At 35.3% G+C, this 72,089-nt stretch overlaps 1 pseudogene; it reads right to left on the minus strand.

The window, feature by feature from the left end:
• Positions 1–7,086: 7,086 nt before the first annotated feature.
• On the minus strand, positions 7,087–44,112 carry LOC100802827 (uncharacterized; annotated as a pseudogene).
• Positions 44,113–72,089: the final 27,977 nt, after the last annotated feature.

Below are 72,089 nucleotides of genomic sequence, written 5' to 3' on the forward strand. Positions count from 1 at the left end.
TCAAAACCTCTCTTTATATTTGTTTTCTTATAAAAAAAATAAAATCATAAAAATATTTAAATCCTCTTTTAATAATCTCTATTGTTAGTTTAATAAACTTAACTAATTGGAAATACAACTGGTTCTTTGGATTTGATATTCGAACTTTCAAGTTAACTCTTACTATTGCATAGGGTACGCTCGCCTTTGTGCGAGCCTAACATATTTTATGCATCATGTGACTTCCTCTACCCCTCACATATATGTACTAATAATAAAATGAATAAGAAATTAGAATTAATTAAAAGTTTTTAAAACACATTTAAGTACAAGCCTTTCAAAAGGGTAAAAGGCTCACATTCACTTTTCTAACATCATAATAAAACTTGTCCAAATAAATAATAAATCATCTTGGCTCAAAACAAGACCGTCCAAGACTTCACTCAATTAATATAAAAACCTATACCCCAATGTCACATCCTATCAGAGCATTGTGTTCCCGTGTCCTCTAGCATGAGGTTCTTCATAGTCATCCACCTAACCATCTGCTCCCACGAACATAAGGTTTAAGATCATCATAGGATCCAAACACATATAACACATGAGGAGTGAGTTATCACATTCCTAGCTACTAGACAGAAACAAGACAACATGTAGATGTACATATCATATAAACAAAATACAACTTACTTAAATATAGCTCACGTTATTCCACCACTTTGTCACGTAACATCACATCACAACACAACATGTCTCATTCATTTTCACATCATTCACGCACTCAAGGATCAAAACACAATATCACTAAATCAATCAATACATAAATGTTATACAACATATACACTAAGACTCAATCCTATATGCAATGTGGTACCATGGTAGTGAAAAACCTCGTCGGGCACCTAGGAGTACATGACAAGACAAACCACACACTAGTAAGTCAGGTCACTCTCACTAGGTAAAATCATAGGGAGACCAGTCAGGGTCATGCTGTTTTTCGAGAATGCCCCAACCATGTGGGATCGGCATAAGCTTAAAGAAGCACTCAAACCAGGTGTATTTACCCCCAAGGCCTACACTTCAAAGAGTCCATTAAGGCCTCTCCCTCCTTATTCAAGTCCAACCCAAATTACATTTTAGCACACAGACTCTATCTATGAACTGTAAAAAACACATAACTCCTCACTTGTTCTCAAAATAATTTTATCTTGTCGCGTTTGTGATTAAACTCGTTGAGTCCCCCAATGGTTCCCATCACAATACTCGTCGCGCATTAACTCGTCACCCTTAAAGGGTCTTATAGTCGTGTGATTGTCCAATTCATAGCTCACAGCTCAATGCACACCACATCTCAATGCACACATACATTACAAGTCAATACACACTCAATTTATCTCATACACTCGGTCTCAATTTAACATGTTATCACACCTCATAAATCACATACATTGTACCTATAAACTATGCAATACACATGACTCCTCAATTATTCTCAAAATCATTTTTATCTCGTCCTACTTGTGATTAAACTCGTCGGGTCCCCACAATGGATCCCATCACAATACTTGTTGCACAAAAACTCGTCGCCCTTAAAGGGTCTTACAATTGTGTGATTGCATAGTTCATAGCTCACAAATCAATTCACATGTATTTCTCCATTCATCACAGGTTCAATTTATCACATACTCATAATTTGAAGCACAATTTCATAATCTCAATATAACAATTTATATAAAAGGTTTATCACAACATGGGGAGTAAAACCCCTCAAATAATTTCACACAATTATATCAAAATCAATTAATCAAAATCATAGGTATAAAAAAATGAAAACACCAAGAGCACTCAATTTTATCAACCAATTCGCATCAGGACATCAATATTGTATTTAGAATCATAAAGGAAAAATTATAATTCAATAAACATCCCAAAATAAACCCCAATTTAATCCTCTAAGGATCCCTACACATGTTCGTTCTAACCCCAATTGCGATAAACTCATCGCTTACCTCTAAGCGGTCTCACGTGTGTATTCTGACAGTGATAGCGACATCTCTATCAATTTCCTGAGATTCCTCAAGCTTTTCCTCTGATTTGCTCGGATAGGGTTTCCAAGCGTTAGAGAGAAGGAGAAGAGATTAAAGCCTTCATTTTGTACTATCTTTGTGAGATTCACTTTTCTCTCTCCATGAATATTATTTTGTAAATCCCAACGGTGAAGGTGTGTGGAATTGAATTACAAACTAGGTGTCTAAATTTGATGACAATCCAATAGTTAACAAGTCTGGGATCATAGTTTTACTAGACAGGTTTTGAGTCTCTATGGGAAAAGAAAAAACTACGATGCGAATGACATTTCTCTTAGCTCTGACATTTTTTCGCAATTTCCAACACTGAGAATGCTCGAAAATGAGTTTTGAACTTGGTGCTTAAATACCTGGTGCTTGGAAATGACCTAACATGTCTCTATTTATAGATAGGGTACTCACAACCTATTATTTACTCTATTTATTTATTTTTATTATTTTATAAAAAGGAACTCTATTTTATTTCCTATCAAATAAATAAATTTAATATTTTTTTTTTAATTTTCCTTCAAACCATTATTTTAATACAATTTCTCCTTATTTACTTAATTATAAAAACCTCACCATTTTCTCTAACTCTATTTTTTAACTAAAAAACCTTTTTAATTTATTTACGAAAAATGGGATGTTACACATCACTTGATTTCATAAGCTTTGAAATCCTCCCCCTAAGGCAAGCCTATCTTCCTCTTTAACTTTATCACAAACCAGATTTGTAATGTCATCCATATCTATTGGGTTTAAGGAAGTAAAAAGGTTTGAGATATAATTAGTAAGAACATCATAAATTTGATCTTCCTCAACAAAAGTCTCCCCTTCATCATCCACCAGCTTCTGAATGTTGTTAACCTTTCTTCTTTCATTCGCCTTTTGGATGGAAAAATTTTGTGTGTTTGTCCCCTTCTAATAGCAGCTAGGTCTAGATCTTTGAGCCCAATAAGTTTCCTTTTTCTTAAGAAGATCATTAAGCTATACTTCAATAGCATGTGATTGGGCTAAGTTGTCCTTTGCCTAAGTGAATTCGTTGAGGTTCTTAAGCTTCCCTCTCAACCTTTTAATGTCTCTCATATGACTTCCATATTTTGCATCCCTCACTACTAAATTTTATCAGATGCCCACAAGATATTTTGGAGAACACCTTTTTTGGGGATCCATGAGTGCCTAATAATCTCTTTACACTCATCATCTCGGGCCTATAATTTTTCAAATATGTAAAGTCTCTTATATTTGTTTCTTCTAGCTCTAGATCTTCCATTACCTTGGTAGTCCACAACAAATTGTTTCAACAAACCTGCTACATTCTTCAAATAGTTTAACTCTGCTGCACATTTTTGAGTCTCTCAAGGAAGACTATCCTAAGATATTCAAGGATTAAGAGCTTGCACAAACCTCTCATTTCTAGTGGGTTCCCAAGCCCCCAACAATTCAATCTTATCAAATTCATGGCGATCGGCGAGGCTCACTAGCAGCCTCCACTGATACAGTGTTAGTTATTTTTCTCTCTATGTCCTCTTCTATCATTTCAATATACATATCCTCAACTGCATTACGCCCTCATCTCTGCCCGTTACAACTTATCAGCATCTTTCCATCACCACCCCCATTACTATTTCTAGTTGCTCTCTTCCAAGACTTGAGGTCTTGTTTCCTTGAGGAGGCCACCACCTTACCTTTCTCCCTTGTATCATGAATGTTCACATGCTCCACTATGGGAATCCTAGCCTCTGTATGTGGGCCATTGTTTGGCTTCTGGCAAGTGCACCAGATCGCACAAGTAGTATAAAATGGTAAGAACTGAGTATCGAACACTCGGGGAACTTGTGTTATTTGGTAAGCTATTTCAGCAAATAGGCGTCTAGTGTGTAAAAGTAAGTGTGAATATGAACAAGTGTATAAACTATCTGTGCAAAAAGAAAGAAAATCACGCGAGAGAAATGATGTGTAAAAACAAGTAGAGAACACGCTGGTCTTCCTAATTGGTGCCTAATGCTAAAAAGATATTCTCTATCTAACAATGCTCATGTGTTCTTATGGTGTCTCTTGAGATACTAAACCCCGATTCCTCATGATAGTTTAGCTTAATCCTGATCAAGCATCGTCCGCAAATTCCTCTTGTAAGACTAAACTCAACCAGGACTGCATTAAGACACACATACTCAACTAACTTATCGCACCCTGATTCCTCGTGAAAGCATGACAACTCAGCCCTGCACTATCAAGGACTTTAGAGTCAGACCAGTTTCCACTGTTGAATGACCCTAACAAAGCATGCATCTATGTGATCAAGGTAAAGGCATACTGGAATGAAAAGCAGATAGCACAGAGAACACACAAAATATCATTAAATAGATAAAAATATATTTACATCAAGTACCTACTGGGAAGATTCAACAGAGGATTTAGCTTTCCATACCAGGAAGCCTTCTTAACAACAAAGAGAAGAACAAGATGAAAGATTGAAAAAATACAAGTGGTGAGGATGTCTCCTTCACCTCTAGGATCTCTCAATCACTCACAAACTCATCTCAAGCTCTTAAACTGGATCCTGCTTCAAGCTCTGGTCTCTGCAGATCTTCACACAACAAAATCTCTCAAAACTCTCTAGAACTTGGACCTTTCTCTCTCGAGAAACCCTAGACATGCAAAGCTCTGAATCTCAGTCCAAACTCCCTTTACAAAATCTGATTTTAGGCTTAAATAGGTGGCCTTGTTCGTGCTCATGCGCTTAGCACACGTATGGACTGCTTAGCGCACATTAGTGATTTTTGGCTTAGCGCACCTTTATCGCTTAGCAGATGAACTGAAGCGGTGCGCTTAGAGAGATGAAGCGGTGTGCTTAGCGAACCTGTACAACTCATCTTCTTCTGGATTCTTCCTCGCGCTTAGCCCAGGAGTGTTGCGCTTAGCGGATGCTCGCTAAGCCAGCAAATTGGCTTTGCGAGAAGGTGAAAATAGTCTTTTCCAAAGCTTGCCTAATTAACCTGGAATTGAGAGAAAATGATTATTAAACACACAAAATGAAAATACTAAGTATTTATTACCTATACTTAACAGAAAATACTTATAACATTACAAAAATAACCATAAATTGGGAGAGTTTGATACAATTTATACAAGTTTTATACACAAAAGTTAGTCGTTTTCACCGACTAACAACTCCCCCAAATTTATAGTTTTGCTTGTCCTCAAGCAAAAAGAGAACAACTCACTTGTCCTCAAGTGACAATGACATGCAGTGACTATGTACAAAGGTGTATGCTACAAAGTTACTGATTGCATGATAAGAGAATGGAGTAAAATTCCTTCATCACTTGTCTTTCACAGGTATGCAGTTATCCAAAGAGAAGAATAAAATGTAACCTGAACAGATAGATGAAGTTAGGCATAAGACAAATATCAAGGAAAGTAGCTTAAACCACAGTCTCACGGCTACTGTTTCACTCAAGCACAAGTGTTTAAGCTATTCATTAATAACAACTAGTAAGAGGTCCAATCTTTGAATTTCATCTCATGCCATAAAGTCAGAAATGTATAAACAGAATCAGAAGGACTTTCTCAGGTTTGTAGTGAGGCTTGGCTTCAAAATTCATTGGTTTTTCTAGGATTCAAAGGCTTAGATTCTAAGAAAGCACAAATCCTTGACTTATCCCAATGGTCTTGTATTATACAAGTAGCTTTCTCACTATCTTTTCCTCTCAAGTTGCTTTTGACCTTATTGTAACAACACAATTATTTCTTTTCTTTCTTTTTTTTAACATACAACTTATTTGTTGTGAGTGCTGATGCTTAACCTTTTTCTTTTCTTTCTAATTGACTTCCCTCCCCCAAATTTAGAGTAAATTTGCCTTGAAACATATGCTCTCCTAAAATCTAAACAAGGTATCAGGAGATAATTATTTAAGTTCAGGGTTCAAATTTTTTACAATATCATTTAGCTCAAAAAGGGAGCAAAGGATGCAATTATCATTCAAGGTAAGTTGTTTGGTCAAAAGAGCTTGTGCATGTACAATCATGGCCTTCATCATGTCCTCATTTATACATTTCATTCTAAAATTCAGAGATTTATGCAAAGATTATCACTCACAGCTAGTCGTTCACTCACAGAGTAAGGTCACACTCTCACCGGTTTTGGTTCAAGCTTTTCTTTCTCAATCAATCTATCTACTGACTAACAATTCTAATTGCAAGTTCACATTCTTGTTCTTTATTTGTCTAACATACACATTTGCTCAAACTTATGAAAGAAAACACAAACTCCATGACAATCATGCACTCAATTCAAAATGAAAACATACATCCATTTTTCACAAAAAGATAAAAGTGTTTCACTGCCATGTCATAAAAAACAAGTCAAACTATTCAAAATGCTTCAGGATAAGCAAACTAATTACCCATAAATAAAACTAGCAGTATATGTAGACATAAAGGAATTACTGTACGAAAACCAAAATTATAATAATAATAAATCAAAAAGCAAAAAGTATCATCAAGAATCAAAATTCATGTGATTGGTCCTGTGTGTCTGGCCATCCTCCTCATCTGTCAGCTGAAGCACAGGAGTAGTGGGAGGAGAAGTGTCCACAACTAGGACTGGTGTAGTTGGGTCCTCTAGCATCTGTAGAAGAGGAGTGGAGGGGTTTGCTGCAGGCTGAGGTGAGGGTAGGTTTACCATTGGTGCAAAAGGCTCTGAAGTAGCCTCAAGGGATCACTCAGGAGTGGTAGCAGCTACCTGTCTCACCTATGTCTCCTCTGCCTCTTCTCCTATATCAAATGGCTCTAGGATGGTGGCCTTAGATGAGTGATCATTTTATGGTTCTGGTTCATGCTGTTAAGGTGCCTGGGCTGTAAAACTTTCATTATCTCCCACAAAAGAAGGTCGGGCTCCAGGCCAGGCCACCTTCTCAATGAACTACTCTACACTCATAATTGGCCTATGCTGAACTAGTTCCTGCAAGCTTTGTATAATGAGAATCTGTCCTTCAAACAAGCTTTGAAATTTGGCATCTGAAGTCTGAGAGCTCTAGGCAGATAAGTCTACTAAAGCTGGAAGTGGGGCTGAAGTAGAAGATGCAGGGATGCCAGCTATTAGTGCAAAGGAAGAGGGAACATGATATGCTCTGAGCTTGGTCTTCCTTGCCTCTGGAAAATTAACTGTTTGGTCATTCGCATTCCAACAGTTCCTTATGATATAAGCTAAGTCAATGGCCAACCTTTGGTTTTCATAGGAGGTAAGGGCATCAGATCCCACTCCCCTCGATCTACACAAGGTTGTGATTAAAGCTGGGAAGCCTAAGCGAGAAGAGTTAGGCTGAGCCATCATGGTCATTTGTCCAGAGATCAAACCGCCAATGTTCATGTCCATCCTTGTGATTAAGCCATAGACCGACCTAGCTCTGTCTGTGTTCAAATCTGAAGTGCGGGAGGTAGGAGCTAGGTTTGAGTATGAGAAGATGCTCCATGTTTGAGCTAGGGTGGTAAGATCTTTTCTGAGGAGCTTCCATGGTTGGCCCTCCGTGTTTAGAATAAAGCCTTTGCCCGGAATGCACAGACTAGCCTCCATCTCTCTAGGATCACACCTTAGTCTGCAAAATCTAGAATAAATGGGTAAAGATTCCCCCTCCTTTAATAACACTGGAGTCTGGAGGAACTCATTTAAGTTGTCTGCATCTATCTTGATTAAATGGCCTCTTATTCTAGCACATTTAGGAGCTTTATCTGCTGGACTATAGAAATTGGCATAGAATTCCTTAACCACTGCCACATCTATGCTTCCTTCCTGAAGGTTGGCGAGACATTTGTGAAGGTTTTGCCTCTCCAATTCTATTTTAAACTCGTCAAATTCATAATGATAAAGTTCCACATTCCTTTCCGAAAGGATCCTTCGGTCTAAAATATTATCTATATATTTGTTCCAGGCTTCCTCTGATTGAAATCTCCTGTTATCATTCTGATCCTATGGTCTAGAATCACTATTCTTATGTTTCTTCGAGGCCATCTGCATATAAAGGAACCAGAAAATTAATCAAGACACAATTATTCAAATTTTAAAAATTGAAAAAATAAAACTGAAAAAGAAACTGGCTGCTTAGCGAGACATGGTCCGCTTAGCTGGCCTTTGAAAAAAAAACACCATCACTTAGCGACATGTGGAGCCGCTTAGTGGGAGTTGCAGAATTTTTAGATTCTACAGAATAGGCTTAGCAGGAAAGCGCCCGCTAAGCTGAACATGTGCCGCAAGGATTTGCGCTAAGCTCCTTAAAGACTGCGCTTAGTGGCACCAACTCTTCAAAAATTTCACTAAGTGTTGGTAGCTTAGCGAGCGAAACTCACTTAGCTCAGCGGATGCCGCAACAAATCGCGCTTGGCCTAGGAAAGCTTGGCTTAGCGCACGGCTATCAACAAAAATAAATTGATTAAGTTACCTCGGCTTAGCGATTCAGCCTCGCTTAGCCACAGGTAGTTTAGCAAGAGGATGAGTGTTCATCCTCAAAAGATGAACTTGCTTAACACGGTAACCGCGCTTAGCGAGTTCTTCAGAGAAACGCTTACATACAATGAGTATTGATGAACTCGCTTAGTGCAGCATGCTCGCTTAGTGAGTTCATCGCATTTTCCAGAAAACGCAGAAAACGCTACTCGTTTTCTTGCACTTTTCAAGCCTCTAAAAGGCATATCAGACATGCAACGTGTGCCTCGTACTCAATTCAGTATACAAGCGTATATAGCCCTAATCTTAAACTAAATCTAACAAAACATAAAAACCCTAAAAATCTAAAGCTACAATTGAAGTCTTCTACCCTAAAGTTAAGACAAGAAAAAGAGAAAAAGAATCATGGAACTTACTTGGATGGTGTATGGTTGATGCTTCAAAGTTGAAAATGCACAAAGAAAGCACAGATGCAAAATGTGCAAATTTTTGGAGAGAGAGAATGCAGATACGAGGTTTTTGTAATCTGGCAAATGTGAGTGTAACTGCTGTTACACTCACTTAAGCAGTTTTCCGATACTTTCCCTTAATGGACCGCTGCGCTAAGCGAGCAAGAGAGACGTTTGGTTTCTCAACAAGACTCGCTTAGCGGACCCGTGTGCTTAGCTGACGTTTCAAATTCAAAATCAGTTTTTTTTAACAAAAACTAGGCTTAGCGCGAGGGTACATCCGCTTAGCAAGGTCTGCAAATTAGAAAAGCTGCAACTCTCGCTAAGCCAGGCTCTGACTAGCTTAGCTAAAATGATGCATCTTAAGTACAGAGGAGCATGCGCTTAGCTGCGAGGGACTCACTTAGTGCTCAATTGCTGCAATGAATCTCGCTTAGCTGCCATGACTGGCGCTTAGCTTCATGGACCTCAATTATGGTCGTAAGGAATTGCGCTTGGCGACAATAGGTCACGCTTAGCCACGGATAAGCTGTTGCTTAGCGATCAAGCAGAAGCTTAGCTAAATTCAGATCAAATTGAAGTTAGCTTAGCTCAACCTTGGCTAGCTTAGCGGACCAAATCAGCTTCAGATGCAAGGGTTGGGCGCTAAGCGCTTGAGACTCGCAGTTTAGCGCATGAACAGAGATGCGTTTAGCGCGAGGCTTGCGCTTAGCGAAAGGACTGTTTTTTTTTTCAGAAAATATTTTTCTAAGTTATTTTTCAGTCCTTTTTCCAAGAAATTGAAACCCTTATGTTAAACATCCAAAGATTGGTTGATATACTCCTATGTACAGACTATATAGCAAGTTCCAAATGATTTAAATGCATAAAAAAAACAAAGATAACAGAATTTAAAATTGGGTTACCTCCCAGGAAGCGCTTCTTTAACATCATTAGATTGACGCTTTTACCTCACTGGGTGATCTTATGTTTTGGTTCCTACTTTCAGAACCTCTTGACCTCCTTCCATTACCTGTAAGCAAACATTGTATTCTGGAGTAGGCTTGTCTTCAATAAACAAATCAAAATCAATTTTCTGATCTTCAAAACCTAGCTCCAGCTTCCTCTTCCCCATATCAACTATGCAGCTTACGGTCAACATGAATGGCCTTCCCAATATTACAGGGATGTCAGTATCTTCAGAGATATCCATTACCATAAAGTCTGTTGGGAAGATAAAATGTTTTACTCTGACCAAAACATCTTCAATTACTTCATATGGCCTGGTAATGGAGCGGTCAGCTAATTGTAAAGTCATTCGAGTGGGCATTATTTCCAACTCTCCCAATCTTCTGCACATGGAGAGTGGAATCAAATTGATACTGGCTCCCAGGTCAATAAGAGTTTTTCCCACATTGACTTCTCCAATTGAACAAGGAATAGTTACACTCCCAGGATCTTTATGCTTGGGTGGATGGATTTTTTGGATCACAGCACTGCAATTTCCTTCCACTATGATGTTTTCCTGATGAATATATTTATGCTTCCTTGTTAACATATCTTTCAAAAGTTTAGAGTAGAGTGGCATCTGCTACAAAGCTTCTCCGAAGGGCATGGTTATTTCCAGTTTCCTGAAAATATCTAAAAATCTCGCCAGATGACGATCTTTTTCTTTCATGGAAGATACCACAGGATACGGTACTTCCACGCTTTCATCCACAACTTTTTCACTCCTACTCTTCTTTGCATTCTTATTATTTTTTTTTCTTCTTTTTCATTTTTTTCATTTTCTATTTCTTTTTCTTTTTCTTGGTCCTTCAATTCTTTATTCTTGACCATTATTTGTTCCTCTTTTTCTTGATTACTTTCACCTCTCACCTCATTTTTCTTGCCATCAGTGCTTTTCTTGTCAGCAGTTTTCTTCTCATGCACAACACTATCCTCATCCTCAACTTCAACCTCCACAAACCTTTTACTCCTTGGGATTCTGTTCTGTATTTGGCACAAAACTGTTGGATGACTTGTTAGCTATCTGCTTGGCCAGTTGTCTCACCTGGACCTCAAGGTTCTTCAGTGCTGACTAAGTGCTTTTATGATTTGACATTGTTACCTACTTAAACTGAGTCAAGGTCTCCTCCAACTTAGTAGTTCTCTGGAATATGTTAGGTTCTTGTTGGATTGGCCTGTTTGAAGGCCCACTCTAGTCTTTGTTGAACTGATTGCCAGGGTGAGTCCTCCACTGTCCTTGTTGATTATATGGACCCTACTGGAAGCCTGAAAATCCTCCTTGAGTATACCCTTGTCGCTGTTGATTTCCCATATAATGAATTTCTCGAGTGTTTTCTTCAGTGGGAGTACATTGGCCTATTTAATGAGCCTCACCACAGATGGTACAACCTATAACCTGCAAAACAGAAGAGTGTGTAGGTTGACCAATAGACAACTTAGTTGGCAGCTTACCAAGTGTTTCTGTTAAAATTTCCAGTTGCTTAGAAAGCAACTTGTTCTGTGCCAATAACACGTCGTGTGATGATAGCTCTATCAAGCTTTTCTTTGTGGGTTGGTGGGTTCTGTCTCATAGAATGACTTGATCACTAGCTGACATGTTCTCAATTAGCTCTGTTGCTTCTTCCGGGATCTTCAGTTTTATGTTTCCCCCTGTAGAAACATCTAACAGTTGCTTGGTTTGTGGTCTTAGCACATCTATAAACATATTCAATTAGATTGGCTCGGAAAACCCATGAGTGGGAGTTTTTCTTAACAAGCCTTTGAATCTCTCCAATGCTTCACTCAGAGATTCATCAGGAAACTAATGAAATGAAGAGATTGCAGCTTTCCCTTCTGCAATCTTGGACTCTGGGAAGTATTTCTTTAGGAACTTTTCAACAATTTCTTCCCAGGTTTTCAGACTGTTGCCCTTGAATGAGTGGAGCCACCTCTTGGCTTCTCCTGCCAATGAGAATGAGAAAAGGCTGAGCCTAATAGCGTCGTCTGGTACATCGGAAATCTTAACAGTGTTACATATTTCAATGAACATTGCCAAGTGTGCATATGGGTCTTCATTAGGTAATTCTTGAAATAAGTTCCCCTATATTAAATGAATTAAGGAATGTGGATAGTTGATGTTGTTAACTTGCACTGCACTTCAGGACGTGCAATGCTGGTAAAAAAATGTGGTACTGAACTACTTGAATAATCCTCAAGGGTAATCCTCTAGTCATGCTCTTCTGCCATGGTAATGGCTTCAGGTAATTGAGTGGCAGATTCCCTTGATGATGGTGAATCAGGTGATAATAAGTCGGAGAAATGAGTCTCCTCCTCAAGAATGGATGCAACTATTTTGTCTTGCAGAAGTTTCCTTCTCCTCTCGACCCTGTTCCTTCGCAACGTAGCTTCCATTTCTAAGTCCAGAGGAACTAAATTGCCTGTGGGAGATCTATGCATATACAAGACTAATAGAACAACGGTTATCCAGTTAAACAAGAGAAGACAAATAGAATTTATGAACGAATATTCATAAAAACAATCAAAGAATAAAAAATAAAGAATAGACACTTAAAAACAAGCTAACTTCCCAAATAAAAAGAAATTCCCCGGCAATGGCGCCAAGAACTTGTTTGGCTTCCGACAAGTGCATCGGATCGCACAAGTAGTATAAAACGGTAAGAACCGAGTATTGAACACTTGGGGAACTTGTGTTATTTGGTAAGCTATTTTAGCAAATAGGCGTCTAGTGTGTAAAAGTAAGTGTGAATATGAACAAGTGTATAAACTATTTGTGCAAAAAGAAAGAAAATCACGCGAGAGAAATGATGTGTAAAAACAAGTAGAGAACACGTTGGTCTTCCTAATATGTGCCTGATGCTAAAAAGATATTCTCTATCTAACAATGCTCATGTGTTCTTATGGTGTCTCCTGAGATACTAAATCCCGATTCCTCATGATAGTTTAGTCTAATCCTGATCAAGCATCGTCCGCAGATTCCTCTTGTAAGACTAAACTCAACCAGGACCGCATTAAGACACACATACTCAACTAACTTATTGCACACCGATTCCTCGTGAAAGCACGACAACAAATGTGACACCCTCTACCCCTCACATATATACTAACAAAGGATTAAAAATTCAAATATTGATTAAAAGTATTTTTTTTTACATTTTTAAATACAAGCCTTTCAAAGGGATAAAAGGCTCACATTCACTTTCTTCTACATCATGTTCAAACTTGTCCAAATAAATAATAAAGTCATCTCGGTTCAAACAAGACCGTCTAATATTTCATACAATTAATATAAAACCCTATACCCTAATGCCACATCCTATCAGAGCGTTGTGTCTCGACGTCCTTCAGCACAAGGTTCCTTAAAGCAATTCACCTAGTCATCTGCTACCTCGAACACAAAGTTCAAGATCATCACAGGATCCAAACACAAACAACATACGGGGAGTGAGTTATCACATTCCTAACTAATAGAGAAACAAGACAACTAGATATACATATCATATAAACCAAATAAAACTTACTTACGCGTAATTCACGTAATTCCACCACTTTGTCATTCAAGGTTCACTTTTCATCCATCAATCACACTTTTCAATCATCAATCACATTACACAAGAATCACACGCTCTGATCAAGACATAATAACACATCAATTTCATAATAAACAATTAGCAAGCGCATGAGACAGTTATGCTAAGACTCAAGCCTATATGCAATGTGGTACCATGTCAGTGAAAAACCACACTGGGACGCTTAGGAGTACATAACAAGACACGCCACACAATGTGTTTGTCAGGTCACTCTCACTAAGTAAGATCATAGGGAGACCAGTCAGGGTCACGATGTTTTGTGAGAATGCTCCAACCATATGGGATCAGCATAGGCTTAAAGGAGCACTCAAACCCGGTGACCCATAAGGCCTACACTCCGAAGAGTCCGTCAGGGCCTATCCTTCCTGATTCAGGTCCAAGCCCTAAAAGCATTTTAACACACAAACACTGCTTGTGAATTATACAATGCCCCCGATCTCACACTCGTGTTTTAAACACGTACAACATATTGCGCTACAATTTAACACTGGTTCCTGAATAGGAAACCTACACTTTCTCTTAAACACTGCGCATTTACACTTTTCTCAAGATAACACTGGTCGGGTTATTGTACAATTCACAACTTACAACACAAATAATGTCACATCAAGAGTTAATCACACACTTATTCATAACCAAAACTCATTCACAATTTCACATCTCATAATGTCACAATCCACCATCACATGTTTTCACCTATCTCACAATTCAACACCTGTTCTACTTTACACTTTTACTCAATCTCAATAACAATATTATAATCTCAAGGCAACATATTATTCCACAATTCATCACATATTTCATTTATAAGCACTGCTCATGAATTATACAATACCCACGACCTCACACTCGTGTTTCAAACAGGTTTAACACATTGCACTACAATTTAATTCTGGTTCCTGAATAGGAAACCTACACCTTCTCTTAAACACTGTGCATCAACGTTTTTCTCAAGATAACACTGGTCGGGTTATTGTATAATTCATAGCTCACAATATAATGATTGTCACATCAAGTGTCAAACACATACACTTATTCACAATCAAATATCATGCCCACAATTTAACATCTCATAATATCACATCAACCATCTCATTTTTACATGTATCTCGCAAATTGACACATTCAACTTTGTACTACTCAATTTTCACAATAATATTATAATACCACTATAATAACTCATTACACCTTATAACTCATAAACATCACACAATGATAATATTTGCATGATACAAAACATATATATATATATATACATACATATATATATATATATATATATATGTATATGTATATAGTAAATTAAACTACATTGTTTTTAATCAAAGAATTTCTATAACAATTAATTTAATATTACATCAAAAGAAATGATCACTAGGCATTAACCTTACAATTTTCTTTAATTTATTATTCTAGTATTACAATAATTATATACACATAACATGTTGATCATCGTCGTAGAAATATTAGAACAAGATAATAATTTGAATAAAATAAGTCATTGAATAATATTATTTAAAATATAATTTACGTTAATAAAAAGAGCTTAATTTTTTTAAGGGGTTCACACTCAACACAAGAACACATCAATTTCACCGCAATTTCTCATTGGGACATCAACTGATTCATCAATCATATATAATTCACTGTAATAGTTATAAGGATAAAATGAAAATTGCAAAAACACCCCAAAACCCATTCCAATTGATATCTCTAAGGATCCCTACACATGTTCTCACTAATTCCCAATTGTGAATAACCCATCCCTTATCTCTAAGCGGGCTCACGTGTCTTCAGACAGTGATAAAAGAATCTCTAGCGGTTCCCTGAGATTCCTCCAGTTTTTTTTCCTCTAACTACTCCGGTAGTGTTCTCAAACGTCAGAGAGACAGAGAAGGGATTGAAGCCTCCACTTGTACTGTCTTGGTGAGATTCCTTTTTATCTCTCCTTGAATATCATCTCCCGTATCCCAACGGTGAAGATGTGTGGAACTGAATCTCAAACCACATATCAAAATTTCATGAAAATCCAACGGTTAACGAAACCGGGATTGTAGTTTTACTGAAACCGTTTTGGGTTTTCGTGGGAAAGGAAAAGGCTACGATGCGAAAGGTATTTACCTCAGCTCAAACCTGATATCAAAATTCCCAACGGTGAGAATGCTCAGAATTGGGTTGCGAACGCGGTGCTCAAATTTCACGATGATCCAACGGTGAATGAGTTTGAGATCATCGTTTTTCTGAGACAGGTTTGGTGGGCTGCGGGAAAAAGAAAGAGTTTTTGAGAGGAGAAGGGGAAAAACGAAAATGAGGGATAAAAGAGGCATCGTCCGTCTGAAAACTGACCTAACATCGCTATTTATACCTAGGATACACACAACTTATTATTACTCAATTTATTTGTTTTTAATATTTTATAAAAAAAAGAACTATATTTTATTCCCTATCAAATGTCCCCCTTTTTTTCCCTTCAAATTATTATTTCTCATTATTTATTTATTTATAAAAACCTGATCATTTTTCTAAAACTCTATTTATTTAAAAATTAAAAATTCTTTTTAAATTGGTTTACAAAAAATGGGATGTTACAACTCAGCCCTGCACTATCAAGGACTTTAGAGTCAGACCAGTTTCCACTATTGAATGACTCTAACAAAGCATGCATCTACGTGATCAAGGTAAAGACATACTGGAATGAAAAGTAGATAGCACAGAGAACACACAAAACATCATTAAATAGATAGAAATATATTTACATCAGGTACCTACAGGGAAGATCCAACAGAGGATTTAACTTTCCATACCAGGAAGCCTTCTTAACAACAAAGAGAAGAACAAGATGAAAGATTGAAAAAATATAACATGGAGTGATCTGATTTTTCACTAATACATTTCATGAGTCTTCCACGATACTTAATCCCCGCGGAATGGAAATGCACTGAGAAAGCATAATGAGTCCACAAAACTGAATGCTTTTGTACACAATCTTTGTTTACAAAAAAACTTCCTTAGCTCCCAAGTGGAGCAGGAAAAGCCCATCAATTATGACTATTGTTCTTGCTTATAAAATCACTACTAGTCAGCTTAATGATAAACAATGTCACAATACAACAAAACAAATTGTCTTCCCAATCTCATGATGAACTGACCTTGAACATAAGGTGGCCACTCCAAGTGGCTGTTAAGGAACTCTATACAGGTTGGTGAACATGCATATTCTCATGAACACTAATGACAACATTCCGCAACTCAGGGAAGATGGATATAAGTAGAAGTTCAAGTATTGCATAAGCAAGTTGCTTCACACATATAGAAGACTTCAATGAAATAAGATAATACAAATGTTAGCTTAGAAGAAAAGTAAATTGTGTGAGCAGACAACAAAAACTAACAAACAGAAAAAAATTCAGCGGTTACCAAGTGAATACATCAATGAGAAATAACTTTAACCTGACTAAAGTAATATATATCACTGGCACAACGTTTGTACTGCTTCTAACCAATTAAACCAACTAAGGCTGATGGAGCTCCATCTGACAATAATAGAGGCAAATTTATATGTGAAAGTCTAGGAATGGAAATGTTTACTTCAAAGTTCACAAGGCTACGAAGACCATACAAATAGCAAGAAAGTACCATAACATTCAAAAACGGTCATCAACATTAAAGCCATTAAGTTCAAAAGAAAACCTCTCAAAATTTGAGCATAGAGCCTAACACAACCCCACACAAAATTAGCTTATAATCTGAAGATTGTCCAAACTTTATAATCTCCTAAGTCATATATCTAGTTGATGTCCCAATTAGACCGCAATTAAGGTGGGCTAGGGGTGACTACAATTAAGGTGACTTTCCAACACGCCCATCACACCTATGGCTATGGGCTTGGAGCATGGCAGTATGGGTAATAATATATCTAGGATTGATAGACTTTGATACCATGTTAGAATTTGCGGTTAAGGTTTTACCGAACACAACAAAACTAGCTTGTAAAGTGAGGACTATCCAAACTTTATAAGGACTACATTGGTCATATCTCTAGTCGATGTAAAACTAAACACACTCCCTCATAATGAAGGTGCTATAGGGTACAATGAAGGCAGACAAAGAGGCAGCAATTATGGTGAATCAGTAGTGACTTCAATTAAGGCAACTTTCCAATACACTCATGCTCGCAATACAAGTGGCCTAATTGAAAAGGCTAACTTAACCCCAAGCAATCAGCTTGTGAGAACTACATTGGCCATATCTGTAGTGGATTTGGGAATAAACACACCTCTTGAGGCTTATTCAATTAATGCAGACCCCAAAGAGGCCTTAATTAAGGCAGCTTTCCAACAACTTTTCTTCCAACTGGTTTTTAAAGTGTGAATACTGCACTAAATCAAGAATTTCAACTAATTAGTAATGCTCCACTCCACCATTACATTTTTCCTTTTACATATTTTGATGGGTGGAGAAACAGTACTTTTAATTCATCAATTGCATTTTCAAATGACAATCTATACTAGTGGCCAAAAAAACTCCTTCACTATACAAATAAAATGATGTACATTTAACTTTGTGGAAATTAAAATTTTTCATTGATTAGATTGGAATCCAATATTTTGTTCATACCAAGAGGAACTGGCAAACCATAATAGAGAAAGAAAAGATTAAAACAAAAATCACTAAAAAATAAAAGCTGAAAGAAGAGACACATAACTATATCTTGTTTGGAAATGAATTCCTAGTATATTAATAGAAGGTAAAATGTATAAAGACATCTATACTTTGACCAACTACCCCATCGAGTTTGGAATCGTACAATCGGTGGCATGGAAGATTTTGTTCATAGACATTCCCACTCAATGAAATTACTTTCAAATTACCTATAATAGAACCATAACTTTTAGAAGGTGGTGCCTTTTGAGTACTACATAATCAAACTTGCTAAATGCCTTTATTTACTATAATTTGCTGAACCACACGGGAGGTGATTACAAGAAATAAACCTCGACGATATCTATGCAAATTGTTTAAATTTGAACAGGATGTTTGTACTATTCTAGAAGGAAGATAAAGATATACAAGAGCGAAATTTAAATAAAATTTTAAGAGATCAAGAATATTCACTAATCCATTAATATTTCAATGCATCAGCATAGGACTCTACAGAAAATAGAACTAACCAAATAGCAGTTTCTTCAGTTCACTTGCTCTACGAGTAGCCTCAAGCTGTTGCTCGAAGGACCCTGATTGTGATTTGGCAATGATGCTTCCACCAAATTCATTTATGGTTGGTAAAGGCTTTTGATCACATGCACTGCTACCAATTAACACCTGAGGGGTCTGTACTCTTAAGAAAAATGTACCACCAGGCCACAAGATCTGCAAAAATGAAGTAGTTAAACACTGAAGCCAAAATTAAAACAGCATAAAACAAAAACTACAGAAAATGAGAACAAGCAATGTCATTTATCCAAAGAAGTTCACCAATTCATGTTTACCAAAAACACAGCCTGCCAAAAACCGCCTACACTCAAAGTAGGTTCTTCAAGTTTTTGACGAATATTTGGTTTGCTCTCAACTTGAAGCAGTTTCTTTTTATTAGTGTTTAGAGCTTTCAATGAGAGTAAATAGGGTACAACTAGCAGTAAAACAACCACTAAAACAATCCAGTGCTCTAGATCCTCACATCAAATTGAGAAATAGTGTGTTTGGGGTGTCATCCAGTTAATTTGCATTTTAAAACAAACTCTTGGTAAGTAAACAATGTCCTAGTAAAATATGCTTAAAAATTTGGTTCATTCCTTACATCTTGGACCCACTGAATCCCTTGGGCAACGGTCTCCTCTTTGCAGAGCCAATGAATCTCACTCAGTAGCCAATCATCAATAACAGCTTCCATCACTACCTGTAATATCTGTTTTGATATCCAAAAGGCCTGTCTTCTGCATGAACATAAGGGATCTAACATAAGTAACTTCTACATCCTGGAATTAAAGAAATCAACAGCATCACAACACTTTATATTTTGCTCTGTCAAATCTAATTAGCCAAAGTTTGAAAACTAATGTTGGTTAATTATTAGCATGAATGTTGAAGAAAGCATAAAGTTGTCATAAGAATCCTATGGTAGATTATTCTTTAGAAATAAAAAAGGAACTCAAGATAGTACCATGCCAGAGATTGGATTTTATTTCCATCTCAACATCTCAAAGTCTAACAAAAATTCCCTTTAGGTTCAAAGTATGATAAAGCATACATTCATCAATCATCACAAACTGTTGTTAGGTGAAAGTGTAGAAATTAGTCTTGTCTCTTATTAGAATATTTGAAGATGTCCAAAATATCTTGACCATATCCAAGAGTATCTTAGATTATCATTTAGATTAGTTTCCATATTTCCTCATTATCTCTTTGAACTGGTTACCATTTCCTTTTTTTTCCGAGCATGTTTGTCACCAGTTCTGGCCACTAACTGTAGAAATGTGTTTGCTCTGATTGCTTTAATGTGCTATGTTTTGATTATGACAAATAGCTACATATGTATGCTTAACAAAATTTATTGTAAACTCATGATTATGTACTCTATCTTTTTATATTCTACTTAATAATCATGCAGTTAGGTAATCCCCATTAGTAGTTATTCACAACAGTTTAGTTATTTAGCCATTTGTTAGTTATATTAAGGAGTTAGTTATGTGACATAGTTTGAAATAAGAAAAGGGGTTGAGAGGGGGCATCTTATCATTTTGGAAAGGTTACTTAAGAGAGTAAGGAAAGGTCAGGGTCTGTCGAATACCCTGACATTAGTGTAATTCATCTTTGGATCTATTATCAGAGTTGTACTAGAGAATGATACAAATTCTTTTCACTTTTCTTATTTGTCCAGATTCAGTTCTATCACATGCAATGTGATAAGTGTAGAATCTTTACAGAAATATATCCAATTCTTTTAATGTGTTTAGTGGACCAATATCGAATCATACATATTATAGTTATATGTTTGTTGCATCATGAACATTAGATGATTAATTATGAAATTGGACCAGCTATATTGTTCAAGTGAGTAATCTTGTCTAGGATAGTCCAAGTATTGAGAGTTAGCACTATAACAAGAAACTTGATGTTCTTAATTATGCACAACTAAAAAAGAAGGATAACTGTTGGCACAAGAAGTTCATAAAATTTCAGAAACGTGAAATCTGATATATTCATTCAGCAGCAGTATGCTTAGTTTCTGATACATATATTGACTTAGAGAACAAAACAGTAGGTTCTACTACCTAACAACTTAATGAGCCAACTACCCCACTTAATTACAAGACTTAAAACACACTCCAAAGGTACAAGTCATCATACTTAGTCTGAAAACACATTAACTACTGCATACAAAATAAAATAAAATGATAGATACTAAAAGTACTGCAGTACGTCACAAATTTCATAACATTAACACTCCTTGAAATTTTTGTTGGACATTCCAAGTGATGTGATCCTTACTAGGAGCGGATCGTTTGATACAGGTTATGAAGTTCTGGATGCGTCACTTCCAAAGAGAGAAGATAAGTCAGGGTAGATGTCACAAGGATTACCTTGATATGCCTGAGATTGGTTCAATAAGGAACCCAGAGAGAAACTCTCACAAATTTTATCAAATGTTTCTTTATTGAAAAAGAAAACCAATACATATAGTGTATCTGAACAAAAAAATAAAAATAGATATGGGCTTTCAAAACAGTTTGGGCCAAAATTACAACGAAAAAAATTATAAATAAAAAAAGAACATATTTGGCATGGGCCTTCAGCAACAATTAATAGTCTTGGTAGTGCCTTTGCCTTTGGGCTTTCATCTTTCTCCACTTGGACCTTCTTCCTTCTTCACTTGGACCTTCATCCTTCTTCACTTGGGCCTCCATCCTTCTTCACTTGGGCCTTGTTAAGTATGCCTGCTACCATTTGTTGGAGGATATCCACTGACTATTTGGTCCTACTCTTGGTCATAGGTCCCTATATTTGGCTAGTTTTAGGATTCTCATCACCAAGCAACTCTCAAGTCTTTCAAATCTTGCTCTAGGAAGAGCTTTGGCCAGTATATCAGCAACTTAATTATCAGAACAATGATGAATGAGCTTGATCTCACAATTCTTGACAGCCTCATGAACAACATGAAATTTCACTTGAATGTGCTTTGTCTTTCCATGCTGATTTGGATTCTCAGCAATGACAATTGTTGATTTGCTGTCACAATAAATCTCAGTTTCTTGAAATTGCTCTACTCCCAAATCAAACATAATTTTCTTCAACCATATATCTTGGCTTGCTGCTCCAGCTACTGCAACATATTCTGCTTCAATAGTGGACTGAGCTACAATGCCTTGCTTCTTTGAGTTCCAAGAGAACATGCTAGAGCCTAAGGAAAAAACATAACCAATAGTGCTCTTCATGACATCAAGGTTTCCAGCCCAGTCATTGTCAACATAGCCAAACAAACTTCCATTTTCACTGGGTTTAAACTAGATTCCAAATTGAGTAGTGCCCTTTAAGTACCTAAGTACTCTCTTTGTTGCTGCAAAATGTATCACACTTGAACTTTTTCATAAATCTTGAGAGTAAGTTGGTTGCATACATAAGATCATGTCTAGATGAAGTAAGCAAACTTCCAATCAAACTTCCATAAAAAGAAGCAACAATTTTTTTTATCTCCATCATCCTTGGACAATTTCAAATTCTTCACCGAAGGAGTAGGGATAGATTTTTAACTTTCCATTCTAAACTTCTTCAAAACTTCATGAGTATACTTTTCCTGATTCAGAAAAATACCATCTTCAGTTTCATGCACTTTCAAGCCTAGAAAATAATTCATTTCCCTAAGATAGACATCTGAAACTGATTTTGCATCTCCTTCATAAGCTGTTGCACTTCTTGTTGATCATTGCTAGTCATTAGCAAATCATTAGTGTACAAAGAAACAATAAAAAAAACCATCATCCAACAACTTTTTCACATAAAGAGTTGCATCATTTTCTCTCCTCCTGAAACCTTGACTGCAAAAGTAAGCACCAATTCTGCTATACCAAGCTTTAGGAGCTTGCTTAAACCCATACAAAGCTTCATGGAGATTATACACCTTGTTTACGCTTCCTTTCACAACAAAGTCTTCAGGTTGAACTACATAAGTTTCTTTAGTCAAGTGTCCATTTAAGAATGCAGATTTGACATCTAAATGCCAAATTATCCATCTCATTTGAGCTGGCAAAGCTACAAGAATGCAAATGGTGTCCATTCTTGCAACCAGAGCAAATGTTTCTACATATCCAATTCCAGGTTGATGAGCATAACCTTAAACAACAAATTTGGACTTTTATTTGTTAATGGATCCATTAGGGTTCAGCTTTACCTTATAGACCCATTTAACTCCAATAGCATTTTTGTCATCTGGGTTGTCAACCAGCTGCCATGTCTTGTTGTCTTTGATGTTTATCTCCTCCTTCATACCATGGTTCCATTCCTCAAAGCTGGTAGGTTCAGTTACAACAACATTACATCTATGATAAATTTATGAAATAGGCTTGGTGCCTCTCATAGCAAAATCATCATCAACCTCTTCTTATTGACCTTCATTGTGCTCTCAAAAGGAGGCCAAATTGAATGTCTTTCCATTTAGAAAAATCTCCCAACTCCAAAATGAATCTTAATCCACCTTCACATCTCTACTAACAAAGACTTTGCCTAAATCAATTCCATAGACTTTATAGCCCTTAGCTTTTGAGGTATAGCCTACTAGAATTCTTTTTTCAGCTTTCTCAATCAATTTTCTTCTATTCATGTCGGGTACATGATTGTAACCAAGTGAAACAAATACTTTTAGATGTCTAATGGATGGTTTAATTTCTCCCCAAGCTTCAATGGGTGTCATCCCTTCCACTACTCTTGTAGGAAGCCTATTTTGGTGGTAGACAGTTGGCTTTACAGCTTATGGTTTTTGGCAATTTCTTCTAAAAAAGCATGCATCTAGCCATCTAAAGGACTAATCTGTTCTTCTTCTCTGCCTCTCCATTCCATTGGGGTGAATAACCCACAATGTGTTGAAGTTTAACTCCCAAACCATTTCAAGATGAATTAAATTCTACAGAGGTATACTCCTTCCCATTGTTGGGTTTACAACTTCTAGTTTTTGTCAATTTCTTCTAAAAAATCATGCATCTAGCCATCTCAAGGACTAATATGTTCTTCTCTGCCACTCCATTCTGTTGGGGTGAATAATTCACAATGAGTTGAAGTTCAACTCCCAAACCATCACAAGATGAATTAAATTCTACAGAGGTATACTCCTCACCATTATTGGTTCTGAGTTTCTTCAAAAGACAACCACTTTCAGTTTCAACAAGGACTTTAAACTTCTTAAAAACAGAAAAAACTTCCGATTTCAAAAGACAACCACTTTCAGTTTCAGCCTCATTCATCTTCAAGGCTTCAAACTCCCTCTTATGGTTGAGAACCTTCATTTTCTTGGTCCTCTCATTTCCAAAGAACTCCACTTGAAGCTTCTCCCAAATCTCCTTTGTTGTATCCAGATTTGAGATTCTCATAAAAATATCATCATCCACAGTTGAGTGCAAGATGGAAAAAGCCTTTGCTCTTTTTGCAACTTGCTCATTATGAAATCTAATATGAGCAATAGTGGGATTCTCTTCCAGGGTTGGTGGTTCAGCTGTCTCCACTACTTCCCAGAGATCATAAGCTTTCAAATGATGTCTCATCTCAAAGGTTTTCTCTCCTACTTAGTTTTTGGTTTCTATTTTCCTCTCCACACTCAAGGTTCTCTCACAGTCCCTGCAGATCAAATAAGCTCTAGATACCAATTGTTGGCACAAGAAGTTCATAAAATTTTAGAAACATGATGACGTAGCTCCATGTAGAGCTTGTAGGCCTTGGATCTTCTTCATCAATGGAGTCCTTTGCTTCTTGAAGATCATGGCAGCGGAATGGAGAAGGAAGAAAGATGAGTGGAGGGAGAGGGAGAGAAGGGGTATGAAATTTTGTGCCTCAAATGAGGTCTGAACTTTGAAGTGTAATTCTAAAATGATCAAAGTTGAAAAAACTACACACACATGGCCTCTATTTATAGCCTAAGTGTCATATAAAATTGGAGGAAAATTTGAATTTCTATTCAAATTTCACTTGAATTTGAAATTGAATTTGTGGAGCCAAATTTTGGAGCCAAAATTCCACTAATTATGATTAGTAAATTTTAGGTATGGTTCAGCCCACTAATCCAAGATCAAGTCCAAGATTCTCCACTAAGTGTGCTTAGGTGTCATGAGGCATGTAAAGCATGAAGAACATGTACAAAGTGTGACTATATGATGTGGCAATGAGGTGTAGCAAGCAAATTCTCACCTCCCCCTCTAAAATTTAATTGGATTGGGCTTCTCCCAATTCAATTAAATTTATTCCCCAACACACACATCAAATATTCACTTAATGCATGTAAAATTACAAAACTACCCCTAATACAAAAACTAGTTTAGGTGCCCTAAAATGCAAGGGCTGAAAAATCCTACATTTCTAGGGTACCCTACCTACATTATGGAGCCGTACATACAAGGCCAAAAAAATAATGAAACCTTATTCTAATATGTAAAGATAAGTGAGCTCATACTTAACCCATGGGCCCAAAATCTACCCTAAGGCTCATGAGAACCCTAATGCCTTCTCTTGCATCTTTGGCCCAATCTTCTTGGAGTCTTCTATCTAATGCCCTTGGGGGGTAGGATTGCATCATTCCCTCCCCTTTGAAAAGGATTTGACCTCAATTTCAGAGGTTCTTGAAACTCTGGGCTTCTTCCCTCAACACCTGTAAAAAGAATAAAAACATATATATTAGTGGTGTTTGGTATGTTGGAGTAAGGTAAGGTTTGAAAACCCATTTCCTGGGCATCTTCCCATGAAGGAACATAGTTCCTCACCAACTTAATGAGTGGTGCTACAAGTATAGAAAAATATGGGACAAACCTTTTGTAAAAGTTTGTTAAGTCATGGAAGTCCCAAATTTTCCTTATACTAGGTGGAGTGGACCACTCAGGAGTGACCTTTATTCTCTTAGGGTTCGTGGGAACCCCATTGATCACCATTTAAAAAATTAAGATAAGTAATGCAATAAAACATACCTTTTTTTATATTTTCATGTTGATTACTCCTACCAAAAAGTATGAAAAACCTAAGGTGTCCCATATGAGCACCTAGGTTTGTATTGAAACAAAAAATAAGAACAAACCTATCAAATGAGTCCCTATGTATGAGAATCATGAAGATGTTGGATGCATGGGTGATTTTACAAAAGAGGGTTGCACCACTCAACACATTCATCATACTGCCTATCATAGGGATTTGGTGCCTCAAAATACCAATTTTGGGCACCAACAAAGCACAAGGATTTAAGCTCTTACGAACCAAACCCTTATCCAACAACTCCTTTACTTAAGGAATGATCTCAAGCCCAAGAGGTGTGGCAATGCTAACAAGTGTCTTTTTACAAAGGAGAAGATGTGGAAGTTTTCTAAAAGGGGGAGTTTCTTTAATATTTGTCTTTATTTTAAAATGACTTTCCTTCTTAGCTAACCTCTTGGTGGAGACACTTACCTCTTTACACTTCTCCTTAACCGTTAAAGGTTGTCCTTCTTCTTGGGGGTAGATTTCTTTACTAGATTCTTCCTCTTTTGCTTCTTCACTTTCACTAGAGGAAGGTGAAGTAGTAGCCTCATCTTGGCTACTATAAATGTCTTGGCCCCTCATAATCATGGTTTTCTTGGTGGGGCATTGAGAAGTAATGTGTCCTCTTCCAAGACATTTAAAGAACATTATAGAGCTAGTCTTCTTATGCATACTAGCCTTAAGGGGTTTCTTTTCTATTGTCTTCCCCTTATCATGTTTGGGCTTAGAAGGTGTCACCCCTAAGATGCCTTGACCTAGGTCTTTCTTTGTATAAGAGTGAGAGCCATAAGATTTTGAAGTAGACTTCCTTTTAAGTTGTTGCTCTATCCTTATTTCCCCAATCTAAGGAAGCCTCTACATTGTCCTTCCCATGGATGTATGGGAGGTTAATGTTAGCCTCTTGAGGCTTTCTTTCCTTTTCTCTCATATGGGAGTGAGGTCTAAGATGTGACCTATGCCTTCCTTCATAATAGTCATGAAGTTCTTCACTTAGGCTCTTGCAAGTGTTATGGCTACTATAGGAGGCATATTTTTCTTTTCTTAACTCTTTTATTAGTTTCCTTCTTTCTTCTTCCCTTATTTTTTCCCTCTCATCTTGATTTATTTTTACCCTCTCTTTTCCTTTTTCTTTTCTTTCTAGTTTTTCTTTTCATAACTTGAGGGAACTCAACCCATCTAAGATTCTAGATAGAGGGTCCTTATGACTAGTACCCTCGCCATTAACACAAGATGAATGATGACTCATGTTGGTTCCGAAGTTGTGGTTCTTTCTTGTTGGGGGTTTGAAAAAAAGGTAAAAGCTAGGGTTCCAAAAGAACTCAAGAAAAGAGTGATAAGCAAGAAGAAAGTATCATGCAATAACAAGATAAGCTAGGTGTGTCTAGTAAAGAAAATAAGCAATGAAAGTAAGCAAGAAATAAAAGTTAGAAATATAAACTAGGTGGTTCCTAAGAGTGTTTGAATGACCTCATTTAAGGTTCCCAACAAAACACTCACTATCCCAAGGAAATTTTGCCTCAAATTATTACACACAAATGGAAGTAGGGTGACCTATTGGAGGCTCCCAACTTACTTCCAATGAAAGACCTTTTTTATTACAAAATTTGAAAGCAATGAAGGTAAGTAAATTGTCAATTACAAAATTACAAAAAGGTCCTCAATTTTGGTGTTTGTTCTCTCTTTGGTGATTCACTAAATTTGGAGTGCTTCTTAGTCCAATAGCTCTTAAGGTGGTTGGCCCCTTGCTTCTTGACTCAAATTCTTAAAGGGATGACACCAATGCTCCTTTGCAATTTCCTATATGACAACTCACAAGGAAACAAAGAGACAAGCAATAACCAAAGACAAAAAAAATGAAATGAAAGCTAAACCAATAGAGTTTTATGAAGACAAATTTTCAAGAATTATTCAACAATTAAAGCAATGAGAAGCACATAAAAGCAAGCTAGGACTCAAAGAGAAACCTAGAATGGCTCTAGAGTAGAGTAGAAAAACTAAAAAAAGACTCAAGAAACCTCTAGTTTTGGCACTTGTTTTAACACTAATTTTCAATTGAAATTTGAGAACTAAGATTGGTATAAAATAGGCACCAATTGTAGAATAAATTTCGAGCCAAAACAGCAAGCACACTTCCTTTTCACTTTTTTTTCCTGGACACTTATTTTTCTGCCAAATTGTGTGATTTTTCGTATTTTTTCCTTTTATCTGAATCACTTGGTTCTTTTTTTTTATTATTTTTTTCTAGATGTCTAGAAAATTAGTAAATATTTCAGCTCAAAATTCGTAGTTACCAATTCCCAATAATTTATACAAGTTCGTATGTTCAAGCTGTCAACACGAGCGATTTCAACCTAGAAATCAAGAGTAGTGTTTATGTTACTTAAGGCTTGGATAGTTACAATTTGTGTTTGCTTATGCTCAATTATCTTGAATAACACAATTCAAGAGAGCTTAAAACTTATTTTGATTCACAAATTCAGCTACAACTCAGCACCACAACTCAACTTCTTCATAGGCATCATGTAAGAAACTTAGAAAACAAAAAAAAAGTTCAACAACAAGACTACTTCTAGGAATTGATTTAGAACATGTTATGAACTAAATAACATGCATGAATTAGACTCAAAATTCAAAAAGATAGGATAAGAATGACAAGAATACATGAACAAATGTATCTAGAATTCAATAAAAAAAATAAAAATTCAACACAAACTTAGAACATAATGTGACAATTATTATGACTAAACATGACTCTAAGACAACATGAATTAAGTGATTTACACTTAGATTTTTTTTCTAATCAATATTTTTGGAATAAAATTTAGATCTAAAGGTTCAGCACAATAAGATTATGACTGAAAAATGATAGAACCTAAAATCAACACAAAAACATGATTCAAGAGTAGATCTATAAAATTTGAACCTTAGAAATGCAAGAACAGGTGTAGATCTAAGATTTAATCAGTTTATTTTTTTGAATCTACTATAATCAGCACCAAATCGCAAGAAAATGGAAAATATACATGGAGAATAAGAATAATAACAAGGAACTAAAGTGAATTGACCGAACAAAAACATAGAGGATGCAAAAGAACATCACCTAGACGAAGATGCTCTTGATACCACATGACGTAGCTCCATGTGTAGCATATAGGCCTTGAATCTTCTTCATCAACGGAGTCCTTTGCTTCTTGAAGATCATGGCAGTGGAATAGGAATGGAGATGGAACAAAAATGATTGGAGACGCCACTTCAAGAAAAAGATGAGTCAAGAAGAAGCTCACCACCGTAGGAAGCCATGGATAAGAGCTTGAAGGTAGGAAAAGATGAGTGGAGGGAGAGGGAGAGAATGGGTACAAAATTTTGTGCCTCAAATGAGGTCTAAACTTTGAATTGTAATTCTCAAATAATAAAAGTTGAAAAAAATGCACACACATGACCTCTATTTATAGCCTAAGTGTCATATAAAATTGGAGGGAAATTTGAATTTTTATTCAAATTTCACTTGAATTTGAAATTGAATTTGTGGAGCCAAATTTTGGAGCCAAAATTCCACTAATTATGATTAGTGAATTTTAGGTATGGTTCAGCCCACTAATCCAAGATCAAGTCCAAGATTCCCTACTAATTGTGCTTAGGTGTCATGAGGCATGTAAAGCATGAAGGACATGCACAAAGTGTGACTATATGATGTGGCAACGGGGTGTAGCAAGCAAATGCTCACCTCCCCCTCTAAAATTTAATTGGATTGGGCTTCTCCCAATTCTATTAAATTTATTTCCCAAGACACACATCAAATATTCACTTAATGCATGTGAAATTACAAAACTACCCCTAATACAAAAACTAGTCTAGGTGCCCTAAAATACAAGGGCTGAAAAATCCTACATATCTAGGTTACTCTACCTACATTATGGAGCCCAAATACAAGACCCAAAAATAATGAAACCTTAATCTAATATGCACAAAGATAAGTGGGCTCATACTTAGCCCATGGGCCCAAAATCTATCCTATAAGGCTCATGAGAACCCTAAGGCCTTTTCTTGCATCTCTGACCCAATCATCTTGGAGTCTTCTATTCAATGCCCTTAGGGGGTAGGATTGCATCACATGAAATCTGATGTATTCATTCAACAACAGTATGCTTTAGTTTCTAATACATATATTGACTTAGAGAACAAAACAGTAGGTTCTACTACCTATCAGCTTAAGAGTCAACTGCCCCACTTAATTACAAGACTTAAAACACACTCCAAAGGTACAAGTCATACTTAGTCTAAAAACACATTCACTACAGCGTACAAAATAAAATAAAATGATAGATACTAAAAACAATGCAGTACATCAGAAGTTTCAAAACATTATCAATAATGATAGAAAGAACAAAGTATTTGAAAGATTGAAGAGAAGAATTTTTAGAAGCTTGGATGACATCAAGAAGTCTAAGGACTAAATTCACACAATGACTAGCAGATGATTGAAGCCAAAAAAGCATCAATATCACTCTTCAAGGTTTAGGAATGTGGAAGGGTAATGAATGAGGTTTTGTTTTGATAAGAGCTTAATCCAAACAAAAAACAAGTCAATTTAGTTAAGTGCACAAGTCCATAGTAGCATAATTTTTATGTTTTTTCAAATAAATAATTAATTAGAAGTCTTAAACTAATCGATTAGATCATCTCTTGATGAAATTACTTTTCTCAATAATCAACCAATTAGATTATGAAAGGTAATCAATTAGAATGGTTTTGATTTCATTCTTAAAAGCTTCTAATCGATTAGATAACTCCAGTGAAGGCCTAATCCATTAGCGGATTGGACCTAATTTTTTGGTATAGAGCATAGGTATCCTCCACTGGAGGTAATCCTACTTGAGATGAGTGATGAAATCCTACCCCGCAAGGGCATTGGATAGAAAACTCCAAGTAGATTGGGCCAGAGATGCAAGAGAAGGCCCTAGGGTTCTTATGAGCCTTGGGGGTAGATTTCGGGCCCATGGGCTAAGTACGAGCCCACTTATCTTTGTAAATATTAGATTAAGGTTTCATTATTTTTGGGCTTTGTATTTAGGGCTCCATAATGTAGGTAGGGTACCCTAGAAATATAGGATTTTTCAGCCCTTGTATTTTAGGGCACCTAGACTAGTTTTTGTATTAGGGGTAGTTTTGTAATTTCACATGCACTAAGTGGATATTTGATGTGTGTGGTTGGAAATAAATTTAATTGAATTGGTAGAAGTACAATCCAATTAAATTTTAGAGGGGGAGGTGAGCATTTGCTTACTACACCCCATTGCCACATCATATAGTCACACTTTGTGCATGTCCTTCATGCTTTTCATGCCTCATGACACCTAAGCACACTTAGTGGAGAATCTTGGAATTGATCTTGGATTAGTGGGCTGCACCATAACTAAAATTCACTAATCATAATTAGTGAAATTTTGGCTCCAAAGTTTGGCTCCACAAATTCAATTTCAAATTCAAGTGAAATTTGAATTTCCCTCTAATTTTGTGTGACACTTAGGCTATAAATAGAGGTCATGTGTGTGCATTTTTTTCAACTTTGATCATTTGAATATTAAACTTCAGATTTAAAAGCTCATTTAGAGCATAAAATTTCGTGCTCTTCTCTCCCTCTCCCCTCATTCATCTCCTTCTTCCTCCAAGCTCTTATCCATGGCCTCCTATGGTGGTGAGCTTCTTCTAGACTCATCTTCTCCTTGAAGTGGCGTCTCATCTCTCTCTTCCTTTCTCCATTCCGCTGCCATTCATCTTCCAAGAAGCAAAGGAATCCATTGATGAAGAAGATCCTAGGCCTACAAGCTCCAATGGAGCTTACATCATTGAGTATGATTGCTATGGTAACAAAACTCTCCGTCCAAGCAGAGTAGTAAACCTAATTGATTAGGGTTGCACTAACCTTTTCCTAATCAATGTTCACACACAAAAAAAACCCAATCAATTAGGGTACTTGTCTTAATTCATTTGAATGAACATTAAATTGTTAACATTTAAATTTTAAATTGTGAAAAAAGTTACCTTTTCAATCCATATCATTATCACACGTTTATAATTATATAAAAAGGCTTCTTAGAGATGTAGGTTGAAAGAATGACATGAACCCTAATCCTAATATCCATATAAGCTCATCTATTATTTAGAGTTTCTCTATTGCTTATCATCTTTGTTTGATTGATTGAGATAAGGTGGGTCATTGATAATTGATATGCATACGTAATTTGTGTATTTAAATCACATAGAAATTATCTAGTTTTCCTCTCTTTTATTGCTTCTTTTGTGTTAAAATATTAGGAATTTAGCTTCTTCTGAGTTTTTTTATCTAATAGACGCTAAAGTTAGTCAATTTATAGTGATTTTGGTTGTATTTTTTTTTGTAAAGATACAACAGGAGGCTTGGAAGAGGATTGAAGAACTGGAGTGTCACACTCAGGGCAATAACCTCGCTTAGCGCATCAGGACCGCTCAACCCAAGAAGCCCACTTAGCGCAAGAAGCCACCTTGGAAGCCTGTTGTCATGTGTAAGCGCACACCCTACGGCTTAGTGCGTGGTCACTTAAGCCAGTTGGACATGTGCGCTCAAAGCGCACATTTGGCTCAGCACATTGTCAATTTCGAGAAAACATGACGATGTTACGTTGAAATCAAAAAATTGGGAGATATTTTTAGCAACCAGCCATTGGGCAAAGGAAGAGAAAGCAAGGGCATCCATTGGAGCAAAGAAAAAGAGGGAAAAATCCTATTGGAGGAGAAATCTCTCACTGGGAGCACCATCCATTCCATTTCCTCTTACCCTTTTGTATTTGTAAGCCTCTCATGATAATGAGAGGCTAAACTCACCATTGTTGGGAGCTCGAAAACTCAACACTCTTGATGTAATGATTGTAACTATCTATTTAAAGTTATTTTGATATCATTACTTCTTTTATTTGCTTATTATCATGTTTGTGGTCTAATCATACATGCTCATATTGTGTTTTAGGATTTAGACATTGAAAAATGTTTATATTCTAAGAACTTGAACAGAACATCTAGGTAATCCATCTCCAAAGATAGAATGGTTTTGTTTAGCCTAATTTATGCATCTCTGCTCATAATGCAAATGATTTGATGGAACTCATAAGAGATTAAGAGTGAAATTAGGTTATTTAGGCAATTTTATGTGAGGATTCACGATCATAGTAGGCTAGTGGATATGGGTAATAATCAGATTAACATTAAATAGAGAAAAATCCTTAATATCGTATCAAGATAGTTATGATAGGCAGAGCCCCCAACATGTCCGTAATTCTGCATCAACCGTCACTACATTGCTCTGAGTGTTTGTTTTCTTACCCTTACACATGCTTTGCTTTGTAGTTTAATTTACATCATATTTACAATTATGCGTTGTTACTCAACAAACATCCAATTCAATTCATTAATTGATTAAAATTAGACATACACGAACTCTAAGTACAGTCAAAGTCCCTGTGAACTCGACCCTCGATCTTACCGTTTTATTACTACTTGAATGAATTACTGCACTTTCCAATGAGTTAACAGTTATCCCTTTGGATTGGGTGAGGTACCCCTTATGGTTGTGATAGAGTATACGCCAGTAATGTCTACAATTCTATTTTAGTCTCTATAGTAGGCTATTACTTGTACTGTAACTGTATCACAGTTAACCACTAGTTATAAGTCTTTGTCATTGCTGACTTAGCAATATAACTAGCTTCTCAAAGAGTCTCAGAGTCTTAAGTCTATAAATATGTACTTCATTACATTTTTCATTGTGAAAAGAAAATCTTAGCTTCTTATTCATTTTCTATGAACAAACAAACTCTAGTAGGTTGTAAACAGATATATCAATAGATTCATTGAATTAATACAAGAAAAATGTTGACCTCTACTTGGAGATTGCGCATAAGTCACAAGTAGTTGGTGGACTAACTTGGGTAAATCTTTGAATTTGATTCCTTCTTCCCTAAACTCGTTAATTTCTAGATTAGTTATATCTTGTGAACTTTCTATTGTTCATATTGGAATTGGATTTTGTCTTGGCTTGCATCATTGGTTTACTCTTTCAAATTGTTTTTTAAATCATCTACATAGGTTGTATCTTTTCTAAACTTATTTTGCTACATCTTTAGTTTGAATGCATCAAAATGCATAATTTCTCTAAGTTGCTTAAAAATTTGTGATCAGCCAATTCACCCTTGACCCTCCTCTTGGGTGGTGGTTGCCGTGGTTAACACCAACCGCGAGACCTGATTTCTCTCCAAGACCAGCCTAACCTTGTTGGTTTCACTCACATTGGAGTCCTAATGCGTCTATATGTATGCATTATTTGTTTTCAATCCAGCATTTCCGGTGCATCTCCCTACCGAGTGTGGCAGTACATGCAATCCTTTTTCTAGAAGCCTCCACTTGCATCAAACATGTCCTAGTGTCTTCTCTTTAGATTTGAGCTCGCATCAAGAGAATCAGTCTAACATGTGGCAATCCTCAAAAATCATCCTAGCCATGTGGCAATCCTACAATCTCAAATTATGTTGTTTGATTTCTGTTTCCTAAAAAGGTGTGCTTGTAACAAGCTTAAAGCTACATAAGTTTTAACTTGAGGGATATTTAGGTCAGAACTTGATCATGATTAGTGTAAATAAGGATTCATACTTGAAGTTTTATGAACATATGATATTCTAATACATGAAAATACACAATAGAATATCATTCAAAGTCTCTATTCTCTCATGTTGGAAAGTCCCCTTAATTGCAGTCATCCCTAGTCCACCTTAGTTGTGGTGGGTAGTCGTGGGCATGAGAAGGGCATGTTGGATATCTCACATGACTAGTGATATGATCGAAATAGAGTATATAAGTGGAAGACAATCTTCATCTTATAAGTTGATTTTTAGGGTTGAGTTAAGCCCCAAGCCCAATTTCTAACTTCCTCTATACTAAAATCCCTGTAAGTTCAACATATCTAAACACACAAAGTCACACATCTAAATAACTTTCAAGGTAGAAAAAAACATTAAATACAACACCAATAGAAGCTTCTATAAATTCGCATAAGATTAAAAGTTTTAAACAATATACAAACAATAGCAGTCACCTTCGAAATATAAGAACACTAGAAAGATTCATATACCTACCTTAGCCAGCCTCTTTTCTTAAGCTAAAATACGTTGTCAACCAAATTCAAAATAGGGACAATCATGTTAGGTGGGGTCCACTACAAAATGGTTAAAATTAAGAAGGTTAATAGTGTCTTCTAAACGAAAAATAAAAAGGTTAAATTGATACATAGTCCTTGTAATTTTTTAAAATGTCCAAATAGGTCCCTTTAAAATTTGTAATTGGTCATTATAGTTCATAATTTCTAATTCAGTCCCTATTGTCGGTCCGAAACTATTAACCTCCTAATAATTTCAATATATATATATATATATTTGATTTGGTGCTATAATCTAGCATACTTTTATAGCACCATAACGGTGCTTTAACTGTAAGGAGTAAGGACCTCCTGATTTGAGAAATTTGAAATTATAGGGACTCAAAATAAGAATTTTATAATTATACGTACTCGGTTACAAACTTTTGAATGTAGGAAAGTAGTTGAATATTCTCTATAAGTATAGGGACAAACATACTAAGTAATCATAAAAAATGGAGTCAATGAACAGCAAATAAAAACCCAAGATCCTGACAACATCCTGCTTATGACAAGTAAAACTTTAAGATTGACAGAGGGTTTCCAAAATATTTTCTCAGAGAACACCATTGTTTTGCCTCGTGGTGCTCATCTATAACAATTAAAAACTATTGGAAATAGCATCCTATTGAAAAGATTCCATAAATAATAAGGCTAACTGAGGTATAAACACTTGAGGAGATCTTGAAAAACTAGGATGCTTGATATCAATTCATCTTGTATCTCTATTTGTTGGATACATGCCAATCACACAAACGAATAAAACAAGCCTTTAGCCAACTAATGGAATCAAATTCAATAAAAACACAGATTTATTTTCTTACCATTTTATTTGAAATGATCATTCTCTTTTTTCCCCCTTAAACGAAGATAAGAAACCAACACTAGTATAGCAATGCTGTACAGTTTTCATCATGTATCTTAATCTAAATGCAATCCCCAACTTTGCCAAGTAGGTAGCATAACATTCAACAGCTTGATCCCTAAGAGAATAAGCATCTAATGCACAACTTAAGAACACATTAATAAGTAACAAAAAACAAACCAAATATCACAATCAACAAGTGTGTTGTGCATAACAAAAAAGAGAGCAATCCCAGCTGACTATAGACTTCAGGTGGAACGTCCTCCAAATTATCAGGAACTAGTTTGAAATTCGTAGCTGGTACATCCTTGCCAACCTTAGCTTCCATTGTTGCATTATGTTTTCTATCTAGATCCAAGTTACTAGATTCACTACCATGGTCTATTAGCGGTTGTGAATAATCGTTTGAGGAGATTCCAATGGGGCCATAAATACTTTGATTGTTCCCCATTGCAGTTACTTTTTGTTCATTTATGTCTCAAGGAAATTTCAATGGGGGTTTACCGGAAAGCGCACCGGATCGTCAAGTATTTAAAATTAAAACGGATGAATCCGAGTATCGAACACAAGGAACTAATGTTAGCCTAAATTAAGTTTAGAATCGAAGCATTGTTGAGAGAACATGTATAAGTGATAATTTCAAACAGAATTTAAACAAAACTTGTATACTAAAAAACTATAAAATGCAAGGTAAATAAAATGACAGCAATAAGTAGAAATGTTGGGTCTTTCTAACAAACAAGCTGGTGCATGGAAATATATTTCTCTAATCAATCATGCTCTTGTATTCAATGTTGTAGCCTAAATTACTAAACCCTCGATCCTTTGTCAGGCCGAATTAATCCAAGCTTCATCCGCAGATCCCTCATTTAAGACTAGGCCCGATTTAGATAGCCCTCTTAGGTTTAGACTAACTTAAACTGAGTTTTGTCCGCAGATCCCTCATTTAAGACTAGACTCAGCTCAAGTAGCTTACGGAAGTTTAGCCTAAGCTTCATCCGCAGATCCCTCATGTAGGACTAGGCCTAAACTAAACAACATTATTGTAACAGCATAATTAAAACCAAAACTTAATCCACATATCTCTCATGTAAGACTAAGTTTCAATCCGGCTTCAATCAAGTTCTAAGGCAACAATACATTTCCCAATGCTAAAGTCACCTAACTGTGCACACAAATGGGTGATCAGACCAAAAGCATACAAACATTAAGCATTGATTGAAGCATTGAACATAGAAAACACAATCAATTAGATATTATGTATTTACATAAGTTGTTCATTAAAAATCCCCAACTAGGGTGTTTAGCCAGCCATTACAAAGAAACCCTAACAATAAATGAGATTAAAAGCATAGAATGATAGTTTGCTACATAAGAAGGGGGATTCCTCCTCCTCTTCTCAGCATCTCACACTCATTCTCTACTCAATAATCTCTCTCAAATGATAAAACCTAGGCTTCAATGCACAAGTTGTTCCTCTTTGCTGCTTCTAGGGCTCTTTTCCCAAAATAGGCACTCTGGCTGCTGTGGGATTCTGTGCCCTGGGCTTGCTTACCCTAATTCTGCATAAAAAAGGCTTTAAATAGGCTCTGAAGTCGCTACGTTGCGCTTAGCACTACCCTCGCGCTTAGCGCGGGTAAGTGGATTCGAGCTTAGCGCCAGTCGTGCGCTGAGCCTGGCTGAAGGCACCTGCTGCGCTTAGCGCACTGATCTCGCGCTTAGCGCACGGCTGTGATGCTGTTGCTCTACCAGATTCTCCTTTGCGCTAAGTGCGCTGAAGCTACGCTTAGCTGTGGATATGCGCTTAGCCCAACTGCTACTGTTTGCAATTCAAAACTTAGCCTCTTTTTCACCAGAAAATGCACAGATTTCATCATTAAATCCAAAGGAAATGTTCTCGAGATAGCGTTAACCATAAAACTAGATTTATGTACAGAATTTACTCTAAAATAACCATAAATTAGGGAACTATACAAACTTTGGAAAATGATTTCTATACAAAAGTTAGTCGTATAAAGCGACTAACAAATTCCACTCATTATCTTCTACTACTTTATCAATATTCTCATCACCTTCCTCATTTTCAGAGCTAAATACACACTCTAAAGTATTTTGCCTTGAAATATTTTGCCTTGTCAATTGTTAAAAATGTAATACATTATGGCAGCTACCAACACCCCTGGTCTATCCTGGCCAACAAGCCCGCAACAACGATAATTATGCTAGATGCAATATAAAACCATTCAAGTGTGTCTTCACCTAATAACTTAAGCTTTTGGGATAATTGGTTCATGATATGGTATCAAAGCCTCTATGACAAGTGGTTTAAAGTTCAATCCTTGCTAACCGTCATTTTTCTAACTAAAGTTGAGTTGTAGAATAGGTGGACCCCTGCATTATTCATGCTTTGAGCCCAAAGGCCCCTGCATGAGGGGCCATAATAGAGAATCCTAACTCGTGGGTAACCATGCTTAGAATAGCTATAACCTAAGCACTTAAACAAAGTATGACAAAATCCAAAATGTTTAAACCAGATATCTGCTAGGGTCCTCATCGTTGAAGATTTCCCAAAAGAGTAGTTCTTTAGGTGGAAAACAGGAAAGAAAAAGGTTAGTAGATTGTCATTTTTCCCTTCTTTAAGTACGGAAGAAACTATATAATAGTCACTTGTCAATCTTACAATAAGAAATACCAAGCAGATTCAAACCTTTGAGGAAACACTCAAAAAGTCCCATACTTCATGTTGCTTAGCAATATTCGTTGTTGATAGGAGGTCTTGAAGCAAGACAACTATTTGATGTAATGATATAGATGTTAAAAAAAGCACAACACAAAACATTAAGAATTGTAGAAATGAGAGATAATACCTAGAGATATTTGTCAAATTGAATGCAACGCTGATAGACAAAGGCATCCTCTGTGCTTTAGAAAAATATCCTTTTGGGAGGCAAATGGAAGACGTAATTGGGAATATCTTTTAGATGTCGATGCAATCGCTCAAAATTCCTGTATTTGAATATCACCAAAAGAAAGTTCAGTGATGTAACAACACAAAATAAATATGGAACAAAACAATTTTGAAACTCCATCATATTCATTCCCAATATCAAGGATCAAAATATAAAATGGGAAAAGAGAATGGTTCAACAAAAAATAGAATTGTGTGGTCCTATATTTTATTGTATACCAAAAACTTAAAACCCAAACATATCAATTTATAACCAGTATAAACCCAATTCTTATTAACGTGTTGGAAACTATCCAAATTTAAACAAACGTAACTTGTGCACTCCCACAATTTTAGAAATGAATGAAAGCAAACTCTACCTCTCCTGACAAACCAAGTTTTCTCTTGACCATCAGTCACTACAATTGAATAGACAGCAAAAGAAGTGGATCCTAGTTTCTCAAAATATGCTCCCAACACCTATAGTGTACAAGTAAACAACAAACAACAATCCAATTGAATAAAAGGAACCACAGCAATATCCCATCTATCACAACTTGAAATCCATTCCGATTTATAAGAGTGAACATTATATTGATTTACATTTTACAATAGTATAAATAACAGTTACAACAATATCAGTCAAAATTGCATACCCGACACTGAAGCTTGGGAACAACATGTGCCTCTCTTCTAAAAACCATGTCAAAACTACTCTTTCCTAGAAATCCTTCACCATGTTTCTCAGATTCAGCGGTGTGGAACTCTGACCTTGGAGACCCTCCCTCATGAGTTTGGATTCCCACAAGAGAAGCACTGCTAAATCTCTTGAGTGAGTCCTTATATTTATTGAAGTCCTTCACCTCATCAACTCGATGATCTGTTTCAGAAGAGAATTCCTTGTCATGATCTGGTGAAGACTCTAACTTATGCCCACATTTTCTCAAGATTCTCGGGCATAAGAACTTCAGTTCTTCTCTAAGTTGCAGCCTCCAACATTTGTGATGTTGCTCCATGTGGAGCTTGTAGGCCTAATGGAGTCATTTGCTTCTTGAAGATGAATGACAATGGAATGACAAGGAAGAAAGATGATTGGAGATGCCACTTCAAGGAGAAGATGAGTCAAGAAGAAGCTCACCACCATAGGAAGCTATGGATAAGAACTTGAAGGTAGGAGAAGATTAGTGGAGGGAGAGGGAGAAAAGGAGCACGAAATTTTGTGCCTCAAATGAGGTTTGAACTTTGAAGTGCAATTCTCAAATAATCAAAGTTGAAAAAACTGCACACACATGACCTTTATTTATAGCCTAAGTGTCACATAAAATTGGAGGGAAATTTGAATTTCTATTCAAATTTCACTTGAATTTAAAATTGAATTTGTGGAACCAAATTTTGATGCCAAAATTCCACTAATTATGATTATTAAATGTTAGGTATGGTTCAGCCCACTAATCCAAGATCAAGTCCAAGATTCTCCACTATGTGTGCTTAGTGTTGGATCGAGTGGCCTTAGAATAATTAAGAGGGGGGGGTTGAATTAATTATTCCTAAACCTTTACTAATTAAAAAATTTACTCTTCTAAGGCTTTTACTTATGTTGTTAAGAGAATAAGGAGTAGAAGAGAAACATAACAGAAAGTAAAAGCGGAAATTAAATGCACAGCGGAAATTAAAAGAGTAGGGAAGAAGGAGACCAACACACAAGAGTTTTTATACTGGTTCGGCAACAACCCGTGCCTACATCCAGTCCCCAAGCGACCTGTGGTCCTTGAGATTTCTTTCAACCTTGGAAAAATCTTTTTACAAGCAAAGATCCACAAAGGATGTACCCTCCCTTGTTCTCTTTGAAACCCTAGTGGATGTACCCTCCACTAGAACTGATCCACAAGAGATGTACCCTCTCTTGTTCTTAGTCAAACCCAAGTAGATGTACCCTCTACTTGTACCACAAAGGATGTACCCTCCAATGTGTTAAGACAAAGATCTCAGGCGGTTAAACCTTTGATACTTTGTGAATGGGGATACAAAAGAATTCTCAGGCGGTTAGTCCTTTGAACACTTTTGTATTTGGGAAAGGGAAGAATCAAAAGAATTCTCAGACTGTGTTGTTTTGAATTCTTTGACAAGGGAGAAGGGAGACACAAAAGAATTCAGGAGGTTAGTCCTTCGTTCTTTTGGAAAAGGGAGAAGAGACACACAAAAGAATTTAGGCGGTTAGTCCTTGGCGAATTCTTTTTGGCAAAGGGAGAAGAGAATGAAAAAGATGAATAGCACAAGTTTTCAAGGTTTGGAAAACCAGAAAACTTCATAAAGCATTTGGTACAAAGAAGAAGAAGAAGTTCAAAGAGATTCAAGGCTTGTAAAGGATTGTAAGAGATTGATTGGAAAAGTATTCAAGATTGAAAGAATGAATTGGAAAAGATTGATTGATAGAATGAATGAATGAAAATGCAAAACAAAGCCTTGCTTTTATAGACTCTTCATGTCCAGTCAAGAAGAACATTTAGAAGAGTTATAACTTTTAGAAAAACTTAAAACCAATTTGAAAAAGTCAAAAACCTTTTGAAGAGTTACATCTTTTGATTTATTCAGAAACAATCACTGGTAATCGATTACCAAATCAGTGTAATCGATTACACAAGGCTTTTATGTGAAAGGATGTGACTCTTCGCATTTGAATTTGAATTTCAACGTTCAAAGGCACTGGTAATCGATTACTAAAACATTGTAATCGATTACAACTTTTTGAAATTAATTGAAACGTTGTAAATTCAGTTTGAAAACTTTTTCAAATCCATTTTGCTACTGGTAATCGATTACAATAATCTGGTAATCGATTACCAGAGAGTAAAAACTCTTTGGTAAACATGTTTTGAGAAAAATTCATGTGCTACTCAGTTTTTGAAAAAACCTTTTCATACTTATCTTGATTAAGCTTTTTCTTGATTCTTGAATAGCCTTTTCTTGATTCTTGAATCTTGATTCTTGATTCTTGAATTCAACTTTCCTCTTGAATCTTGAAGTGTTCTTGATTCTATCTTGAACATCTTGAACTCATTCTTTGATATCTTTTGTTATCATCTTTGTTATCATCAAAACATCTTTGAATCACTCTTGATTCATCATGAAGCTTTGCTTCTACACTTAGGTGTCATAAGGCATGCAAAGCATGAAGGACATACACAAAGTATGACTATATGATGTGACAATGGGGTGTAGCAAGCAAATGCTCACCTCCCCCTCTAAAATTTAATTGGATTGGGCTTCTCCCAATTCAATCAAATTTATTTCCCAACACACATCAAATATTCACTTAATGCATGTGAAATTACAAAATTACCCCTAATACAAAAAGTAGTCTAGGTGCCCTAAAATACAAGGGCTGAAAAATCCTACATTTCTAGAATACCCTACCTACATTATGGAGCCCTAAATACAAGGCCCAAAAATAATGAAATCTTAATCTAATGTACAAAGATAAGTGGGCTCATACTTAGCCCATGGACTCAAAATCTACCCTTAGGCTCATGAGAAACACATACTTCTATCTTTTATATCTCAACATTGAAGCTTATCAACTAATAGCCAGAACAAAATCATGGTAGGAAATGCGAAGGTGTTCTATGTCCCATATATACCAAGTCTGATCCAAAATCTCACCCGCTAAAAACATAAACAATCTATAAAAGTTCTTATTTCTATCTAAGATATTGGCAAAGGAAACCCTTTAACAGGTTACAAATTGTTAAGGCCTATCAGCAAAACAAGAAAGATTTAAAGTGAAATTTAAGACAAAATATTCAACTTACGCAGGGCTTGCCAAATTCATGGCAGGTTGCAATATCAAACAAGTTACAATTTCTCGAGCTATAGATCGAATGGCAGGACATTGAACTTCTCATTTTCTTAATACCATAGCTAATAATCCTCTCATTAGCCGCCGAAGAACCTAAAGAAAGAGAAATCATCAGATGAGGTATGAGATGTATTTTGCCAAAGAAAAACATAGAAGACATCCTGACACTCCACTCACACCTTGTACTCACTCTTTGGAGACATTAGTGCTAGATGAAGCTCCTTAGAATTCAACAGACAGAATTTCAATCTTCCATCCCTCTCCTCAGAAGATAAGGTTAACATAACATCAACACCTATAGCAGCTTGATTTCTTCTGAAAAGGTCTATGTGATCACCTATTAGATCAACTATGTCCCTACAATCACAAGTGACACATAACAAGCTAGAGAACTTGCCAAATTTCTTTCTTCCAAAAGCAAATAATAGAAGAGGGAAAAATCATGTGTACCTTGTGAGCAAGTCAACGAGGTTTATCTCTTTAACTCTTGCTGACACTTCAGCAATAGCATGCATGATTAAGTCATGTACCAGCTCAGGAAACTCCATATCTGGAGTAATGTTTGCATACCACATATTTATCACAAAGTCCTTCAATATCAAATCAACAAAATCATTTAAGGCAGCCTCCACAATAGGAGAATTAATCTTCTTCTTCCATTTGGGAGGGGGAGGTGAATAAGTGAGGTGCCCGTCATTCAGTGGCAGTTGATTTTTCTCCAAATGAGATAGATAAGTCTATAATCTAGGTGGTTGAACCTTCCAATGGAATTCCACCTTGTTCAAAAGAATGCACAGACAAGAAACAAACAGAATGGACATAGGAAGACTCATCCACATTGATTTAATTTTATCCGTTGTGTGCAACAAAGAACAAAATAGCAAATAAATAAAAATTGACAGTCTTAAAAGCATAACCCAGATAGCAAAATAAAAAATTTAAATTTTAATACTGTAAATTAGCAATCATGAAGCAAAACCAAGGTGGGAAAAGGACAAAACTTGGATGCAGTTCCTAAGGTACTATTGGTGTTGTTCTCTGATCAAAATATAAGTTTCACTTAAATAATCTGCTTAATAAAGGTTTGCAATTGCATTAAATATCAGCATAACTTACCGAGTTGAAACTCAAATTCTGACTAAAGTATAACACCAAAAGCACTTAAGGAAATGTCAGCATCTAAGTTTTGGTCATAGAACAATGGCATATTTTTCAATCAGGACTCTATATTTGGAGTCTTAAAGCAAATCCCAGATAGGAAAAAGGCAAGTTTCAATCAAAGACCCAAAATTTGGAGCCTTAAAGTAAAACCCAGATAGAAAAATAGTGATTGCAATAACAAGGAATCATTGTGAGAACGTGAGGCGGGCGGAATAGGGAATAACTTACGAGTGAAGAAATAGGAAATGGCGAATATACAAAGAGCCCACCGTAGAAAATAGAGCTTGGCCTCTTCAATTAGATAATAGATGATATTTGTTGTTGAAGTGGGTGTTAGAGGACCCATCTTCTTGTTTTCTCTGTAACATAAAGCACACGAAAATGTCACAGCGACAACCTCGCTATCTTTGTTAGGTTTTAGTTCGTTTCTTTTTTGTCCCACCCAAGCTATTCTTTCTCAATGAACTCCTATTTCTATATTAGCTTTATTTAATAAGTTTGCTATTAGAAATTGACATTCTTTTTATAGGATAAATACCCAATTTCATCTTTGAAAGGGTTAAGTGTCGCCAATTCTGTCCTTGAAAGATAAAAAATTATATTTTAGTCCTTGAATGTGCAAAAATAGTGATAGATTAGTCCTTTCGTTAACTTATCACCGTTAATGTTCAGTTTTGTGCCTACATAGCACATATGTTGGTAACGTGATGACATTGGGACGGATTTGTCAATGATAACTTTGTGCTGAGTCACATTGGAACTAATTTGTCATGAGAATGTAATTCTTTTTTACTCTCGAGTAAGATATAAAGGTCACATGTTTTTCACTCACCCTTTTTAGAGTGAGAGAAAGCTTGTGCCTTTTCTTCCTTCTTTCCACCATCATTAAAGTGAGAGAGACGACTCTGATGACCTCCATAACCACCGTGACGAAGCTTTTCCGTTGCGTCACTTGAAGACAAAGACCAACTTGTGTCGTCTACTCAACATAGCTGACACATGATGAATATGGTGCCACTAATTAAAGTACAAGCTGCTCACAACTAAGTCCTTCAACAATAATACTTAATGTCAATGTCGTCCCTAAACAATACTTGTAACTACCAATATAGTCCAAGAAATTAATTTGACTAAAACCCACAATATGGAACCAGTTACAATATCCATAAACTAGCAACTTACATTACAATTTTATTCACTTACAACACCCCTAAACCAGCCACAACAAGTAAGAAACCACCACCAACATACATAACAGAGAAAAAATGGAGTATTTTATAATTTGAAGCCCTTTGTGCAGCCCATCAATCTTCACTCTCATATATTCTATCCACCTCTCTTCAATAGGATTCCCCCAATCAAAAGCATCACAGCTTCAAGCATGTTGTACATCAACAATGGCAGACTCAGTCAGTGTATAAATCTTTCATGACAAAAAACAAAGCTACAACCAACAAAGCTTATGATATAAATGGAACCAACCTTTGGCAATGGGCAAGTGTAGAACATCCTCCTAGTTTTTTTTTTTAGGTTTGAATAGTAGCTTTCTTCCTAGAGTTACATTCCACATAACACCCATTGCATTCACTATTGTTGGAAGACTCAAAATCACCATGGCTACCACAACTGTGCACTTTTATTTTGCTTCCATTAAACCCAGGCATTGACTCTCTCGACCTATTTGATATCATCCCATAAATTTTGATACAAGAAACTGATCAAAAGAAAAGGAAAAATTAGTCGTTTGGGAGAGGATGTGTGCAGATTGATTTGTTAGGGTAAGGAGGAAGAAGATTATATAAAGGAAGAGAGGGAGGAAGTAGTCGTTGTCATTCAATAGTTACAAACCTTGGTTACAATAAAGAAAGAAAAAAAGCAAATCTTTCAAATTGACAAAATTGTCCAATGAGAATTTAGTGACAAATTAGTTCATCTTATACATCAACTAACGTGGTTCACATTTGTACACATGGACTACCACATAACTAGACCAAATGCCACATGTGTGCTCATGTTCAAGTTAATTGTAATGGGTTAACGAAAGGACTAATTAATTTTGTCGCCATTTTTGTACATTTGGGGACTAAAATGTAATTTTAGATCTTTCAAGGATGAAATTGTGTATTTACCATTTTTTAATTTTAATTTTAGTATTTAATTAAAAGTTTAAATATGTTTTTCATACATGTAATATACTCATTTTTCAATTTACTACCTATTTTTTTTATTTTACTACCCGACATTTCCAAACTTTTTCTTTTGATACTCACCATCAGTCTAAGTCTGTTAAGTGATGACGTGACTCTCTCTGTTAGCTTGTCACATCATTAGTTAATTGAGTAATTAAGACTAACGACATGAATGAAAAGCAAAATTTTGGAAATATTAGGTAGTAAAGTGAAATGAGATATATTATAGGTATGAAAAATATATTTAGGCCTTAATTGAAATATCACCAAATATTGTGGAAAAAATCAAAATATCACCTAATTCATGGATCAATGGAATATGCGCAAGATTGGTTTAACCTAATATGTGATTTTGAGTTCAAGTCTCAAATAATATGTTAAATTCGAGTTCGAGCTCTAAATAGTATATGTTAACTTTTTCTATATGCACCAACAATGTTAAAGGATTACATTGTTATTTAATTATAAATTGTCATATATGATAAGTTTACTGGTTTTTCTAATAGATTCTTGCTAATCGATGTCTTGAAAGTATAGTTAAAAATTTAAAATAGAATTTTTTTTATTGGAATTCATATTGGAATGCATTGGAAATCACAAAAATTGTGCATTAATGCCAATTATTAATGAAAACTTTCCATTTTGAATTACTTAACTAGGGCTATTGGCCTTTTAATGCACAACTAGTGTGATTTTCATTATGTATTAATGTGTTTGGTCTCTTTTAGTGCATGTTTTTGCCGTTGTGTATTTACCTTTATGTTGTTTCATGTGTGTGCCATTGTTAGTGCTTGTTTTATACTTGAAAAAATTATCAAATCAACTCATGTTAGTGCATGTGTCTTAGTGTATGCGTTCTTTGTTAGGTTGTGCGATGAAATCCTACCTCGCAAGGGCATTGGATAGAAGAAACCAAGAAGATTGGGCCAGAGAGTCAAGAGAAGGCCCTAGGGTTCTCATGAGCCTTAGGGTAGATTTCGAACCCATGGTCTAAGTATGAGCCCGCTTATCTTTCTACATATTAGATTAAGGTTTCCTTATTTTTTGGCCTTGTATTTAGGGCTCCACAATATAGGTAAGGTACTTTAAAAATGTAGGATTTTTCAGCCCTTGTATTTTAGGGCACCTAGACTAGTTTTTGTACTAGGGGTAGTTTTGTAATTTCATATGCATTAAGTGAATATTTGATGTGTGTGGTTTGAAATAAATTTAATTGAATTGAGAGAAGCCCAATCCAAATAAATTTTAGAGGGGGAGGTGAACATTTGCTTGCTACACCCCATTGCCACATCATATATTCACACTTTGTGCATGTCCTTCATGCTTTACATGCCTCATGACACCTAAGCACACTTAGTGGAGAATCTTGGACTTGATCTTGGATTAGTGGGATGAACCATAGCTAAAATTCACTAATCATAATTAGTGAAATTTTGGCTCTACAAATTCAATTTAAAATTCCAATGAAATTTAAATAGAAATTCAAATTTCCCTCCAATTTTGTGTGACACTTAGGCTATAAATAGAGCCCATATGTGTGAATTTTTTCAACTTTGATCATTTAAGAATTATACTTCAAAGTTCAGATCTCATTTGAGGCACAAAATTTCGTGCCCCTTCTCTCCCTCTTCCTCCATCCTTCTTCTCCTACCTCCAAGCTCTTATCCATGGCTTCCTATGGTGGTGAGCTTCTTCTAGACTCATCTTCTACTTAAAGTGGCATCTCCATTCATCTTTCTCCTTCTCCATTCTGTTGCAATCAGACCTCAAGAAGTAAAGGAATCCATTGATGAAAAAGATCCAAGGCCTACAAGCTCCACATGGAGCTACATCATGTGGTATCAAGAGCATCTTCATCTAGGTGATGTTCTTTTGCTTCCTCTATCTTTTTGTTCAGTGAATTCTCTTTAATTCCTTGTTCTTCATCTTATTCTCCATGTATATCCTCCATTGTCTTGTGGTTTGGTGCTGTTTAGAGTAGATTAAAAAAAAATAAACCGATTAAATCTTAGATCTACACTTGTTCTTGCATTTCTATGGTTCAAATTTTGTAGATCTACTCTTGAATCATATTTTTGTGTTGATTTTAGGTTCTCTCATTTTTCAGTCATAATGTTCTTGTGCTTAACCTTTAGATCTAAATTTTCTTCCAAAATATTGATTAGAAAAGAAAACACAAAAATCCAAGTGTAAATCACTTAATCCATGTTGTCTTAGAGTCATGTTTAGTCATAGTAATTGTCACATTATGTTCTATGTTTGTGTTGAATTTTTATTTTGTTGATTGAATTCTAGATACATTTGTTCATGTATTCTTGTCATTATTAGCCTATCTTTTGAATTTTTTGTCTAATTCATTCTTGTTATTTAGTTCATAACATGTTCTAAATCAATTCCTAGAAGTAATCTTGTTGTTGAACTTTTTTTTTTGTTTTTTAAGTTTCCTACATGATGCTTATGATGAAGTTGAGTTGTGGTGCTGAGTTGTGGCTGGATTTGTGAATCAAAATAAGTCTTAAGCTATCTTGAATTGTGTTATTCAAGATAATTAAGCATAAGCAAACACAAATTGTTATTATCCAAGCCTTAAGCAACATAAACACTACTCTTGATTTCTAGGTTGAAATCGCTGGTGCTGGCAGCTTGAACATACAAACTTGTATAAATTACTGGGAATTGGTCACTATGAAGTTTGAGCTGAATTGTTTACTGAATTTTCTGGACATTAGTACCAAAATTATAAAAAAAAAGAACCAAGTGATTTGGATAAAATTAAAAATAATAAAAATCACACGAGTTGGCAGAAAAATCAGTGTCCAGGAAAAAAAAGTGGAAAGGAAGTGTGCTTATTGTTTTGGCTCGAAATTTGTTCTATAATTGGTGCCTATTTTATACCTATCTTTGTTTTGAAATTTCAATTGAAAATTATTGTGAAAACAAGTGCCAAAACTAGAGGTTTCTTGAGTCTTTTTTTTAGTTTTTCTACTCTACTTTAGAGCCATTCTAGGTTTCTCTTTGAGTCATAGCTTGCTTTTGTATGCTTTTCATTGCTTTAATTGGTGAATAATCCTTGAAAATTTGTCTTGTTAAAACTCTATTGGTTTAGCTTTCATTTCATTTTTTTGGTCTTTGGTTATTGCTTGTCTCTTTGTTTCCTTGGTTGTGAGTTGCCATATAGGGAATTGGAAAGGAGGATTGGTGTCATCCCTTGAAGAATTTGAGTCAAGAAGCAAGGGGCCAACCACCTTAAGAGCTATTGGACAAAGAAACACTCCAAATTGAGTAAATCACCAAAGAGAGAGCAACCACCAAAATTGAGGACCTTTTTGTAATTTTTTAATTGAGAATTTACATACCTTCATTGCTTTCAAATTTTGTAACAAAAAGGTCTTTCATTGGAAGTCAGTTGGGAGCCTCCAATAGGTCACCCTACTTCCATTTGTGTGTAATAATTTTAGGAAAATTTTCCTTAGGATAGTGAGTGTTTTGTTGGGAACCTTAAATGAGGTCATCGAAACACTCTTAGGATCCGCCTAGTTTACATTTCTTTCACTCTAATTTCTTGCTTACTTTTATAGTTTATTTTCTTTACTAGCCACACCTAGTTTATCTTGTTATTGCTTAATACTTTCTTCTTTCTTATCACGCTTATCTTGAGTTCCTTTGGAACCTTAGCTGTTACCTTTTTTTACAAACCCCCAACAAGAAAGAACCACAACTTTGGAACCAACATGAGTCATCATTCATCTAGTGTTAATGGCGAAGGTACTAGTCAATCTTAGATGAGTTGAGTTCCCTCAAGTTATGGAAAGAAAAACTAGAAAGAAAAGAAAAAGGAAAAGAGAGGGTAAAAATAAATCAAGATGAGAGGGAACAAATAAGGGAAGAAGAAAGAAGGAAAATACTAAAAGAGTTAAGAAAAGAAAAACATGCCTCCTATAGTAGTCATAACACTTGCAAGAGCCTAAGTGAAGAACTTCGTGACTATTATGAAGGAAGACATTGGTCACATCTTAGACCTCACTCCCATAGGAGAGAAAAGGAAAGAAAGCCTCAAGAGGCTAACATTAACCTCCGATACTTCCATGGGAAGGACAATGTAGAGGCTAACTTAGATTGGGAAATAAGGGTAGAGCAATAACTTAAAAAGGAAGTCTACTTCAAAATCTTATGGCTCTCACTCTTATCCAAAGAAAGACCAAGGTCAAGGCATATTAGGGGTGACACCTTCTAAGCCCAAAGATGATAAGGGGAAGACAATAGAAAAGCAACCCCTTAAGGCTAGTATGCAAGAGAAGACTAGCTCTATGAAGTGCTTTAAATTTCTTGGAAGAGGACACATTACTTCTCAATGTCCCACCAAGAAAACCATGATTATGAGGGGCCAAGACAATTATAGTAGCCAAGATGAGGCTACTACTTCACCTTCCTCTCGTGAAAGTGAAGAAGCAAAAGGGAAATAATCTAGTGAAGAGATCTACCCCCAAGAAGAAGGACAACCTTTAATGGTTAAGGAGGAGTGTAAGGAGATAAGTGTCTCCTCCTAGAGGTTTGCTGAGAAGGAAATACATTTTGAAATAAAGACAAATATTAAAGAAATTTCCCCTCTTAGACAACCTCTAAATTTTCTCCTTTGTAAAAAGACACTTGTTAGCATTGTCACACCTCTTAGGATTGAGTTTATTCCTAAAGTAAAGGAGTTGTTGGATGAGGGTTTAGTTCGCAAGAGCTTAAATCCTTGTGCTTTATTGGTGCCCAAACTAGGTATTATTAGGCACCAAATCCCTAAAATAGGTGGTATGATGAATGTTTTGAGTGGTACAACCCTCTTTTGTAAAATCACTTGTGCACCCAACATCTTCATGATTTGTGTACATAGGGACTCATTAGGTAGGTTTGTTCTTATTTTTAGTTTCAATACAAAATTCGGTACTCATATGGGACACCTTAGGTTTGTCATACTTTTTGGTAGGAATAATCAACATGAATATACAAAAAAATGTATGTTTTATTGCATTACTTTTCTTAATTTTTTAAATAGTGATCAAGGGGTTCCCATGAACCCTAAGAGAATAAAGGTCATTCCTGAGTGGCCCACTCCACCAAGTATAAGAAAAATTTGGGGCTTCCATGACTTAACAAACTCTTACAAAAGGTTTGCCCATATTTTTCTATACTTGTAGCACCACTCATTGAGTTGGTGAGGAACCATGTTCTTTCATGGGAAAATAGCCAGGAAATGGGTTTTCAAACCTTACCTTACTTCAACATACCAAACACCACTAATGCATATGTTTTTGTTCTTTTTATAGGTGTTGTGGAAAAAATCCCAGAGTTTCAAGAACCTCGGGATTTGAGGTCAAATCCTTTTCAAGGGGGAGGGAATGATGCAATCCTACCCCGTAAGGGCATTGGATAGAAGACTCCAAGAAGATTAGGCCAGAGATGTAAGAGAAGGCCATATGATTCTCATGAGCCTTAGGGTAGATTTTGGGCCCATGGGCTAAGTATGAGCCCGCTTATCTTTGTACATATTGGATTAAGGTTTCATTATTTTTTGCCCATATATTTAGGGCTCCACAATATAGGTAAGGTACTTTAGAAATGTAGGATTTTTCAGCCCTTGTATTTTAGGGCACCGAGACTAGTTTTTGTATTAGGGGTAGTTTTGTAATTTCACATGAATTAAGTGAATATTTGATGTGTGTGGTTGGAAATAAATTTTATTGAATTGGGAGAAGCCCAATCCAATTAAATTTTAGAGGGGGAGGTGAGCATTTGCTTGCTACACCCCATTGCCACATCATATAGTTACACTTTGTGCATGTCCTTCATGCTTTATATGCCTCATGACACCTAAGTACACTTAGTGGAGAATCTTGGACTTGATCTTGGATTAGTGGGCTGAACCATAGATAAAATTCACTAATCATAATTAGTGAAATTTTGGCTCCAAAATTTGGCTCCGCAAATTCAATTTCAAATTCAAGTGAAATTTGAATAGAAATTCAAATTTTCCTCCAATTTTGTATGACACTTAGGCTATAAATAGAGGTCATGTGTGTGTATTTTTTCAACTTTAATCATTTGAGAATTACACTTCAAAGTTCAGACCTCATTTAAGACACAAAATTTCATGCCCTTTCTCTCCCTCTCCCTCCATTCTTCTTCTCCTACCTCAAAGCTCTTATCCATGACTTCTTATGATGGTGAACTTCTTCTAGACTCATCTTCTACTTGAAGTTGCATCTCCATTCATCTTTCTCCTTTTCCATTCCGCTGCAATCATACCTCAAGAAGCAAAGGAATCAATTGATAAAGAAAATACAAGACCTACAAGCTCCACATGGAGCTACATTAATGTGTTTACCATTGTGCATTTGCTCTTTGTTCATGAATGTGTGTTAGTGTGTGTTTTGAATGTGAAAATTGATTAAAATTAAAAAGATTTACATATGTTAGTGTTTTTTTGCTTGTGTTTTTATTTCCCCAGTTATAATTTTTTTTTATTTGTTAGTGAGTTAGATTAGGAAATTTTACTTAGTGCAATGGAGACTCTTAATCCACAAAGTCTGAGTAAGGCAAACCAAACTACATCCCATAAGAAAGGTAGTCACAGCACACATTTGAAGAGATTTGTCCTCAATCATGGTAGTGGTTGTAAGACTTTATTTTTTCTTTTTTTTTTCTTTTTGGTACACACCTTTTTATTCTAGCGTATGATTAAGTGATCGAATAATTTTAAAAAGAAAACTAAATTTAGATTATAAATCAATAAATAATTTAAAACTAAGTGTGAGATTCTTTGTGGATATCTGTGGAGAAATTCTAGAGAATTTGAGTTTGTTGGGAACCTAGATTAGAGCTACCAGACAGTGGTGACTTGAGGACATTATTATAATTAATTTAATTTAATTGTAATTATGTTCAAAAGAGTTTAAAATTTTTTCCTTATCTCCGAGGTTTAAAATGAAGATTTGTCGATTTTTTTTTTATCACGCTCAAGAGTCAAGACTTACATTTGTGTAGTAAGGCATTGACTTTGAGGTTCGAGCAAAGAACTTTTGATATCACTTTGATACATTTTAGAAGTCATATACTTATTTTATATTACGTGTAATTGATAAAAAAAAAAAGTTATATGATTTGAAATCAGAAAAAAATTTCACAATTCGCTAAAAATTCTCTATAATTGATTTGTGCACTTTCTACCAGTTCACAAATAGAGTTTTTATCTGCCTGAGGACCATAATACTACACACCCAAGCCATCTAGACTTTGTAACTAATTAGTTGTGATGAAAATAACCTACTTGCATTCTAATAATTCAAATTACGTAATTAACTATTCATGTATTAACTTATTTTTGTTACACCTAATTATCAAATAAGAGTTTAATGGTCATACTTTTATAATATAAAATATTTTTATATTATCGTTCAATCATAATTCACCATTAATATAATTATTAAAATAATTATCATAAAAATTAAATAACTTATTATATACAGTCAATTGTAATTAAATGATCGACAGTATAATTATTTTACAATATTAATATATTTTTATAGTATTATTGTAAAACTTACCCGTTAATCACATTTTCACACTTCAATTTCTCTCCCTTGGTCGATCAACACAAAGCTTCTAAGGTAAGTTGTTAATTTTTTTTTCATTTTTTTGGTGATTTTTTTCATTTCCAATTTTCCTGAAAGCTAGTACTATTTTTTTACCTTTTTACCCTTAAATTCCCCAACTGCTTAGGGACTTTTTGGTAAAATCAACTCACCCCTCAACCCCATGTGCTATTTGAACCCGTTCCCCCACCCCCATTCACTCTCATTTTATTTTCCAAGTGCTAAGGGTATGTTAGAAGCCCCTAGGTGAGTTCTACCTTCATTTTTCTTTTGGTGAATACCCTAATTGATCCTCAAAAGTATGAAGCGTTGTCACTTTGATCAATAAAAATACACTACAAGAAAAGTGCCAATTTCTGGCAGAATATAACTAACGGATCTAAATCTGTTGGAAATGTTAAAATTACCAACAATTTTTCAATGGATATATGTTTGTCGAAAATGAAATGTTGCCATTTTCGACGGATTATGGTATGTAGGAAATATGAACCTTTTCCGATGAAAATTTTTGACGGAATTTCAACGAATTTTTAGAATACTTATTTGTGATGGAACTTTTTCCAAAGAAAAGTTAGCATTATCGATAGAACGTTCCGATAGATTTTTTTGTCAGTAATAAAATTTGTCGATAGAGGGCGAGCCCTAGTGCAGCGGTAAAGTTGTGCCTTGGTGACTTGTTGGTCATGGGTTCGAATCCGGAAACAGCCTCTTTGCATATGCAAGGGTAAGGCTGCGTACAACATCCCTCTCCCATACCTTCGCATAGCGAAGAGCCTCTGGGCAATGGGGTACGAAATTTTGAAAAGAGGGCGAGTCCTGGTGCAGCGGTAAAGTTGTGCCTTGGTGACTTGTTGGTCATGGGTTCGAATCCGGAAACAGCCTCTTTGCATATGCAAGGGTAAGGCTGCGTACAACATCCCTCCCCCATACCTTCGCATAGCGAAGAGCCTCTGGACAATGGGGTACGAAGTTTAATAAAATTTGTCGATAATAAACGCCTTTGAAAGAAGAAACAAGACCCATTAAATGTTATTAAACACATAAGATAATAAAAAATTACTCATCAAATAGTTAAGCACATGAACATATTTGAATGATTAATGTTGTTAAATATATATATATATATATATATATATATATATATATATATATATATATTGATTAAAAAGTTTTATAAGATATATTTAAAAATGAAAATTTAAATATATATTAATATAATATAAAAAAACTCAGATAAATTGATAAAATATGTATAACAATTTATTTTTTAATTTATAATGTTAACTATAATTTTAAATAAATTATACAAATTATGTAATCATATTATATATATATATATATATATATATATATATATATAAATTTAAACCCTCCTTGATTCACATATTTAGTTTTTTGAATATATTAAAATTTTTTACTTGAATAGAACCTAAGAGTGCAACACTGATGCACACCCCCTTAAGTACCATTAGGCACAAAGCCATGCCCTTCAAATTGCCACCCCCCACGTGAATAATCATAGCCCTGAAAGGTATAAATATAAATAATTAATATATTAGGAGCCACATAATTAATAGTATAATGTGTAAATTTAATTTAAGCAAACTAATTGATGAGATTGTTCAGTTTAATTACCTCAATACAGATTTTTGAATGAGATTTGGTTTTGCTATCTGGGACAGTGGCTTGTCTGTGGGGTATACCCACAATTTGTGTATATACCATCTTTAAAACTATAGCATTTACTTATGGGTAAATTGTAAGGCTTGAGATGATGAAAATTTGAGATGTTGAGTGGAATTTAGTGAAACCAAATGTTAAGTCTAATGGCAGGTTCTTGATGAGGTGTGCATGAAAAGTAAAAAAAAAAAAATGCTCCAAAGACATTTTATCAATTAATAGGAGGAAATCTTGATAAAATATTTTACTGCATGACAAGGTATTGGTGGTAAATATGGTATAATAAGTTATATAAATTTGAATGGAGGGTATGAAGAGTTGAACATTGTGTAGTTTATTTTGAAACTATGGAGCATCTTTTGGTTCCACAATGGGATGAGTAAGTTTCTAAATGTACATGTCTTTGTTTGATAAAAAGACTTACGTTGCAAAGTTGGTTATTCTGTTTGAGTTCATATTTTCTCATACTGAGAACTGGTAGTGTGCATAATATAGACAACAATAGCATAATGAGAAATGTCAATTGTTTAGCACATTGGAATACATAAGCTTACCGCACAAATAAGCTTACCGCACAAATTATGCACAGCTGCAATAAATTTAACTTCTGAAAAGAGTGGGACCCTTCATACAGGTGGTTCCATTAGCATGCATGATCATATCATGCACATGGTGAGTACATTAAACTTGTTTGATTTCTTTGTAACTTAATAATTTTAAGATTAAATGTTGATTTATTTACCATAGATGCTTTTTTTTTTCAGGCAACTGAATTTGGTCATTCTATACATATTGATGAGGTCTTTTAATAGATCCATATAAGAAAGGATACTAGTGAATTTGTCGATCAAGGATCTAAGAGAACACATGTCAATTTTTTTAGTTATTTTTTTCTTCATTTTATTCACATTACTATGTTATTAAAAGTTTTCTTTGCTTGAATAACAGGAAGAATTTCAAAAATATATTCTCAAGCTAGGTTTGAGGCTACATCATCTGTTAGTGAATCAGAGACTAGCCTCTTGACCCTGCTTTGGAGGAGAGTATTAGGTCTAGGTGTTGGGCCGAAGCTATTGGCAGAAAGACCAAGGAACAACTCTACGGGATTAGAGACCTTGCTTGTGATTATCAATGATGACATAGTAGCGTCACCCGAAAAAGGAAAGCATCAAGTAGTTATTCACCTAATTCATAAGAGATTATCTAGCTGAGACAACGACTTTAACAAAATGAGGAGGAGATTCATCAACCGAGGGAGGAAAATAAGCAATTGAGTTGTCAATTTCAACAACAATTTTAGCATATTCCTTCTCCATTCCACTTCCATTCATCTTGCAAGAAGCAAAGGAATCCATTGATGAAGAAGATCCTAGGCCTACAAGCTCCAATAGAGCTTACATCATGTGGTATCAAGAGCATCTTCATCTAAGTGATGTTCATTTGCTTCCTCTATCTTTTTGTTCGGTGAATTCTCTTTAATTCCTTGTTCTTCATCTTGTTCTCCATGTATATCCTCCATTGTCTTGTGGTTTGGTGCTGTTTAGAGTAGATTCAAAAAAATAAATCGATTAAATCTTAGATCTACACTTGTTCTTGCATTTCTATGGTTCAAATTTTGTTGATCTACTCTTGAATCATGTTTTTGTGTTGATTTTAGGTTCTATCATTTTTCATTCATAATATTCTTGTGATGAACCTTAGATCTAAATTTTCTTCCAAAATATTGATTAGAAAAAAAAAACACAAAAATCTAAGTGTAAATCACTTAATCCATGTTGTCTTAGAGTCATGTTTAGTCATAGTAATTGTCACATTAAGTTCTAAGTTTGTCTTGAATTTTTATTTAGTTGATTGAATTCTAGATATATTTGTTCATGTATTCTTGTCATTCTTAGCCTATCTTTTAAATTTTGAGTCTAATTCATACATGTTTTTAGTTCATAACATGTTCCAAATCAATTCCTAGAAGTAGTCTTGTTGTTGAACTTTTTTTTTTCTAAGTTTCCTACATGATGCCTATGATGAAGTTGAGTTGTGGTGCTGAGTTGTGGCTGGATTTGTGAATCAAAATAAGTCTTAAGCTCTCTTGAATTGTGTTATTCAAGATTATTGAGCATAAGAAAATACAAATTGTATCTATCCAAGCCTTAAGCAACATAAACACTACTCTTGATTTCTAGGTTGAAATCACTGGTGCTGACAGCTTGAACATACAAACTTGTATAAATTACTGGGAATTGGTCACTATGAAGTTTGAGCTGAATTGTTTACTGAATTTTCTAGACATCTGTACCAAAATTATAAAAAAAGAACCAAGTGATTTGGATAAAATTAAAAAATAATAAAAATCACACAAGTTGGTAGAAAAATTCGTGTCCAGGAAAAAAAATGTGAAAAGGAAGTGTGCTTGTTGTTTTGGCTCGAAATTTGTTCAATAATTGGTGCCTATTTTATACCTATCTTAGTTCTAAAATTTCAATTGAAAATTATTGTGAAAACAAGTGCCAAAACTAGAGGTTTCTCAAGTCTCTTTTTTTAGTTTTTCTACTATACTTTAGAGCCATTCTAGGTTTCTCTTTGAGTCCTAGCTTGCTTTTGTGTGCTTTTCATTGCTTTAATTGGTGAATAATCCTTGAAAATTTGTCTTGTTAAAAATCTATTGGTTTAGCTTTCATTTCATTTTTTTGGTCTTTGGTTATTGCTTGTCTCTTTGTTTCCTTGGTTGTGAGTTGCCATATAGGGAATTGGAAAGGAGGATTGGTGCCATCCCTTGAAGAATTTGAGTCAAGAAGCAAGGGGCCAACCACCGTAAGAGCTATTGGACTAAGATGCACTCCAAATTGAGTAAATCACCAAAGAGAGAACAACCACCAAAATTGAGGACCTTTTTGTAATTTTTTAATTGAGAATTTACTTACCTTCACTGCTTTCAAATTTTGTAACAAAAAGGCCTTTCATTGGAAGTCAGTTGGGAGCCTCCAATAGGTTACCCTACTTCCATTTGTGTGTAATAATTTTAGGCAAATTTTCCATAGGATAGTGAGTGTTTTGTTGGGAACCTTAAATGTGGTTATCCAAACACTCTTAGGATTCGTCTAGTTTACATTTCTTGCTTACTTTCATAGCTTATTTCCTTTACCTTCCATTGTCAAACCGCCTAGATAGCTTACCTTTTACCAATTAGTTTTTACCTTATCTTTCACACCTCTTTTAGTGTTTGTTTTGTCTAGTTTCAACCATAGTTTCTTTTACCTTTTGTTTTCAATCCCCCAACAAGAAAAAACCATAACTTAGGAACCAACATGAGTCTTCATTCTTCATCTAGTTTTAATGGTGAGGGTTCTACTCCTAAGGACCCCTTGTATAAGATATTAGATGAGTTGAGATGCCTTAAGTTGTGCAAAGAAAAACAAGAGAGAAAAGGAAAAGGTAAAAAAAGAGTGGAAGAAATAAGTTAAGATGAAAGAGAGAAAATAAGAGAGGAAGAAAGAAGAAAAATAATGAAAGAAATGAAAAGAGAAAAATATGTCTCCTATAGTAGTCATGACTCTTGCAAGAGTTTAAGTGAAGAACTTAGTGACTATTATAAAGGGTGCCATAGTTCACATACTAAAGATCACTCCCATAGAAGAGAAAAGGATAGAAGGCCTCAAGAGGTTAACATTAGCCTCCCATATTTCCATGGAAAAGATAATGTTGAGGCCTACTTAGATTGGGAAATGAAGGTTGAACAACTCTTTGTTTGTCATCATATTAGCGAAGAGAGAAAAGTTCCATTGACTACCCTAGCTTTCAAGGGTATGCCCTCTATTGGTGGACTTCCCTTGTTAGGGAACGAAGGATTCATGGGGATCCTCCAGTAGAGTATTGGAATGATCTTTAGAGTGCCCTTAGGAAGAGGCACATTCCCTCCCACTATGAAAGGGAGCTTATGGACAAGCTTCAAAGGCTAAGACAAGGGAGTATGAGTGTTGAAGAATATAGACAACAAATGGAACTACTCCTTTTAAGAGCTGGACTTAGGGAGGAGGAAAGAAGAAGCATAGCTAGGTTCCTTAGTGGGCTTAATATAGAAGTGAGGGACAAGGTTGAACTCCTTCCATATAGGGACCTAGATGAGCTAGTCCAACTTTGTATAAGAGTGGAGCAACAACTTAAAAGAAAGCCTTCTTCAAAATCTTATGGCTCTCACTCTTATCCAAGGAAGGACCAAGCCCATGGAATTTTGGGGGTTGCACCTTCAAAACCCAAGAAAGATAAGGGTAAGACCATAGAGAAATACACCCCTAAGACTAGTTCCCAAGAAAGGACTAGCAACATTAAATGCTTCAAATGTCTTGGGAGAGGTCACATTGCCTCTCAATGCCCCACAAAGAAAACCATGATCATGAGGGGTCAAGACATTTATAGTAAGTCAAGAGGAGACTACTTCTTGCCCTTCCTCTAGTGGAAGTGAAGATGATGTAAAGGGTGAAGAGTCTAGTGAGAAAGTCTACCCCCATGAAGAAGGTGACCTCTTAATGGTTAGAAGGCTCCTTGGAGGTCAATCTTGTGATCTATCTCAATCCTAAAGAGAGAACATCTTTCATACCAGATGCAAAATTTTAGATAAAACTTGTTCTCTCATTGTGGATAGTGGATCTTGTTGCAATTGTTGTAGCACAAGATTAGTTTCCAAGTTGAACCTCACTATCATTCCCCACCCAAAACCTTATAAACTTCAATGGCTCAATGAGGTTGGGGAAATGATAGTTAACCAACAAGTGAAGGTACCTTTCTCCATTGGGACATATAAAGATGAAGTTAATTGTGATATAGTTCCCATGGAGGCAGAACATATTCTTTTAGGAAAGTCATGGCAATTTGATAGGAAGATCATTTACAATGGCCTAACTAATGAAATTAACCTCACCCATCTTGGCACTAAATTTGTGTTGCATCCTCAAACACCTTCACAGGTGGCCACGGATCAACTAACTATGAAAGATAAGAGGGATGAGGAAGAAAAAATAGAAAAACAAAAGAAAAAGAAGGATAGTAAGGCCTTGTCTTCAAAGGCCAAGGGGAAGGAAACGGAGGAAAAGGATTCCTCAAAGAAGATTGTTAAGAAGGAAAATTATTTTACAACAAAAGGTGATATTAAAATAGCACTCCTTCTTAAAAAATCTTTCTACCTTCTCCTATCAAGGGAAACATCCCTTAGCACCGCTATACCTCTTGAGCTTGAGGTTATTCCTCAAGTAAAGGAGTTGTTGGATGAGGGTTTGGTTCACAAGAGCTTAAATCCTTGTGCTTTTTTGGTCCTAAAATAGGTATTACTAGGCACCAAATCCCTATGATAGGTGGTATGATGAATATGTTGAGTGGTACAACACTCTTTTGTAAAATCACTCATGCACCCAACATCTTCATGGTTTGTGTACATAGGGATTCATTAGGTAGGTTTGTTCTTATTTTTTGTTTCAATGAAAACCTAGGTGCTCATGTGGGACACCTTAGGTTTGTCATAATTTTTTGTAGGAATAATCAACATGAAAATAAAGAAAAAGGTATGTTTTATTCCATTACTTTTCTTAACTTTTTAAATAGTGATCAAGGGCTTCCCATGGACCCTAAGAGAATAAAGGTCATTCTTGAGTGGCCTACTCCACCAAGTATAAGGGAAATTTGGGGCTTCAATGACTTAACAAAATTTTGCAAAAGGTTTGTCCCATATTTTTCTATACTTGTAGCACCACTCATTGAGTTGGTGAGGAACTATGTTCTCTCATGGGAAGATGGTCAGGAAAGGGATTTTCCGTCCATACCCTACTCTAACATACCCAACATCACTAATACATATGTTTTTGGGCCAAGAAGATTCCAAGAAGACTCCAAGAAGATTGGGCCAGAGATGCAAGAGAAGGCCCTAAGGTTCTCATGAGCCTTAGGGTAGATTTTGGGCCCATGGGTTAAGTATGAACCCACTTATCTTGGTACATATTAGATTAGGATTTCATTATTTTTGGGTCTTGTATTTAGGGCTCCATAATGTAGGTAGGATACCCTAGAAATGTAGGATTTTTCAGCCCTTGTATTTTAGGGCACCTAGACTAGTTTTTGTATTAAGGGTAGTTTTGTAATTTCACATGCATTAAGTGAATATTTTATGTGTGTGTTGAGAAATAAATTTAATTGAATTGGGAGAAGCCCAATCCAATTAAATTTTAGAGGGGGAGGTGAGCATTTGTTTGCTACACCCCATTGCCACATCATATAGTCACACTTTGTGCATGTCCTTCATGCTTTGCATGCCTCATGACACCTAAGCATACTTAGTGGAGAATCTTGGACTTGATCTTGGATTAGTGGGCTGAACCATATCTAAAATTCACTAATCATAATTAGTGAAATTTTGGCTCCAAAATTTGGCTCCACAAATTCAATTTCAAATTCAAGTGAAATTTGAATAGAAATTCAAATTTCCCTCCAATTTTGTGTGACTCTTAGGCTATAAATAAAGGTCATGTGTGTGCATTTTTTCAACTTTGATCATTTGAAAATTAAACTTCAGATTTCAAAGCTTTTTTAGAGCACAAAATTCCGTGCTCTTCTCTTCCTCTCCCTTCATTCATCTCCTTCTTCCTCCAAGCTCTTATCCATGGCCTCCTATGGTGGTGAGTTTCTTCTAGACTCATCTTCTCCTTGAAGTGGCGTCTCCTCTCTCTCTTCCTTCTCCATTCCGCTGCCATTCATCTTGCAAGAAGCCAAGGAATCCATTGATGAAGAAGATCCTAGGCTTACAAGCTCCAATGGAGCTTACATCAGATGTGATTTAGGCATTCTTTCTTTCTATACATTTTAAGCCACTGGCTAAAAAGCTATCCCAATGTATATTGATTTATCCTTTGCAAGCCCTTTGAGCCAAACACTTCATATTTTGTTGGAACACTAACCTAGGATAAAATTTTCTTACCTTACCTTAGGATAGAAGAGCAAAGGTGTTTTGTTGGGGATTTCTATCATTTGGTGTCTAATGTAATGTAAATACTTTGTTTTTAAACGAGGGTATTAATGTAAATTAAATATTTAATTATTGCATAGTAAAGAAAACAAAGAAAAGAAAAAGAAATGTGAAACAAGTTCTTTGTGAATAAATAAGTGTTTGAATTATGTACATTATGTTATAAATTGTACAAAGTTGTTGTAAATTTTATAAGTAGGGATTTTGGTATAGGAAGTAGTGATAACTTGGTTGACAAAGGAAGGGATAGGAAGCAATGACTCATTTGAATTGGTAGCTTGTTCTTATGTTGCTCTCTTATTCTCAAGGTATTTTGGAATACCTGGAAAAACCAAGATTTCTTTCAAAGCCAACCCAACCCTAAAAGCCCTAATGATCCATGATGATTATGCACTTTATCTTTGATTTGATGGGAAATGATTTGCAAAATTGATTTATGACATACCAGTGATTAGAATTGAGATGAACCACTTGCCTATTTGAGAATTATATACCTTAGAGAGGTTTTCCTCTATTTAAGTGAATCACGTGTTTTCGTTGATGTTCTTTAGAAACAAAATGCAAATTAATCTTAATCTCATTTGGTTTTTTGAATTTCATCTTTGTGTTTTTATTTCTCATTGTTGCGTTTTGAAAATTTGTTATTCTGACCAATTTGGAGGTTGATTCTTTATAAAGCATGTTCAGAGTTTTTGGTGTAGAAATATTGAAGCTTTTTTATATTATACTTATACTATTGTTATTCAGAGTTTTTGGTGTAGAAATATTGAAGCTTTTTTATATTATACTTATACTATTGTTATTCATAGTTTTTTTTCGATACTTTGCTTAAGGATAACCAAGATTCTAGGTTAGGGGGAGTTGATAAGTGTCATATTTTAGTTATTTTTGAGATTAAAATGTTAGCACTTATCTTTTGATTGTAATAGTTTTCTTATAAAACTTCCCTTAATTCTAGTTGTTTTATATATTGTACATTTTTTTGTTTTTGTTTAAATATGGAAGATTCATCCATGCATTCCTTATATTTTGATGATTGTTTGTTAGATCCAGAAACAAAGCCAAAGATGAAGGGAAAAAGGGTCATTTTTGCAATAATTCAGAGTACCATTCGCCCAGGCTAGCAACCAACTTGCCTGGGCTTGTGAAGTTTCTTCAAACTTAAGCAAACAACTCTCCTGGGCGAGTGAGTGTCTTCAGCCTTAAGCAACCAACTCACCTGGGCGAGTACAGCTCGCCTAGGAGAGTTGGTCTGGCACCTATTGGCTCATTTTGTATAAAAAGCCATGCAAACCAGAGGAAGAAGGCAACAATGCAGAAATAGAAAGAAGAACCACGAAGCTTAGCGAGAGAAGTGAGAAAAGTGGAGCTGGAGCTGTAGAGAAGTGACCATGGATCGCATCCTTCATCTTTTCTTCTGTTGATCTTGTGCTCTACAAAATGATCGGCTAGTTTCTCCAAAGGATTGGATGCAATCTTCGTACCCTTATGTTGTGAATGTATGTATACATGATTTTGATGATGTCAAAGAAGAATCTAACAAGGCTGCTTCAAATGATAAGCATTTGCTTCAAGAATAATTCAAGATTGCTTCAACAAACAAAGCCTTGTTTCAAGATTCACTAAAGACCAAGCCTTGCCTTAAAACAAAGTGCTTTCAAGACATGCAAGGCTCTGGTAATCGATTACCAGGAAGTGTAATCGATTACCAGAAGACAGGGTTGAGAAATAGCTATTGAAAAAGGTTTTGAATTTGAATTTTCAACATGTAATCGATTACCATATGTTTGTAATCGATTACCAGCAACGAAACTTTGGAAATTCAAATTCAAAAGTCATAACCCTTCAAATTATAACTGTGTAATCGATTACACAAACATTGTAATCGATTACCAGTGGAAAGTTTTCAGAAAATCTGCCAACAGTCACATCTTTTCATTAGATTTGTGAATGGTCATCAAAGGCCTATAAATAAGTGACTTGGGCACGAATTTTAGACAGAGAGTATTTTTGGTCCAAAATGTCTTATCCTCTCAAAAGACAATGAGAGAGATTTCAAAAGAACTTCATTGTCAAATGCTCTCTCAAAAGAAATCCTTAACCAAACACTTGCAAAATCTATAAGGATTCTTACATGATCTTCATTGTAATATTCTTCTCTTGAAGAGAGAATTCTTCTTCCATTCTTCTTATTCAATGAGATTGGTTAAGAGATTGTGAGTCTCTTGTTGTAAAGCATCTGAACACAAAGGATGGGTTGTCCTTGTGTGGTTCAGACTTTGTAAAGGATTTTACAAGGATAGTGGAAATCTCAAGTGGGTTGCTTGAGTACTGGACGTAGGCACGAGTTGTGGTCGAACCAGTATAAAACTGTGTTTGCATTCTCTCTTCCCTTATCTTATTTATTTTGTTGCAATCAATTGTGTCTTGCATGTTTAAAGAACATTGTTAAATTGATTGTTGTTGCTTCTTCTGTATTCTAAGCCTATCCTTCTTAAGATTATTGAGGCCACAAGGTCCAACAAGTGGTATCAGAGCAGGATTCTTGTATAAAGTTTAAAAACTTCAAGAATAGATATGGCCTCATCCAAATTTCCATTTCCTGAGGGAAATTATATCAATAGGCTCTTATGTTCAATGGTGAGGGTTATCATTATTGGAAAACCCGAATGCAGATCTTTATAGAAGCCATAGATCTAAAGATATGGGAAGCCATTGAATTTGATTCATTTATTCCTACAATGGTAGAGAGAAATGCAACTACATAAAAAAAAAACTAGAGAAGAAAGAAGATGATGATGAAAGAAGAAAGAAGAAGGTTCCTCTTTAGCCCCAAAATGCTGAGTGCGATCAACTTGGGCACATGAGATTCAATTGTCCTGTGTTTAAAAAAATAATGGAAAAATCCGACAAGATGAATTTCAAAGAGAAGAAAGAAAAGAAAGGATATATCACTTGGGAAGATAATGTCATAAATTATTCAAGTGATTCAAAGAAGAAAATCATAAGTCTGGATATCATGATGAAAGACTGTGAAAATGGAGAAGAGCAAAGTCGATACATTGATAGCAATTTCTCCAAACACATGGCATGCATCAAAGTTTATTCATATTTCTCCCCAAGATAAATGAATATGTGATTTATGGAGACAACAAACGAAGGCCACATTTCTCCCCAAGAAAAGTGAATATGCGATTTATGGAGACAACAAACAAAGGTCACTTGATCAACAACCCCAACAAGTAATATCAAATGATACCAACAGGTCACTTGTCTTTGATTGATTACTTTTGATGCTTGTTTTCTACTTGAGTTTAGACTGTCCTTGATGATTGTGATTGAATTTGATTGACTATGTTTAATGATTGATTGATTGTATTTTTTATTGTGTGTTTGATTGTCTTTGATGTTTGTTCCTGATTGAGTTTTTGATTGTTTTTAAAGAATCTATTAAACTTTTCAAATTAGTTTCATGTTTTAAGAAAACTATTTAATTTAGAAAAGGAAATTTTGAAATTGAAATTTGAAATTGAAAATTGAAATTTGAAAAGTTAAATTTGAAAATTGAAAATTAAAATTTGAAATTTGAAATTAAAATTTGGAAGTTGGAAGTTGGAAGTAGTTATTGGAAGTTGAAATTAAAAATGGAAGTTGGAAGTTGGAAGTGAAAGTTACTGGAAGTTGGAAGTTGGAAATGAAAGTTATTGGAAGTTGAAAGTTGAAAATGGAGGTTGGAAGTTGGAAGGGGAAGTTACTAAAAGTTGAAATTGGAAGTTGGAATTTAAAATTTAAATTTTAAAAATTTGAAATTTGAAATTTGAAATTTGAATTTTTTTTAATGATAGAAATTATTGTGTATAGTTAGTTGATTGTTAATTTAATTAATTTGATTTGAAATATTTGATGATTGATTGTGTTTGATTGATGTGTTATTGTACATGTTTTTGCTTGATTAATATTGAATGATTGTTTTAATGCCTTTTGGTATCACTTGATTCTCATACATTGCAACAAGTGGTAACATCTTTCTCATTTCTATTCATGATTTGTTTTTGATGTTGACAAAGGGGGAGAGAAAGATAAAAGATAAAATAGTAAGAAAAATTATCTATTGCTTTATGAGACAACTTTTTATATATGAAAAATATGAAATCTTCAATTGTCTCATATAAGCAATCATTGTAAAACCAAGGGGGAGTAAACTATATGCAAATAGATATTTTCTTTGTTGTTGCTCCTAACCTACAGGTGGTTGTCATTATCAAAAAGGGGGAGAATGTAAATCATGAAGATTTTGATATCAAGAAGAATTTGCTTGAGAAAGAGGGAGATGTAAATCATGCAAGCTTTGATGGTGTCGAGAAGAAATCACATGTTTGTCATCATCAAAAAGGGGGAGAATGTGAATGTATGTATACATGATTTTGGTTATGTCAAAGAAGAATCTAACAAGGCTGCTTCAAATGATAAGCATTTGCTTCAAGAATAATTCAAGATTGCTTCAACAAACAAAGCCTTGTTTCAAGATTCACTAAAGACCAAGTCTTGCCTTAAAACAAAGTGCTTTCAAGACATGCAAGGCTCTGGTAATCGATTACCAGGAAGTGTAATCGATTACCAGAAGACAGGGTTGAGAAATAGCTATTGAAAAAGGTTTTGAATTTGAATTTTCAACATGTAATCGATTACCATATGTCTGTAATCGATTACCAGCAACGAAACTTTGGAAATTCAAATTCAAAAGTCATAACCCTTCAAATTATAACTGTGTAATCGATTACACAAACATTGTAATCGATTACCAGTGGAAAGTTTTCAGAAAATCTGCCAACAGTCACATCTTTTCATTAGATTTGTGAATGGTCATCAAAGGCCTATAAATAAGTGACTTGGGCACGAATTTTAGACAGAGAGTATTTTTGGTCCAAAATGTCTTATCCTCTCAAAAGACAATGAGAGAGATTTCAAAAGAACTTCATTGTCAAATGCTCTCTCAAAAGAAATCCTTGACCAAACACTTGCAAAATCTATAAGGATTCTTACATGATCTTCATTGTAATATTCTTCTCTTGAAGAGAGAATTCTTCTTCCATTCTTCTTATTCAATGAGATTGGTTAAGAGATTGTGAGTCTCTTGTTGTAAAGCATCTGAACACAAGGGATGGGTTGTCCCTGTGTGGTTCAGACTTTGTAAAGGATTTTACAAAGATAGTGGAAATCTCAAGTGGGTTGCTTGAGTACTGGACGTAGGCACGGGTTGTGGCCGAACCAGTATAAAACTGTGTTTGCATTCTCTCTTCCCTTATCTTATTTATTTTGTTGCAATCAATTGTGTCTTGCATGTTTAAAGAACATTGTTAAATTGATTGTTGTTGCTTCTTCTGTATTCTAAGCCTATCCCTCTTAAGATTATTGAGGCCACAAGGTCCAACATATGTATCTCTTTTCATATTTTATATATGTATAAATATTTTCTACTCATTACTGGTGATTTCATTTTGTTCATAATGCTTGATTTTATTTGATCACTAGTTTCATGAAATTGGACTTTAAGTTTCACTAAAAAGTACTCTTAGAATTTGAATTCAATGAATTTAATCTTTACGTTACGTTGCTAGGAATAGAGCATAATGTTTTGATTGGAAATAGCACGAGATTATGATTTTAATGCTAGGATATTTATTTCATATGCGAGGGATTGATATTCGGTAAATATTCTTAGGATTCTTGAATGCGAGGGATCAATTCAAGGTGATTTAATGTGTGCATCAGTGATGTTAGAAAATAATTCATATATGTTAATCTTATTAGGATACTAAGGGTATGTAAAATGAAATCCAACACTAAATAGCATTCCATAAGCAATGGCATTACATTGAATGCATGGGGAAACAAAATTTAAGCACAACATACACCTACCCACAAGTGTGTCCAATCCTTCAATAAGGCTTAATCACCTAGTATGAATGTCATGCATGAGACTACAATCAGTCAATAATTATCTTATGATTAATGCATGATGCATGTGGGTACCTAAAAATAGTATTTATATGGTGCTCTTGGCACTAAGTCGTGGAATAACCTAGAGACTTGAGGTAGCACTAAGCCTAGGAGTGACACCTAGCCTCGAAGTGACACCTAGCCTGAAGGTGGACACTAAATCTTGGGTTGTCATGATGGATGATCAATTATTAAGTTTTTCAATTTATTAGCAGCCACGATCTAAAGATGAAAGATAGGTTTTAAGAGATAAGTCATTATCCATGAAATGTTTCTCCCTCCATAAATTTGTTTCCTCGCCCTTTAAATCTTGCACAACTCTTCATGGTATAGGTGTTTACACAATAATCCCTCTGGAAATCAAAATCGATCACATGAGGGAGGAGTCATGTAGGGCACCGCCTCCATGTAGAATAGTTATTTAGCAAGTAATGAAGCAACATCTAACTAGAATGAGTAGTGACTGCGGTAAGTTTAAAATTGGTGGGAACCTAGTCTTTAGCGAAGTTTTCAAAAATGGATTACTCAGAAATTTACAAATCAAGACACTTAGTCCCTGGCAAAGTCTTCAAACCAAAATCTACCATCTTTGTCATCATCGTGGGTAGTTCATATGCAGTTACCTATTCACACAATTAGGATGGTACCAATTGCTATAGTCTGTCAGAGTATCCTTAGGGGATTCAAAGCATAGGGAAAGTAATACAACACACATTACAATTCATTCCATGCTCATCAACAATAATCAGGTAATCGCATTTGCATCAATATACTCAATGATTATCCTCCATGTAGGAATTAATAATAGACATCTTAATTAGTCATCCCAAGCATAACGAAAGTCACATTTCAATTCAATGATCATTATAACCAATTGTGACACTCCAATGTATTCAAAGAGCATGACATTCCAACAACAATGGTGCAATTATTAATATCCCTAAGCAATCCACAACCTGCTAAAACTTTGGCAGCCAATATACACTCATGTCAATGCCACAAACATTACATTACACTATATTAGGTAAACAAAGCGACAGTAGAACTTTCAAGGATATGCACTATTGAGCCAAGCTTCACCGAAGACATGTGTTTATAACTTCGATACCTTTGAGACTATTACATATTTACTTTCTACTTTTTACACAAGAAAAATTAGTCACACTTGTTTACCAAAGGTCTTTTAATCATGATTATTCACTTGTACCATACTTTGAGTATTTATACCTCTCGGTTTTCATGGACTATATGTAAATTTGGCTGGATATTTGATAGGGAGCCAACAAGATGAGAAAAATATAGGAAAATTTTTCACGATTTGAACATGGTATCATTTAAATTTGGAGAACAAGGAACTTCCTATTTTAAAAGAAAAACTGATTGATTATTTTTGAACGCCTAAGCATTTGAGTAATGTACATAGCATAATATAAATGGTGGATCAAATATCTCTAATAATTGATAAACAATTTATGCTATTCAAACAAGGACATGATGGGGCTAGTGAAAAGCCATAACCTTTATACTACTCATAATATTGGATACCTAATTGAAGATCACATAGTGTAGGATACATCTATATAAGAGAATATGGCAAAAGAAAGTCCAAGGATATAACATCTTACTATTCGCGAGTACTAAGAACATCAACTATACATATTTGGGAGATATAGTTTTTTTTCAAAAAGGAGAGGATGTGAATACCCACTATAATAAGTCACAAATATTTACAAGGAAGGAAATAAGTCTAGGACATCGGGCTCCCACAGACAGATTATACAAAACAGAGCAAAACACAAAACAAAACATATAATAACACAACCGTCAGTAGTTGAATCTAGCACTCATTTGCCCTACCATTGTTGCCCTCATATGATCCTTCTCATCCGTTCACTGCTTAAAACCAAGCAAAACCAAGAAAACACAAACAAGAAGGAGTGAGGTTTTGTAGTAAAGTACGATAAAGGCAGAGTAATTAATCACACATAACAAATGTCTTATTTAACACATACACACTTATCGGATGACATAACCTTCCTACAGGGTTGGCAAAAGCCTTCAATTATATCACAAGTATAATAACAATTGCTATCAAGAAAAGTTATGCCACTCAAACACAAGTAGCCATACATACACCAACCTTCGCACAGATCTAAAATAGTTGCAGTTCACAAATATCAATCAATCACACAACTTGCAAAGTTAGTGGTCCTACGTGAATGTGATGCATGGGGTGCCCAAATAGTATTTATATGGTTCCCTTAACACTAAGCCATGGAATAACCCGGAACTCGGAATGGCACTTAGCTTGGGATAACCTCAAGTCTGGGGTGGCACTAAACCTGGATGCCACAATGATTTATTTTAATATCTTCCTCTTGTTATTTGAGACGTATAAGATGGATGGAATAAATTTAATAGAAAACATCTGCCCCTCATTCGCAAACCTTTCCTTCTTCATTTCACAAGTATTTCTCTCACCCATAAGATCAAATCATAAGTCTTTAATAGAGGATGATCCCTAATATATTTAGTAAAACAGTAAGTATGATTTTAAAAGCAAAGAACTAGAAATTAAAATATACTAAGTAATATGGTGGCAAGATTATATATATCTAGCTATAAATGTAAATAGATAGCATTTAAAGAACATAATATAAGTTTACTAAAACTCAGAGTTCCACATAAAGAAAATCATACATTTGCTTGAAAACAATTTTAGACCAATAACAAGGTAGTTTGGGTGAGAGAAATCTCAAAAATAGAAAACTTGTATTGGGGATGAAATTTTGCAGAGAGTTTCTCTAAAGTTAAGGAAGCACTGAAATTTTCTCATAATTTTACAAATACTGCAGCTTCCTCAAATGAAGTCCTTTTCCAAAGCATAGAAATCCAACTGCAGAACTTTATTTCATCTCCATACTCATCTTCACAAGTTAACAATTAATTCTCTAAAAATGCAAATCCACTGATTTTAAATTCTATTGGATCCTTGTCGAGTCTATTTCTCATTAAAAATACATTAAAAGCATCAATCTATGCCAAAAAGTGCAGTTTATTGTTTTATCTTGCAGTTACACAGAATCATAATCAACAGGGCAAGTTGCAATGTAAAGATCACTAAAAATAACACAAAATTTGAAATGACATAAGACAAATGGCATTGCGGAGAGGACAAACAAATCTTCAACACCACCTAAGGGCATTAAAAACAATGACCTGTAGCAATATAGTCCAGACCATAACACGGGTGATGTTATCTCAAAATTCCAACATGTAGTATTAAGTGTTTTAAGCATCATTTACCTCTAAATTCCTTCTAATTTCTTGAATATCAAAAGTGTAGTTTGCTTGGTTTCCAAAGTGCCTAAGACACTAACGAAATCAAAGATTCAAGCTTTACTACACACATCACTTGCTAACTTGTTCACAAGACAACTCACATGTCCATGCCTAAAATATGAATTTCCACACTTTACACTAGAGATTAACATATGACTTAACCAATTCATCATTACTTGTTCAAATATCCAGCAAGTTACTTATTTAAAATCATTATCTCAGAATCCATCTGCCATTTGATATACACATTAAATGCATACGTCAATCTAGTACCCACACTCCAATTGCATTTCCAAACACATCCTCTTTTTGCACCACAAGTTCAATTCACTTAGAGCAGAAACATACACAATTTAAGCATCTTTCAAATACCATTCACAATTTAACCATATAATTGAATTCTCTCACAACCAATATAATCAACACTTAATTGAACATGCTTCTCTTAATTGGAACAATTACATCAATTTAA

This window comes from Glycine max, chromosome 7 (assembly GCF_000004515.6).
Source record: "Glycine max cultivar Williams 82 chromosome 7, Glycine_max_v4.0, whole genome shotgun sequence".
Taxonomy (NCBI): domain Eukaryota; kingdom Viridiplantae; phylum Streptophyta; class Magnoliopsida; order Fabales; family Fabaceae; genus Glycine; species Glycine max.